The sequence below is a fragment of the Peromyscus eremicus genome, chromosome 3 (assembly GCF_949786415.1).
Source record: "Peromyscus eremicus chromosome 3, PerEre_H2_v1, whole genome shotgun sequence".
Lineage (NCBI taxonomy): Eukaryota > Metazoa > Chordata > Mammalia > Rodentia > Cricetidae > Peromyscus > Peromyscus eremicus.
Window position 1 is genome coordinate 96,304,891 of NC_081418.1, and position 71,548 is coordinate 96,376,438.

The window sequence follows — 71,548 nt, forward strand, 5'->3', positions numbered from 1 at the left end:
GAAAGACCACTGTAGACAGAGATGTCCCCCACCACTGCTGTCGTGGATGTAGGGTTAGGAACACAGATGCAGTTCTGAACCCAGCACCACCACCCCGGCAAACTCCCACACGCCAGAACTACTGGAGGACCTGGCGGTTAGGTGCACACTGAAGTGTGTGAATGTGTTTGAAACCAGATCACTGGTATTGACTATTGCAAAAGGTTCTTTTATATAACTAACTGTGTGTGTGTGTGTGTGTGTGTGTGTGTGTGTGTGTGTGTGGTGAGAGGGGTCAAATCCCCAGCCTGTGGATGCTAAGCAAGTGCTCTACCTCAGAGTCCCACCCCACAACCCTCTGCACAAAGGCATTACAAACTACCCTAGCTACAGTAGGAGAGAGAGAATTGGGCCCAGGATCCGCAGAGCTGGACTCTATTCCTGAGATGCCAAAGCTGAGGGAAGTCACTTCCGGCCTGGCCTCAGTTCCCTCATCTATACAGTGAGCAGCCACAACTCTAGGGTGGGATGAATGTCACTGGAACTTCATTTCTGGGTTATCTGCAGCATTGGGGACGATTCCTGACACAGTTCCCACTCAGCTCTGGCACAAGAAAACAAGAGGCCGGGAATATGAAAGGGCTGGGTCAGGGCACACCAAAGGCTTAAGGACCCCCAAATGAGGGTACGAGTTCTATTTTCCTGGAGGGCTGGGCCAGCCAAGCCGATTAGGGGCCCCAAGCAGCTGTGGGCTGAGGAGGCCGCTGGGAGTGAGGGGATTCAAGCAGCTCTTTCCCACCCTCTCCCCCACCAGCCTGCTCTGTGTAAAAATTCCAAACTCCCAATCAAACCCCCTTCTCTTTTCTCCTTTCATTCACCTGCCCATCTTCCTCTCCTCTTCTCTCCTTTTCTATCCAAACTCATAATTAATCGCTCAAGGCAAAAGTAATGAATGTTAATTGGCCATCTGTAGGAAGACTAATTAAAATCTACCACGCTGGGGTTTAAACATACCTATAGCAACGGAGTGAATCGGGAATGAGGCGAGGAGGGACTGAGGTAACAGCTGAAAGACTGCAAAACACCATTGGGCTTAGGTGTGAGGGAAGGACGCCAGAGAGGGGCCGAGATGCTGGAGAGGGAGACATGGAGACAAGGAAAAAGCCCTCCCGGACTTGCCACGCCACCGCAGGCCCTGGCGTTTTGTCGCTGTTCTGTTTGGTGTTTAATGAACACATTTGCACATTTTCCTCGGGCTGGACATGGCTGAAAGGGTGGCTAGAGTTTGTCAACACACAGTCATCCCCCAGTCATAGGTCTGCACGCACTTAGTTCCCCAGGAACACCTGCCCTGTGTAAAAATCGTACATATGCACACATGCACAGCTTTGCAGACTCCTGCGTAAAAGGTAAGACTCTGTTCCACACGCACAAGTGCACACCCATGTGTGAACTGAGGGCAATCCAGGGACACAATATGTGATTAGACATAATCACATGTGTACACACTGTTCATGTAACATGGGGCTTAGAGACACAAAGCAGAAGTTATTAAAATACAGATGGTGATGCACACTCAGGTCGCTTGTTATATTCAGATGCACCTACTGGCCTCAGGTGCTTGAACCCATCCATCTCTGTGTGTACATACTGTTAACTGGAACTTTCTGTATCCCAATACTCACAGGTTCACATAACACTTTTCCATGTACAAGAAAAGCTAAATGCTCACACTCTATGTGGCTAATAAAGGTGGAAGCCACACACATACACACACACACACACACACACACACACACACACACACACACACACACCTCTGTGAGCACTCTTCCCACAATGCCATACCCTGTCCGTCCATATAAGCTTCCTCCTCCCCACAGAATGGAACTGCTTCTTTCCAGAAATGAGCACAAAGACCCTGCCTCAGCAGAACCTGTCTTAATCCCCAGGCCATCCCTGGAGCTCTCCTCACTTTTGCCCAAAGGTTAGAATATGTAGAGGCCAGAGGGTAATGTCAGGTACCTTCTTCTGGCACCCTGCATGTTAGTTTTTTGAAAGAGGATCTCTCCCTGAACCTGGAGCTTACCAGTTCAGTTAGACTGTCTGGCCAGTGATCTTAAGGGATCCATTTCTCACTCTTGCCTTTCTTTCTCTGGGATTAGAGGTAGATGCTGCCCTGCCTGGTTTTTACATGGGCACCGAGAATCTGAACTCAGATCCTCACTCTTGTCCAGCAAACGTTTTACCCACTGAGCATCTCCTCAGCTCAGGAACAGGGACTTTTGATCTCTAGCCCCCACTTCACCATACAGGAATAAGGATGGCTTCCTGGCTGGAGAGTGTCACTGCTGTAAATTCATATTCTAATGAGCTTAAGCAGGAGAGAGAGCAAAGACAAAAGAAGATTCTGGTATCTGGGGGTGAATACCTAGAAAGGGCATCCAGAGAAAGAGGCACAGGGCTCCACCTAAGGGACTCTGACAGGAGACTGAAGTGTTCTGTGCCAGCCCTTTGTGTTCCTAGAGGCTCACAGTCTGTGCTTCTAAGGTTTCCTGCAGTCCAGATTCCAGGGCCAAAGATCATCGTCAGGTCCAGCAAGAAAAGCAGCCGAGATGACAGGTCAGAGGAGGACAATGTCCTTGTGACCCAGACGGGCCTGGGCACATCCCAGAAGGCAGAGATAGACACAGAAAGGAACTCCTAGGAGGCAGACTGGAGACAAGCCCCAAAAGAACGTGGAGAGGGCGGTGAGATGACCCAGTGCGGAAAGGCCCTGTGAGCCTGGTGACCTGAGTAAAATCTGCAGAACCCCTGTGAAACTGAAAGGAAGTGGTTCCACAACACGGTCCTCTGACCTCCTTATACACACCCCACCCACACATCATCCACACGCCATAACAGTAAATAAAAAAAAAAAAAAAAAAAAAAAAAAGCCGGGTGGTGGTGGTGGCAGCGGCGGTGGTGGCACACTCCTTTAATCCCAGCACTCGGGAGGCAGAGAGCCAGGCAGATCTCTGTGAGTTCGAGGCCAGCCTGGTCTACAGAGTGAGATCCAGGACAGGCACCAAAGCTACACAAAGAAACCCTGTCTCGGAAAACTAACCAAACAAACAAAACAAAACAAATGTAAAAAGAAGGCCAGGAGGCAGAGGCCTGACATCCTACCTGACACGCCCCCACCCCACCACCACCACACACACCACAAGTGAGAACAACAGGTGACTTTTCAGGGCCATCTGGCTGTAAGGGACCTAACTAGACTTGGTGAGCTAGTTGCTAACTCTGGGAAGCCCTGGGCCTCTGCCTGGGAGGAACAGGACCTGCACCCTAGGGCATGGATTTCTGGAGAGCCTCCCCAGGGGGTCTTGGGATCTCCCTCTGCCTGGTGAGGCCTCTCAATCCCCTGAAGGACCAGTTCCCCCCCTCCACTCCCACACTCACCCACTCTCACACTCACACTCACACACACACACTCCTCTGACAGCTTCCACATTTGGAACTGACAGATGTGCAAGGTAGCAGCTCGGCACCGCCTGTGCAGCTGAGGCCCCAGCGTCACAAATGAAAAGGGATTATTTCCAGCAAGGCTCAGGACGGCTGCATGAGCACACGCCTGGTGTGTGTGTGTGTGTGTGTGTGTGTGTGTGTGTGTGTGTGTGTGTACATGTGAGAGAGTACGAGTGTGTGGCTTCTCCCATCATCAAAATCTGTCTTACTGTATCTCCAGATCTTACGCCTTCCTCTCTGGGTTTCCAGTTTCTAGCTTTCTCCACCATGGTTTTGCTCACCTGTCCCAGTCTTTGATTCTCACTGGGTCTGGCTTGGTTTCTGTATCTGAATTCTCCAGAGAGAAAAAAAAAACAAAAAACAAAAAACAAAACTTTGTCCCTCGTCCCTTTTAGGTCTCAAGCAAGTCTTGGGGGCTGAGGAGACGGCTCAGTGGGAAAATGCTGCTCATCATTACAACTTGAGCTCAGATCTCCTGCAGTGTAAAAGGCTGGGGCGGAGCGGTACAAGTCGGTAATTCCAGTGCTGGGAGGTAGAGACAGGAGGACCCCTGGAATTCTCTGGCCAGCCAGTCTCCCAGTCTAGCTGAGTTGGTGAGTTTTAGGGTCAGTGAGAGACCACACACACCTCAAAAAAATAAGTGAAAAGAAGATGTCTGACTTTGACCTCTGGCCTGTGTGTGTGTGTGTTTGTGCGTGTATGCGCACATGCATGCCACTAGAATATACCACACACACAACACATGCACACACATAAGAAACAGCCAGTTTTCCTCTAGAAAATAATGCTTCTGTCCTGTCATTTGCACAAGGCTCCTGCTGGGTGGGTGTGCAGTGGTTGGGATATCTGTCCTAGGGCAGGGAAAGCAGCCCTCCAGCCGTGGTCCCTGTCCTTCCAGCCTGTCCTCCAAAATGCACCAGCTCTCTCTATTACTCACCATGCACTCATAGGTAGATGAGCCTTTTAAAAGCAGGTCTCTCCTCCCAAAGTTTTTAGTCTCTATATTCATATTCCCAACCCCCACTATACTGAGCCTAACCATGCCAACCTAATCTGGCATCCCTGTAACCCTGACCTTAGCTACATACTGATCATCCTGGCCTTAGACTGGCCTCCATCCTGACCCTGATGGACTGTCTTTTGAACTTTTCCTTCTCCGAGGGGCTGCCTCCTTAGCTGCTGACATGGCACCTGGATACCAAAGTATTATAGCTCACTTTTGAATACCCTAGAGCAAGTAGGGACAGACCCACGGAGACCCACGGTGTTAGAGAAAAAATAGGAAGGTGATATTTACCTATTTCCTAGGGGATTTTGACACACCGCAGTCCTATCTGCTTTGAGATGAAGGCATGAAGGTGTCCTTGTAGAAATCTTTCATAGAGGGCTTTGGGAGGGGACCACCCCCTTGAAGCCGGTCTGCAAAGGCAGCAGGCTTCACATCCAGCCATCTCCTGGCCCACTAGCATCCTGATATGCTTGTTCACTCTGGTAACCATTCACTCACCTACCTTTCAGCAAACCCCAGCAAATGGCTGTGGTGGGCTGGGACTAGATAAAGGTCATAGGATATAGCTTCTTCAAGTTGAGTTTTGAAAACGCCAATCCTAGCTGCCAGTACAGCCTGAGCTGGATAGGCCTTAGCAGCCAGAGACTTCTGAAGCTCTCGAGAGCATGCCCTCAGTCTGGGAGGATGTAGGAGCCAGGCCCCCTTTTCCTTTGCTTTAGGGGAAGCAGGCCTGGGTCCTAAGGGACTTGGAACTGCTTCCAGGTTTCTCAGCTGAGGTGTCACAGAGCCTCTGGGGAGGTTCTATGATGTGGGTTGCCTCAAAGCAAGAAAGACATTTCTCTTTCCACCTCATCACTAAAAATTAAGCCCAGCCTCCTAACTCCAGCTAGGGCTATTAGGCCCAAAGGTTCTGTTTCCTATGAGGCAAATGAGAATTTCTGGAAGGTGACTCAGGCCTCCTAGGGTGGGCTCTACTATGTCTCAGAGATGCCCAGCGCCTGTCCCTGCCTCTGAACTCCAGAGAGAAGACAGGTGAACAGGGCAAGGATGGTTTCTTCTCCTCTCTTCAACATCTCCCTCATTGAACACCTCCCTCCAGCTGGCCCCAGACAAAGGATGGAGGGGTTCTCCTGCTGATTTTCTAACATGCTGTCTCGGGGATTCTAGTCTCAGGACCGTTTTCCTTACACACTAGGTCTTTGAGATGTAGTCCGTGTTGGAGAGATGTCACCCTGTGGTGCCTCTTCTTCAGTGACTGGAAAGGCCATTGCTTCCTTCCCTCATCCTGGGGGAAGGGCACAGCTGGGCCCTCCTGGCATGTTCACGCAGGGGTGCGCACACATGCCACATGAGTCAGAATTGCTGCACACATTAGCATGTAAGACCATGTTCTTCGGGGAAGGATGTGGGTAGAAGCCAGAAGGCAGTGACTCAAGGTGCCACTCCTTGAGGTGAGACATGGGACACAGGGAATGAGGCATGTTCTAGGAAAGTGATCCAAAGTCAGGTGTTGAGAAGCAGCTAACGCCTCCAGGTGTGGCTGACAATGGACCCACTCCAGCTTTGGTGTGCCGCATGTGGGCATATTCATGGGGGAGGTTCCTGACCTCTGTGACCCCAGCTGGTTCCACTCATGGGGAGAGATACCACAGCTCTGTGGGGATAAGCCTGGACTATCTGCCTCCCTAGTTCCTCAGGAGGCAGCTGCTGGCCCCTAGCTCAGACTGCTAAACAGAAACAAAAAACTACCCAGCTCAATGACAGCAAAGACAAAGAGAAATCTGTTTGCCTTTTGGCTAATCCGCAACCCTGTTCACCCCCACAGCTGGACTTTGCGCAAGTGCAGGCATGTATTTATGTATGTGCTTGTATGTGCTCTTGTGTGGGTTGGCTAAGGCCAGGTTACAAACTCTAGGAGACAGATGGTTAGGCTCTAAAGGCCAGCATAAAAAGCCCCAGTGCCGAATGTTCTGGACACTGAGGCCAGGGCTGGAATTGATGCTGGGGAGAAATCCCTGTGGGCAGAGAAGGTTGTGGGTCACTAGTGTGGCCTTGGGGCCTGCCAAGGAGAGTGACTCTAACCCTTTCTGACCTCCCTCAATTCTTTGAGTCCCTGTGAATCTAGAGGACAGACCACTTAGATTGCCCTGAAGCCTCTGTACTCAGAAGACATGAGAAAGTCTTGCCACCTTGTGGAGACACGTGGTATTTCTCCCTGAACTTCTGGTCTGCGGAAAATAAAACAGGCAATTGGGCGTTTTCAACCGTGGGGCATTTAGTGCCAGACATTTGGAAACACTAGGCCATTCATAATGACCCTTTGGGATGAGTTCAATGCTTTATGTATATTAAGTGTATGTAATATGCAGCCTTTTCAGAGGCACAAGAGCTACTAGGTTACCAGCTAAGAGCAGAGGTCTGAACCCAGCCATTTCCATTCCAGAGAGGGTAAAGACTCCACTGGGAAAGGTGACAGAAGTTACTCCCTCCACCCTGGGGAATCCCGTGGGACCCTGACAGTTGTGGCATACCCTACAGGAAGGGCAGGGCCTTTCCAGGATGTACAGCCCCAGTGCACCCTCTGCTGGGCACAAGTGGGACCAGAGGGTTCTCTTAACACAAGCAGATGCGGGGCTGGGTCTGTTTTTTTTGTTTTTTGTTTTTGGATGGCTGGGAACTGTCTGCTTCTTGTCAAAGGAGGGCTAGAGGCTGGCTGCAGACCAGTCCCACTTCGGAGCTTCCAGCCCATGACTGCGGGCTGCACAAGGTTCGACTCTCTCAGCACTTCCTTCATGGATCCTTGCTCATCTTCCCCAAGGGCATGTTAGTCCTGAGCCAGTGCCACAGCAGACCGTGGGCCACAGGGACAGTGTCAAGAGGGGTCACCACAGGAGCTGGGGCCTATTCACAGCACTGCCGGGTTGGCAAGGGGTAGATCTGGAAATCCAAGCACTCACTGGTGAGGGCTGGCGGCTGTGTGTTGGGCCCTGAGGATGCATACTCATTGACTAGCTCTAGAACCCTCAAGAAAATGGCTTTAAAAGGGTCAGTGTAGTGGGTAGCCATTCCAGCTTTGACCTGGAAGTTCCAACCTCCACTGAGGCTTCGGTAATGGTCACGCCTACAAGGTGGGGCTGAGAGAGGACGCTGAAGACCCAAGATCCGGATGCGCCAGCTCTCTTGGTTCCTGGACCCTGGATGCTGGAGCTAGACCGAGCAGAGTTCTCCATAGAACACTGCTGGACTGCACCACACCTTTCCCAGACCCTGCAACCTATCCCTTCACTTGTGAGTTACCCCACAAAATAAACCTCCCTTTTAACTATGTGGAGTGGCCTTAATAGTTTCACCAATAGGTCAGCGTGGACAGAAGCACGACAAAGGCATAGGTGTCCGGGTATATCCATCTTGATGACTTTGGACCTACACTTAGCACTGTGGGCCCAGACGGAGGGAGGCAGACGGCTCTCCGGCAACACTTTGGGAAGCACGAGCAGAAATGTTCTCAGGACACCCTAGCGAATGAGCTGGGCTGTCCCTCCTGTGCCCCGTTGAAGAGGTCACGAGGCACTCCCAAAGGGCAACGCGCACTATTGCATCTGACTTAGAACTACATATCTGGACTAGAGTCAAGGGAGAAACAGTGGCTCCCAGTGGAAGACGGCAGTAGAACAAAGATAGGCAGTCCAAGGAGCAGCAATGTGATGCCCTGGTCCTCTTTCGGCATCAGGTAGCACCCTCCTCCCCCCACAGACAAGACACTCAACCTCCTCTTCTCTCCAGTGTTTCAGCTTCTCCCCCTCTTCCCAGCTCTAAAGTTCTCTTCCTGAGGACAGAGAACTCCAATAGCCATCAACTCTCTCTCAAGCCCCGCAGAAGCCTTCTGATGACTGGTAATGGCAGCCACTCCCTGCTGGCCGTGTCTGAGGGCTTTTATTTGTGTTAGGCAGGGTTGGGGGGGGGGCACTGTGGCAGGACATGGGCTTAACTTTCATAGAAGTCCACGTGGGCTCCAGACCGGAAGGTGTCCTTTTGCAGCAAGCTCAGCAGTTTCTGGGCCGATGTCCCACAATCCACCAGCTCCCCCTGCGACTTCAGCTTCTGCAGTCTGTTCCTTAACTCTGGGTCCTTGGAGTTTTCTCGAGCCAACTGCTGCATGTCTGTGTCCAGGGGACCTAGTGGATGGAAAGTACAAGATAGGGACAGAGGTTCTAAGTCCCCGATGTGTGGCGGGTGGAGCTGAGTCGGGTCTGGCCCGAGGCTCCATTACATTGCCTTTAAATTTTTTTTTTTCTTTTTTCAGTTATGATCTCTCTATGGATTTCTCTCTTGAAATTCAAGATCCTCCTGCCTTAGCCTCTCCAGTACCAGGATTATGGGTGAGGGCCACCATGCCCAGCTCATGCTACTACTGAGTTTTGAACTCAAAGCTCAAGTCTTTTAAACATGGTTTAAAATCAAGCTCATCGTCTCTTGTCCACGTAACACCTCTTCCTGACTTTTCCACTTGTATCAATAGATACCTGGACCCTGCAGGGTCCTCATTCCACCTGCAGCCAACCAGGGATCAGGTGAGACCTTCACCATGGTCTCAAGCAGGTCCACGCTATAACCTTGCTTTCTCTCCTTATTTCAACACATGCTCTAGCCCTCTGATAAATTCATCTGGCTGCACTTTCCTGGGCTCACATGGCTCCTTGAAATCCCTGGATGCGGGGAGCTCAGTTGGTAAAGTATTTGCTGTACAAGCATGACAACCTGAGTTCAGATCCCCAGTAAAAAGCCAAGTGTGGGGATTAGAGAGAGAGAGATGGTCCCCTGTTAAGAGCCCTTGCTGTTCTTGTCGATACCCAGGGTTTGAATCCCAGTACGAACATGGCAGCTCACAACCATTTGTGACTTCAGCAACAGGGGCTATGATGCCCTCTTCTGGCCTCTGCAGGCACTGCATGTGGTGAACAGATAAACTTCAGGCAAAACACTCATAAACACATAAACTCCCTCCCTCTCTCTTTCTGTCTCTGTCTGTCTGTCTCTCTCCTGCCCCCACAAGACCTGTCACTCTCTAATAAGCTTTCTCACCTATGCCTGCATGTCTGGAAAATGTCTCCCACCTGCTAACAAACAGCCCTCAAGGAATTGTGTAGCCTACCAAATTTTAATGGTGTTCAGGGACAGAAAAATCATGGAACCTGCTGCAAGCCGCAGGAAAATGTAATGGAATTCAGCTACTATCACAAAAGTTACTACTTGGAAAAGTCAAGGTCAAGCCATGGCTAAGAAGAATCACTTTGCTTCATTGTAATATCCTCTAGCCGGCTCCTCCCACGCCCCTCCTTTTGAGACTTGTGTAGCCTTGTGTAGCCTAAGCTGGCCTCTAACTTGCTGTATAGCCAGGGCTGACTTCGAACCCCCTGCTCCCACTTCTCAAGTGCTCTACCACGCCCAGTTTTATCTCCTTGAGCACCTCTGGGGAAAGGCTGCTCTCTTTCCAAACAGACTTTTCTGTCTTTGGAAACCTGTTAGAACATTCTGGAGACTGAAATAAGAACTGGAGTGGCTCCTGCTTGTTTTCAGACTCTGTGGGATTCCTAAACCTCTCAGTTCCTCCAAGATGCCCGGGGCAGCCTCCAGAGAGCTAACTTGGCTCTGGGTGCATCTAGAATAAACTCCCGCCCCCCACCACCAGCTGTGGCTTACATGTGATCACTGCTGTCTGAATGAGTCTAGGCTGAGCTCAGAGCTGGAACAAGCAATATCGTGTGTGTGTGTGTGTGTGTGTGTGTGTGTGTGTGTGTGTGTGTGAAGGGCAGGTACTAGGTAATATGAGGAGACCCAGCATAGATCAAGAAATTGGAAGCAAGTTTGGATCCTGGTCCTGCCTCACTTGAGCATTAGACAGACTATCTTGCCTCCGTGCCTCCAGGATCCTGACCTAGTCCAAAGGGGTACAGACAACTGGATCTCACTGTTGAGTTGCTCACACATCCCACCACATAGTGCTACTTTCTAACAACAGAAATCACAGCCTAGAAGAATGGCCCCAGTACTGTGGCATCTTAATAGGCTGGTCAGACAAGACAAGGCGTCAGAAGACCACATACCCTGTAATTTTCATGAGAACAAGGGCCCATCTTATTCATCCTGGTACCCTTTCCCCACCCCATTCAGTGTTTCAGCATAGCTCAGCCTGGGATGCTCACCACTCAACAATGTCTGCCTGCTTGTCTTTGATCATTTATGTGGCTGGCCTCTGTGAAGCTTTGCTAGGTGTTGGGGATACATGGATGAATAGTATGGGGCCGTTGAGGGAGAAAAGCAGACAGTTAAACATATAAAGGTAATGTAGTCTTTTGGTTTTTTTATTTTTAAATTTAATTTATTTTTATGTGTGTGGGTGTTTTGTCCCACCTCCTAGGCAGGCAACTCCTAATGCCGAGTACCTCCGCCCCTGTCTACTCTAACTTCTTAGAGTCTTTATTTTCCTTGCAAGATAAGGAGTCATGATTGGAGGGCAATATATTCTTTAGATTCTTTCCTGAGAATATAGACCAGGCTCCCCACCTTGCCCAGCCCCCAGAAAGGTACCAGCCAGGTCAGGAGGCAGCAACGGCAGTACCACCCACCTACCTGGAGCATAGCTCAGCACCCTCACGCTGGGTTCCTCAGCAGCTAGGACCTGGTACAACATGTCTCGAGCAGCCTTCCCGGCGCAGTACAGTGCCCAGCCCTTGAAGGGCTGCAGGGCACACAGAGATGAGATGTTAACCACAGTCTTGCTGAGGCCAGGGCTATCTGGGAAGGCACTGAGGGTGCCCGAGGTCAAGCAGAGCATGGAGGTCAGGTTCAGAGTCCAGTAGCTGTTGATCTCAGCTGGGTCATTTATGTTCAGGAAGCCTTTGGAAATATCCCCAAGAGTGCCTGAAAAAACAGGACCGAAGAAATGACACAGCAGCGTGGGCTCTGTCCTCTTCAGCCTTCCACAGTTCCTTCTCATATCCGTTTTACCTATCTACCCCAGCTCTGCAGACACCCCTAATGCACGCTAAGAATACACCTGTTTGAGCGCTCTTTGGAAAAGCAGGGGTATTTGTTCAGAGACCGATGTCTTGACTCTTGCTCCCGCCAGGAGGCACTGCTCGAGGCGGTCGAGAAAGTTCTAGGGAGCTTTATTTAGACAACCAGGCTGGGCTAACCCTGCAGGGACACTGGTACATCCTGTCTCCGCTTGGACTCTGGACTTTTAGGGACTCTCCACACGGTGCAAGCCCGCAGCCCCGGTCTGGTCCGGGAGTCTCACCTGCGTTGTTGATGAGCAGCAGGCGCTGCAACCCCTCGGGCCTGGGGAGCTCGCGCACCGCGCACAACAGCTGCTGCACGCCGGCCTCGGTGCCCAGGTCGGCGGCTGCTCGCACCACTCGCAGGCCGGGTTGCTGTGTGCCCAGCTCCTCCTCCAGCTGCCGCAGAGCCGAGTCACTGCGTGCGCTCAGGAGCAGCACCGACCCGGGCGACAGCAGCCGGGCCAGCAGCGGGGCCAGGGCGCGGCCGAAGCCCCGGGAGGCCCCGGTCAGCACGCACACGGTGCGACCCAGCCCGCCTCCCTCCATGCTTGGAACTCAGCGGCGCGCGCAGCTACTAAACCGGCAAGGGGCGGGGCCTACCCTTGGCATTGCGTAGCGGAAGAGCGGGCAAGCATCCACCAGTGTCTGGGTGAAGAGAATGACCAGTAGCCAGGGAGGCGTGGCCCGGCAGGAAATCCCAGTCCCCATTCCCAGCGCTGCCTGGTTCCCCTTGCCCCGCTCCCACAAGCTCAGCCCCTTTCTGGGACCACGTGTCCTCAATTTCCACCCTGTTCCAGAATCAGCTTCTTCCGCGAGGGTTGGTTTGTCTTCATCCATGCAGGGCATACCAGGAAAACGACCAGTGACAACAATGGATGAAGTCCTTCCTTGCCTGTGTAGAGTTTGGGGTCTCTTTGCCCTCTGGGTGACAGAAGATTTCTCTGGAAGAGCACAGCAGCTCCCCTCAGGAGAAGATGAAGAGGACACGGGAAGAGAAAGACTGAGAGTCGCAACAATCTTATAAGCGAGATAATGACCCACCTAACAGTAAAAACACACCTTGATTCCTTGGTACCTGCGGACAGCGATCTTAGTCTATAAACCCGTGTTATGCACCTATTAAACCACTTTATAATCTCAAATGGTAAAGAAAAATTCCCTAGGAGGGCGTGGTGGTTGCACACTTGTAGACCCAGCACTTGGGGGATGTCGGAGAAGAATAAGGAGTGTAAGAAATAGATTGTTACGGTCCATTCTCAGTATGAGGTGAGTGACAGACAAGCTTAGGCAGCGCTAAGCGCCACCGCTAGCCCCTCTTTGTTTCAGAAAGTTACAAGTCACTTAGCCGGAAGCCGGCAATCAGAAGGGGCTAGTTTCAAGCCCCAAATTATTTATTGGATGAGGATTTTGTCCGAGGCCAATGAGATGGGGGAATTAGGGAGATGCAAGTCTTATATGCTTATAGGAGAGAGAATAGGAATGTCTCTTGATAGGTTCTTAAAAACCACTGTCTTGTGCCAAATCAGCACCTTGGAGTCCCTTTCTGCAGAACTGTATATTTATTTGTTTGTTTGTTTGTTTGTTTATTTGGTTTTTCGAGACAGGGCTTCTCTGTGTAGCTTTGGAGCCTGTCCTGGAACTCACTCTGTAGACCAGGCTGGCCTCGAACTCACAGACATCCTCCTGCCTCTGCCTTCCGAGTGTTGGGATTAAAGGTGTGTGCCACTGCTGCCTGGCAGAACTGTCTATTTAAAACCACTTAGGTTTCACTAGTCTCTTGAGTTTGTTATTATCTTATTTCCAAAAGAAGTTGAAGGATTGTCCAGACTACCTAGTGAGTTCAAGGTCAGCTGGGCTGTATGAGATCTTGTCTCAAAACACAATACAAAAAAAAAAAAAAAAAAAAAGGAGGGGGTGTGGTGAGATGGCCCAGTCAGTGAAGTGCATGCCTTGCTGAGTTTGAACCCCAGAACCCACATTAAAAACACTAGTTGTGGCTGGGTGATGTGGCACACGCCTTTAATCCCAGCACCCAGCAAGCAGATGCAGGCAGATCTCTGAGTCTGAGGCCGGCCTGGTCTACAGAGAGAGTTCCAGGACATCCAGGACCACAGAGAAACCCTGTCTCGTGTGTGTGTGTGTGTGTGTGTGTGTGTGTGTGTGTGTGTGTGTATCAGATATGATACATATATATCAGATATGAGATATATATATATATATATATATATATCAGTCTCTCTCATTAGTTAAAAAATAGACTTCTGTGTGTGAGTGTTCTGCCTGTGTATATATATACATGTGCACCACATGTGTATGTATGTGTATGTACCACATGTGTATGTATGTGTGTGCACCACATGTGCCTGGCATCTAAGGAGGTCAGAAGAGAGGTCTGATCCCCAGAACTAGAGTTACAGATAATGATGAGCTGCCCTGTGGGTATTGATAATTGAACTCGGGTCCTCTGGAAGAGTGAGCAGCAAATGATCTTACCGATGAATCGTCTCTCCAGGCCCTTTAAGGAATTAAGAAAGATCTCCACGTGGTGCTCACACACAAACATGCCTGAGAGCTGCTGGTATCGCGATGGGCATTATCAAACTTAAAGGCCCAAAGGACAATAGTAGAGAATTGACAACCCTCAGATCTGTTTGCTGGTTAGTTTTTGTCACCTTTACACCAGCTGGAGTCAGCTGAGAAGAGCAAACCTCACATGAGGAATTGTCTCCCTCAGATTGGCCTGTGCCCAAGTCTTCGGAGCATTTTCTTGATGGATGCAGGAGAGTGCCACCCACTGTGGCTGGAGCCACTTCTGGGCAGGCAGTCCTAGGTTCTATGAGAAAGCAGGGGGGGGGGGCGTAGGTTGGAGAGATGGCTCAGCGGTTAAGAGCACTGGCTGCTCTCACAGAGGTCCTGAGTTCAGTTCCCAGCAACCACATGGTGGCTCACAGTTATCTATAATGAGACTGGCGCCCTCTTCTGGTGTGCAGGCATATGTGCAAATGGAGTACTCATATACATAGAATACATAAATAAATAAATTTAAAAAAGAAAGAAAGAAAGAAAGAAAGAAAGAAAGAAAGAAAGAAAGAAAGAAAGGAAGAAAGAAAGAAAGAAAGCAGGCTGAATAAGCCAAGGAAAGCAAGCCAGGAAGAAGCATTTCTCCATGACCTCTGCTTCAGTTCCTGCCTCCAGGTTCCCTGAGAGCCTGTCTTGGCTTCTGTCTTAGGGTCCTATTGCTGTGAGAAGATGACACCATGACCACAGCAACCCTTCTAAAGGAAAATTAGGGATGGTTTACAGTTCAGAAGTTTGGTCCATTATTGTCATGGCTGGGAGCATGGTGCTGGAGAGGTAACTGAGAGCTCTACATCTGATTGGCAGGAAGCAAGAAGAGAGAGACGTGGGGCCTGGCTTGAGCATTTGAAAACTCAAAGCTCACACTTCCTCCAACAAGGCCACACCTACTCCAACAAGGCCACACCTCCTAACAGTGCGCCTCCCTGTTGACCAAACATTCTAACCCGTGAGTCTATGAGAGTCATTACTATTCAAACCACCACAGCTTCCCTCAGTGATGGACTGTAGCCTGTAAAGCAAATATAAAGCTTTTCCTCCCCGTGTTGTTTTTGGCCGTGGTGTTTCTCACAGCAACAGGAAAGTACGAGCCAGGTGTACATGCCTATAATCCCAGCTCTGTTACAAGCTCAATGGCAGCCTAAGAGCCTGTCTCAAAAGAAAAGCTGGGGCTGGAGCTCGGGAGCAGAGTTCTTGTCTCGCGTGCCCACGGCCCTGGGTTTGATCCCCAGCACAGCAAAAACTACAGGTTAATAACTGCCTCTGTACCCATTGTAAACTGTTCTGCAGACAATGTTCTTGTCATGAAGAATCATGTCTGAAACATATGTTTGAATGTTTCAGGGAATACAAAATAAGTAATTAGAAATGTAAATATTTAGGAAATGTAAATGACTGATATACAGAGGTTTTTTGTTGTCTTTGAATTTTTCTTCCTTTCTTTCTTCTCTTCTTTTTTTTTAAATTTCATGTAGTCAAGTCTGGCCTTGTACTTCTTTATTACTTTCTCTGCCTTCAAGTTGTATATAAGCAGGCTGAGAAATAGACTCAGGGGGCTGCAGTATTCACTGACAGTCCTCCCGAAGCTATCCCATGTCTCTATCTTTTCTTTTATGTTCTGTTTCTTTCTATCTGTCTTTTCTTAATCGTCACTCCCCACTCAGGTGCTGTTTCCACTGTGCGGGCGGCAGGTACAGCCACTAGCTTTTCTATGGTGGAAGGAATCTGAACTCCACTCCTCAGGCTTGCACGGCAGGAACTTTACTAACGAGGCTTCTCCCTTGTCCCTCTTTCCAACCTTTGGAAAGTCTGAAGTTGCTTCTAAATAGCAAACTGTTTTAAAGACAATCTGTATAGGTCAAACAATAAGGCATATAATCTACCACTCATGAGGCTGGAGCAAGCAGGCTACAAATTCAGTCCACACTAAAGAGTGGCACACTGTCTCTTGAGTGGTAGGAACACATGTACTACCACACTCAGCTTCATACAAGTAACTTTGAAGGGCTACTCGAAGGCCAGTCAGATGGCTCAGTGAGGGTGAAGGCACTTGCTGCCGAGCATGATGATAGGAGTTCAATCCCCTAGACCTACATTGTGGGAGGTGAGAACACACTCCCTCAAGTTGTCCTCGGATTTCCACATGTGCACCACGCCATGAATATCCACACACAAATAAACAAACAAATAGTGAAGTAATGATAAAAGTTAGCAAGCTGAGCATGGCAGCATGTAGCTGTAATCCTAACACTGAGATAGGATCCTTCTTTCACTTAGACCTTGAACTTCTGATCCTACCTTCTAAGTAGATGAAGGAGGATCAGCACTTCCAGGCCAGCATTGGCTAAAAACATTTCCAGTTGGAGGCCAGCCTAGGTTATATGAGACATGGTCTTAAGTAATAAGCAAGTGGATCTAGAACCCAGTTTCATGTCCTATGCCTGTAATCTCACCACTTGGGAGAAAGACAAAGAAGTATCATAAGTTCAAGGCCAGCCTGAGTTACATATCAAGTTCCAGGCCAGCCTGGACTATATAGTAAGAACCTGGGGGCTGGAGAGATGGCTCAGTGGTTAAGAGCACTGGCTGCTCTTCCAGAGGACCCGGGTTCAATTCCCAGCACCCACATGGCAGCTCACAACTATCTGTAAGTTCAGATCTCCAGGATCTGACACCTTCACATCAATGCATATAAAATAAAGTTAAAAATAAATTAAAAAAAAAAGAACCTGGCTTAACAAAACAAAACACCAAAAATTAGTTGAATATGGTACAAATGCGCCTTTACTGCCAGCACTCGGGAGGCAGAGTTCAAGGCCAGTCTGGTCTATGTATGGAGCTTCAGGACTACTGAGAGAGACCCTGTCTCAAAACAATGACAAAAAACAAAATCAAGGATTGATTTGGGGGTGGGGGGGGAGAAGGAGGTAGAGACATTACATACTAGTTGAGTGCATGTGCACTGACATGAACACACATGTACATACACCTACACCTACACACACACACATACACATACACACACACACACACACACACACACACACACACACACACACACGCAAGCTAGACTGTTGGCACATGCCTATACTTGAGTTCTTTCCAAGGCCCTGCACATATGATCCCACCACTGCAAAAAATTTTAAAGTAGGGACAGTTAGATACACCGTGGTACATCCTACATTATGGAATAATATGGATCTGTGAAGATGAATGAAAATTTCTAAGCCAGACTCGGTGGCAAATGCCTGTAACTCCAACACTTAAGAGGCAGAGGCCGGAAGATCCAAAGTTCAAGGTCATCCTCAGTTAAATATTGAATTTGAGGCCAGTTTGGGCTATAAGAAACTTATCTCAAAAATAAATAAAACCTTGCCATAGTAGCCTCAGTTATTAAGTAGACACAACTGGGAAGAGGGAACCTCAAAGAGTTACCTTCACCAGACCAGCCTGTAGGCATGTCTGTAGGGTTTGTTCTTACTTGTTAATTGATGTAGGAGGCCCTAGTGTCACTGCTATGGGTAATGTGATCCTGGGGTAGGTGGTTCCATTGTATAAGGAGTGTAGAAAGTCAGAGAGACAAAGCCGGGAAGCAGCCTTCATCTGTGCTCTCTGCTTCAGTTCCTGCCTCCAGGTTTGTACCTTGGCTTCCTTCATTGATGGATGGTGAAGTGTAGGAGGAGATAAACCAATTCTTCCCCAGGTTAGTTCTGGTCATGGTGTTTATCACAGCAGAGGGGACCTAACTAGGAAAGACCCCAAATGAGATTTAGTCCCTTGAGTGACCTTCCCACTGGCTATCACAATAAAGACCAGTATTTCCGGAGGGTCTAATTCTCCATTGTGGTGCTACCACCCTAAAGATTGCAGCTAGGGCTTGTTAAGATTAACCCCTTCTGGTCCCGATAAAGGCAACCAGGTTTTGCTGTAGGTCCAGTCTGCCTTGAGACCAAAGCAGCCTTGTCCCCAGGCATCTACCTGAGAAGGGTGTCCGCATCACCTCTGACAGATAAGCAGGGTCAAAGCACTGTCAAGAGTCAAAGGTCACCTTCTGGAGCAGCTTCAGAGCTGGGAGTGGGCAACTGATCTTGTGGATTGGTCATTGGGTCCTAAGATGGCAACCAGAGCCTTGGTAGCGGAAGACGGCATCGATGTAGGTGGCAATGACCTTTATTTCTGAGGCAGTACCGTGTGGATCGTAAGGGCCTGGAACTAGGAAAGCACCAATTGTACCAGGATTTAAAATCCACAGGGGCCTGAAGACACAAAATAAAACTAAAATCATAAAAGGGACCATGAGAGCTGAAGGAGTCCGAACACCCAGAAAAGCTTCTTCGGAGTTGCCCTAGCCAGGAGGTCTGCACTGAATTTTCATTTACACCCTCAACTATTTTAGTTGTTGTATGGTTTATTTTGAGAGAGTTTCCCTCTCTACTTTCTCTAAAATGTTTGCCCAGAACAGCAGGTTTCATTGAAGAAACCACATGTGTCTCCTCCTTCTGGGGTGAGGATTCCAGGATGACCACTGATGGATTTTTTTTTCCTCTATCATTTTGAACATATCAACCCACTGCCTTCTGGGGTCCTAGTTTTCTGTCTGGTGGGAAATTGGATGAAGATTTTATGGAGAAAATGTGACAAAGCCTATTCCTCTCAGCCCCATAGATGTTAGCCGCCTGCCCTGGAGCATCCTGGGAAATAGAGCACTGTCCCAGCATCCTAGTATCAGTCAGAGGCTACAGTATTATTCTCCTCAATCTGGGTCTAATAAAAAGGAACCAGTTGCTTTGAGTATGGATGTGATGGGCTCTGTAAACCAAGAGTTATTACAGCATGGTAGGGTCCATGTAAAGTGAACCATGTTATCCACCCACTATTAGATGAATGTCCGTGTGGGCCAGTTAGGTTTTGTCAACTTGATACAAGCTAGAGCAATCTGAGGAAGAAGGAACTTAATTGTCTTGTAGGTATGTCTGTGGGGAATTTTGATTAATGACTCAGGTCCTGGGCTGGAGGTCATGGCTGTATATTAAAAAAAGAGGCTTAAAGAGAGACAAGGAAAGCAAGCCAGTAAACGGCTTTACTCCATGGTATCTGCTTTGGTTCCTGCCTCAAGATTCCTGTCTTGAGTTCCTGCCCTACTTACACTCATGGTAGATTATCTTTTCATCTTTGGGGAGAGGTGGTGGGTAGCAGAACCTTCATGGTCCAACACCAAAGCCCTTCAGTCTCCTTCCTGGATTTCCCAGGTGTTGATGATGAGGGAGGGTCTATCCTCTGTGGCTTTCAGAAACCTAATACCTGATAAAGAACTGGCAAGTAGGACTTTGGTGCTCATTGCTGGACAGTACCCATGTCTCCCTTTCATCATGTGATGATTTAGTTTGCTAGAATTGCTAGCCAGTGCTTAAGTGTGGAATGTGTAGACATGTGATGCCTTCAGGTGGTGTGAACATTTTCTTGACAGAAAACGTTCTTCTTGACCTCTTGGAAACTTCCGTCCAGTTTCTTTGGCTCATGTCACATAGCTGGTTCTGGGTGGGTCCTGTGAGGTCCATCTAATGTGTAAAACCAATGACTTCTGATGGGAGGTGACAGCAGCGTAGCTTCAAGAACATGGAAAAGGCTGCCCACAGCCCTCCCACCTCAGTTGTTGATGTCACACTCACTGTGTCCGTGCCCTGTGTCTCACAGCAAACGATATTTCTGAAGCAGTGGGAACCTCGATCATGTACAAAACAAAAGCAGTCCTTGCTCTTCTCTTTGCTTTTGCTTTTTGGTTTGGTGAGACAGGGTCTCCTGTAGCACAGGCTAGCCTCAAGACCACTGTGGAGCCAAAGACAACTAGAACTGCTATTCCTCCTGCCTCCACTCTCCTAGCTTTAATAATTGCATGTGCTCATCTTTATGAGACTTGGGTTGTTTCTCTGTCAGTTTAGTGGCCTCGCCTGAATCTACTGATATTTTAACTACCATCGGTGCCCTGAGGCCCCAGAGGCAGCACCCCACCATACAGCCTGAGGCCTACCGGGATTTCTGGTCCCACTGGTACCAGCTCGGCCACATCTGCCAAATGTAAGTTTTAACTAAGACTCTATTGTTCTATTTACCAATAAGGACTTGGGGGAGACTGCTGCCATCACCAGGAGAAACCCGTGAGAACCATGCAGCCAGGCCTTGACCTCAACCTGGCAGATCTTCACACTTTCCCTGTGTCCTTGGGGAGAGCTACCGAGCCTGCTCCCCCCACCTTCACCTTGCCATCGAAGACCAAGGAGAAAGATGAGAAGAATGCCAGGCAGGGTGGCACAAGGCACAGCATGCCTGCCGCCCTGTTCTGCCAGCCAAAGAGGATGCACCCTCCCTATCTAGCCCACCTGTTCTGTCCTGTGACTGATTCCTTCACAAGCAGCCGCCTGGAAATCACTGAGTATTTCACACAGTCCGAGATTAGGTCATTCCGTGGTCACATGGCCAGTGTCCAGCCACCTCTCTTTCTGGACACCTCCTCTCCTAGGCCACACCAGAGTGAGAGGACAGGTGACACAGACAACAACATGTCCTCCTGGAGTCCCCAAGAGGAACTCTGGAGCTCCCAGGAGGCATCTCAGTATTTCACTCCCACAGGCTCCTCCCTTTGGGATACATTGCAGGAAGAGACCATCACCCAGGGATCAACCATGACTCAGGAAGGGACCATGGCCCAGGATGAGGCAATGACCCAAGAAGGGACCTTGACCCAGGAAGGGACTACAACCCAGGAATTGACCATGATCTAGTATGAGTCCATCATGTAGGAAGCAATCATGACCCAGGAAGTGACCATCATGCAGGTAGAGGCCATCATTCAGGATGCAACCATCACCCCAGAAGCCACCATGACCCAGGTTGAGACCATCACACAGGAAGAGGCTGTCACTCTGGATGTGGCCATGACCCAGGAAGTGATCATCACCCATGGCCAGCCCAAGGATGCAGGCCCAGCTTCTTCCCGAACCCGGAGGCACCAGAGCTGGAAGGGGGTCAAGAAAACAATCATGAACTGCCTCAGACACCTGTGTTGCTGCTGCCTGCCTCCTGCAGAGAGAGGCCATGCCTCCTGCAACAACCTGGCTCTAAAGGTCGCCCCCCCCCCCCCGAACCAGGTGGGTGCACTTACTTCATTTTATTTGTGCTTCTCCTCCTGTCCCTTGTGATAAATGATGCCTGTGCCCAGTCGTGGCACACTTGTGAACTTATCAACCTGTCACTTCAGAGAGACCAATCCCAGAGAATCCCCTCAAGTGTGACCTCAGGCTTTTTGAGCTACAAGTGGACAGCAGAGATGCTGATGAGAGCAGGGAGAGCAGGAGGCGGGGCAAGGCCAAAGGAGGCAAAGATCCCATGGAGGACCAGTGGGGTGTATGGTGATATTTTATTTGTGCTGAAATGTGATTTTATTTGTATGTTAATAAATAAAATTTCCCTGGAGATCAGAGGTCATAGTGAGCCAGAGACAGCAGTCAGGTGGTGGTAGCCTACGCTCTTAATCCCGATCACATGGCAGACAGAGTCTTTGTGTGGTCAAGGACACAGCCAAGCGTGGTGACCCTTGAGTCTTTAATCCTAGTACCAACCATAGAGACCAGGAGGTCTGTATAGACAGGCAGTGACCAGGAAGTCACGTGGCTGAGCTTAGAGCCAATGAGAAGGCAGAACAGGAAAGCAATAAAACACAAGACACACGGGAAGGTCTCTTTCTCAGGGGAAGGACAGCAGCGAGTGGTAAGCTAAAGGTAGTCTTGGCTCTTGCTCTGATCTCTTGGGCTTTTAACTCTGTATTTGGCTCTGTGTTTCTTATTTAGTAAGACCACTTAGAAATTTGTCTACAGGGGTGCTTAGACACTGCAGGGCCAGCACAGTAAGTCCTGTGTGTTCCAAAGCCACTAAGAGTCTCCTTCCTGTGTCTTTCTGCTTTGAAGTCCTCAAGAGGTCAAGCCCCAGCTCCATGGCTTGTGAGCCACAGGTTGGGGACCGGTCTGGCTGAGAATCGGACAGCCCCATGGGAAGCCAGGCCAGAAGTCCGGGAGGCAGTGTGGACACAGGCCCCTCCTTCAGAGGAAGAGCTGTCCACCCCAGCGCAGATCTCTCCAGGTAAAATCCCAGGCAGGAAGGACAGGCTTTCCACAGGGTCTTGCTCAGAGGGGAGGGCTGAGGTGCAAAGGGGCCCTAAGTTGTCTCATGGAACAATAGCCCTTTGCCCTCTCCCCCTGCCTGGCTGAACATCAGAGATTACCCTCTGGGTAGTGACTGTCCTTTGCTCCCTGTTTCTGGGCAGAGAACATGGTCTTCTCCATGAGGTGAGACTTCTCTCCCCAGGGAGAGTATTTCTAGTCAGCCTGTCCCACCTGCCCCAAGATGGGTTTCCAGGTTGAGGATGTGACCTGCAAGCAGCCCTGTAGGACTCCTCTAGAGGGCAGCCTCCTGCCAACCTTTCGCAAGAACCCCCAAAAGTCATCACAGCAAGGTACATTGCTTGAGTCATCAGACCTGACTCAGAGCAAAGCTTGGGACAATCTCTACTGGGGAGTGACTCCAGGGCAGGCTGAGTCTCCTCTCTCCACCAATTCTGCCCTCTAGTTACTCACCTGCTGCCTCTCCATGCTTGCTCCTTCAAGGCCACCATTCCCATTGGGAGCTATATTCCACATTCACCACCACATGCCACACCATGAGGGAGTGATAGGTATCATGATATGGATCGAACCAGAAACCCTTATGTGGGGGCAGCAACCTGCTGTGGGCCCTGCCTCGTGCCAGCCCAAGTCTGCACTCAGAGGGCATATCCGTAAGGTCACTTGTTCTTGCACAGGTAAGCAGCCTTTCACACATCTGTTGGGTGAGTTTCCTGGAAGCCTCCCCTGTCCTTCCCACAGTCACATTGGTAAGGTCTTACCTCGTGTGTTCTTTCTCCTTAGACGGTGCCAACATGCCACAGCATGAGACACAGAAAAGTCTGTGTCACTGATGTAGATAGTACATCTGTCTATGTGTCTCCCTAATGTGACATGAAAACAAGGGTCCTGGGATGATAATCATGCTAGGATGGCTTCTGTGTCCAACAGGTGTCTTGATAGTGTTCCACCACTAGGAGAACACATCTGTAGGTCTTATCTGCTTGGTCCTCTGAGCAACACTAAGCTCCTAGGACAGACATTTTGTGTGTGTGTGTGTGTGTGTGTCTGTGTGTGCTCAATCTTAGAAGAAAAGAGAATCTTATTCCACTCTGGAGTGAGAAGAGCACCCCAGAACCCCATGTTTCCCAACCCACCGACAGCAACTCTGGGAAAGTACATTCCACAGGATCCTTTGCTGGCCTCAGCCACTGGATCTGCTCAGACAAAACTGAGGAGGACTTCTCAGGTGACTCTGGCCAGCCTGGGAGGGAGATCTGTCCTCTCACATTGTGATCCCCCTAAGACAACTGTGTTGTTCTCCTGCCCCCATCCCCAGGAATATAAAGCCACTGGTGAGTATCTCTCTCTGTCTCTGTCTCTGTGTCTCTCTTTATCTCTCTCTGCCTCTCTTCTACATGAACAACTTCCAGGCAGGTCAGCTGTTCTGTCTTAAACTGGACCCCCAGAGAATCACCAAACACTGAAGATCGCTATAAACAGCAAACCAAAAATGCAAACATAAAATAAAAATTGCAATGACTGAAATAGATACATGGAATTAAAACCGACCAACCAAAAAAACACACATAAAACCTTGAATGACCCACCCTAATAATAACAGTCTCACAGAAGCATGCTAAGGGAACACATTCCACCTACAACCAAAGATGGAAATTGGCTTTCATTCCCTGACAGGTGTATTAAGGTGTCACATGCACACTTCCATTTTATTTTCTGACATTTGGTTCTGTCTACTTTGGTCAATACGAATAGTATTGCTACAAACTGTTTTCATCTGCTGGTTTTAGTGTTCCCACAGAGTATTGCCCTATAACTGGGGCTGGGCTGAAATTCAGTATGTAGTCCAGGCTGGCTTTAAATTCTTGAGGGTCCTGCTGCCTCAGTTCCTCTTAGGTGCACTGGAACACTGGAACACTGTTAGCATTTGTGTATGCTGCTCCATGTCCATGCCCAGACCTGAAGCTGATGACACTATGAAATGGAGCCTCACCCCCACTGCTTCAAGGTTTAGTCCCCTCACCCCTCGGGAGATCTCATACCCCTCAATTTAGCCAGTTCTAGGGAGTTTGTGCATTTTTCTTAAGACTAGATGCCAGAGCCAGGGTGAAGGTGTATACTTATAATCCCAGGACTCTGGAGGCTTAGTCAGGAGACTAGCCATAAATTCAAGGCCAGCCTGGGCTATATAAGGAGCAGTAGTCTAGCTTTGGTGGCACTGTGAGATCTCTCTCTCTCTCTAAAACACAGAAAGTGAACAACAGGACTAGTGTTCCGTGTGCCTTGCACGCACATTGGTTCTTGACCCTGGGTTCTTGCCCAGCATAAAATAAAACCAGGTGGAGCATGCTGGAAATCCCAGTATTGGAGGGTGGAGACAAAAGGATCAGGTGGTCAAGGTCATCTTCCAACATGGAGAGTTGGAGGTCAGTCTAGGAGGAATGACACTCTATTTTAAAAGCCAACAACCCCTACCCCCAAATCTTAATGCCCAAATCTGAGAAAACAGTGTCATGGCAGCCCATAACAACCACATATTCCTTGAGAATCAGAAGACCTTTCTGATAGAGAGAAGAAAGTTGGGCATCTGGATGTGCAGTAACTTTTTTCCCTGTGACTCACATCTGGAATTGACCTGAGCATTGAGTTCATCCCCTGTGCACAGCACTGAAGAGCTGTTCAACAAGTACTTCCCGCTGTCCCTGTGGGAGGCGCTGGGGAGCTGTGTGAGTAGTGCTCCCTGTTGATCCTGTGGGGGGCAGTCAGGAGGAAGGTTTGGAGAGCATGGAGACCCCCACCTGTGCCAATAAGAAAGGCAGGAAGGCTGCTGGCCCTGCAACCTGTCAGAAACTCTGGTGTTGTGCTGCCCCCTTGTGGCACTTCTATACCAGTTCCGCGTTGGTGAACCTGGTTGGCTTAGGTCCCTGCTTCAACTGGTGCCAACCACTGGGGTGGGTGGTTGGGTGGTTTTGTGGGTGGGATGGGGGTAGGCTTGCACCGCTATACCCATCTAACATGATTTTGTCCTTCCTTCTTTCATTCCTTTTCCCCATTATCATAATAAAGGAACAAAATACTCTTCATAGCTCTGCTGACCAGGAGATGGCCTTGAAGAAATTGCATAGATACACACTGCTGCTTCTGGCTCTGTTGTTTATTAGGCTAGATGACTGGGCAGCAAGTCAAGAGTGTGAAATCGACACTCTGGGCAGATTCAGAAGCACAAGAGGACCAGGGCAGTGACTGTCTGATTTTACATTGCCTGCTTTCCTCAAAGAGAGAGGACTACCCTAGTGTTCTCAGCAGCATCACCCTGTCTCATTCTCCTAGGTCTTGCTGAACAGTTTGCTCCTCCACAGAAGGTCAAGTCTTCCAAAAAAGCTACCTTGTTCTGCAAGTAACTGTGTGCTTCTTTATCATTGTTTTTACTTTAGTGTGTGTGCAGATCACTCACACATTATATGTGTACACTTGTGTGCTTGTACATGTGTGTCCTTGAATACATACACGTGTATGCTCCAACTTGTACATGTGTAGCACATGTATTTTTCGAATGTCAATTCACAGATGCTGTACACATTGTGTTTTGGACACAGGCTTTCTCAAGGCCAGCGAGATTGATGCACCTGCATCAAATGGAGGTGGTGGTGGCGTAAGCCTTTGATTCCAGCACTCAGGATGCAGAGGAAGGCAAATCACTGTGAGTTCAAGGCCAGCCTGGTCTACAGAGCCAGGGCCAAACAGAGAAACCCTGTCTTGGAAAAAAAAAAAAAACCCACACTGTCCTGGTCCTCTTGTGCTTCTGAATCTGCCCAGAGTGTCGACTTCACACTCTTGACTCACTGCCCAGTCGTATAGCCTTATAAACAACAGGGCCAGGAACAGCAGTGTGTGTCTATGCAATTTCTTCAAAGCCATCTCCTGGGCATCAGAGCTATGAAAAGTATTTTGTTCCTTTATTATGATGTGGGGGAAAGGAATGAAAGAAGGAAGGACAAAATCATGTTAGATGGGTATAGTGGTGCAAGCCTACCCCCATCCCACCCACAAAACCACCCAACCACCCCAGTGGTTGGCACCAGGTGAAGCAGGGACCTAAGCCAACCAGGTTCACCAACGCGGAACTGGTATAGAAGTGCCACAAGGGGGCAGCACAACACCAGAGTTTCTGACAGGTTGCAGGGCCAGCAGCCTTCCTGCCTTTTCTATTGGCACAGGTGGGGGTCTCCATGCTCTCCAAACCTTCCTCCTGACTGCCTCCCACAGGATCAACAGGGAGCACTACTCACACAGCTCCCCAGCGCCTCCCACAGGGACAGCGGAAAGTACTTGTTGAACAGCTCTTCAGTGCTGTGCACAGGGGATGAACTCAATGCTGAGGCCAATTCCAGATGTGAGTCACAGGGAAAAAAATTACTGCACTGCACATCTAGATGCCCGACTTTCTTCTCTCTATCAGAAAGGTCTTCTGATTCACACGGAATATGTGGTTGTTATGGGCTGCCATGACACTGTTTTCTCAGATTTGGGCATTAAGATTTGGGGGTAGGGGTTGTTGGCTTTTAAAATAGTGTCATTCCTCCTAGACTGACCTCCAACTCTCCATGTTGGAAGATGACCTTGACCACCTGATCCTTTTGTCTCCACCCTCCAATACTGGGATTTCCAGCATGCTCCACCTGGTTTTATTTTATGCTGGGCAAGAATCCAGGGTCAAGAACCAGTGTGCATGCAAGGCACACGGAACACTAGTCCTGTTGTTCACTTTCTGTGTTTTAGAGAAAGAGAGAGAATCTCACAGTGCCACCAAAGCTAGACTACTGCTCCTTATATAGCCCAGGCTGGCCTTGAATTTATGGCTAGTCTCCTGACTAAGCCTCCAGAGTCCTGGGATTATAAGTATACACCTTCACCCTGGCTCTGGCATCTAGTCTTAAGAAAAATGCACAAACTCCCTAGAACTGGCTAAATTGAGGGGTATGAGATCTCCCGAGGGGTGAGGGGACTAAACCTTGAAGCAGTGGGGTGAGGCTCCAGCTCATAGGGTCATCATCTGCAGGTCTGGGCATGGACATGGAGCAGCATACACAAATGCTAACAGTGTTCCAGTGTTCCAGCGCACCTAAGAGGAACTGAGGCAGCAGGATCCTCAGGAATTTAAAGCCAGCCTGGACTACATACTGAATTTCAGCCCAGCCCCAGTTATAGGGCAATACTCTGTGGGAACACTAAAACCAGCAGATGAAAACAGTTTGTAGCAATACTATTCGTATTGACCAAAGTAGACAGAACCAAATGTCAGAAAATAAGATGGAAGTGTGCGTGTGACACCTTAATACACCTGTCAGGGAATGAAAGCCAATTTCCATCCTTGGTTGTAGGTGGAATGTGTTCCCTTAGCATGCTTCTGTGAGACTGTTATTATTAGGGTGGGTCATTCAAGGTTTTATGTGTGTTTTTTTGGTTGGTCGGTTTTAATTCCATGTATCTATTTCAGTCATTGCAATTTTTATTTCATGTTTGCATTTTTGGTTTGCTGTTTATAGCGATCTTCAGTGTTTGGTGATTCTCTGGGGGTCCAGTTTAAGACAGAACAGCTGACCTCCCTGGAAGTTGTTCATGTAGAAGAGAGGCAGAGAGAGATAAAGAGAGACACAGAGACAGACAGAGAGAGATACTCACCAGTGGCTTTATATTCCTGGGGATGGGGGCAGGTGAACAATACAGTTGTCTTAGGGGGATCACAATGTGAGAGGACAGATCTCCCTCCCAGGCTGGCCTGAGTCGCCTGAGAAGTCCTCCTCAGTTTTGTCTGAGCAGATCCAGTGGCTGAGGCCAGCAAAGGATCCTGTGGAATGTACTTTCCCAGAGTTGCTGTCGGTGGTTTGGGAAGCATGGGGTTCTGGGGTGCTCTTCCCACCCCAGAGTGGAATAAGATTCTCTTTTCTTTTCAGATTGAGCACACACACACACACACACACACACACACACACACACACACACAAAATGTCTGTCCTAGGAGCTTAGTGTTGCTCAGAGGACCAAGCAGATAAGACCTACAGATGTGTTCTCCTAGTGGTGGAACACTATCAAGACACCTGTTGGACACAGAAGCCATCCTAGCATGATTATCATCCCAGGACCCTTGTTTTCATGTCACATTAGGGAGACACATAGACAGATGTACCATCTACATCAGTGACACAGACTTTTCTGTGTCTCATGCTGTGGCATGTTGGCACCGTCTAAGGAGAAAGAACACACGAGGTAAGACCTTACCAATGTGACTGTGGGAAGGACAGGGGAGGCTTCCAGGAAACTCACCCAACAGATGTGTGAAAGGCTGCTTACCTGTGCAAGAACAAGTGACCTTACGGATATGCCCTCTGAGTGCAGACTTGGGCTGGCACGAGGCAGGGCCCACAGCAGGTTGCTGCCCCTTCATAAGGGTTTCTGGTTCGATCCATATCACGACACCTATCACTCCCTCATGGTGTGGCATGTGGTGGTGAATGTGGAATATGGCTCCCAATGGGAATGGTGGCCTTGAAGGAGCAAGCATGGAGAGGCAGCAGGTGAGTAACTAGAGGGCAGAATTGATGGAGAGAGGAGACTCAGCCTGCCCTGGAGTCACTCCCCAGTAGAGATTGTCCCAAGCTTTGCTCTGAGTCAGGTCTGATGACTCAAGCAATGTACCTTGCTGTGATGACTTTTGGGGTTCTTTCGAAAGGTTGGCAGGAGGCTGTCCTCTAGAGGAGTCCTACAGGGCTGCTTGCAGGTCACATCCTCAACCTGGGAACCCATCTTGGGGCAGGTGGGACAGGCTGACTAGAAATACTCTCCCTGGGGAGAGAAGTCTCACCTCATGGAGAAGACCATGCTCTCTGCCCAGAAACAGGGAGCAAAGGACAGTCACTACCCAGAGGGCAATCTCTGATGTTTAGCCAGGTAGGGGGAGAGGGGCTATTTTTCCCCCGAGACAGCTTAGGGCCCCTTTACACCTCAGCCCTCCCCTCTGAGCAAGACCCTGTGGAAAGCCTGTCCTTCCTGCCTGGGATTTTACCTGGAGAGATCTGCGCTGGGGTGGACAGCTCTTCCTCTGCAGGAGGGGCCTGTATCCACACTGCCTCCCGGACTTCTGGCCTGGCTTCCCATGGGGCTGTCCGATTCTCAGCCAGACTGGTCCCCAACCTGTGGCTCACAAGCCATGGAGCTGGGGCTTGACCTCTTGAGGACTTCAAAGCAGAAAGACACAGGAAGGAGACTCTTAGTGGCTTTGGAACACACAGGACTTACTGTGCTGGCCCTGCAGTGTCTAAGCACCCCACTGGTCCTCCATGGGATCTTTGCCTCCTTTGGCCTTGCCCCGCCTCCTGCTCTCCCTGCTCTCATCAGCATCTCTGCTGTCCACTTGTAGCTCAAAAAGCCTGAGGTCACACTTGAGGGGATTCTCTGGGATTGGTCTCTCTGAAGTGACAGGTTGATAAGTTCACAAGTGTGCCACGACTGGGCACAGGCATCATTTATCACAAGGGACAGGAGGAGAAGCACAAATAAAATGAAGTAAGTGCACCCACCTGGTTCGGGGGGGGGGGGCGACCTTTAGAGCCAGGTTGTTGCAGGAGGCATGGCCTCTCTCTGCAGGAGGCAGGCAGCAGCAACACAGGTGTCTGAGGCAGTTCATGATTGTTTTCTTGACCCCCTTCCAGCTGTGACACCTCCGGGTTCTGGAAGAAGCTGGGCCTGCATCCTGGGGCTGGCCATGGGTGATGATCACTTCCTGGGTCATGGCCACGTCCAGAGTGGTAGCCTCTTCCTGTGTGATGGTCTCAACCTGGGTCATGGTGGCTTCTGCGGTGATGGTTGCATCCTGAATGATGGCCTCTACCTGCATGATGGTCGCTTCCTGGGTCATGATTGCTTCCTACATGATGGACTCATCCTAGATCATGGTCAATTCCTGGGTTGTAGTCCCTTCCTGGGTCAAGGTCCCTTCTTGGGTCATTCCCTCAACCTGGGCCATGGTCCCTTCCTGAGTCATGGTCGATCTCTGGGTGATGGTCTCTTTCTGCAATGTATCCCAAAGGGAGGAGCCTGTGGGAGTGAAATACTGAGATGCCTCCTGGGAGCTCCAGAGTTCCTCTTGGGGACTGCAGGAGAACATGTTGTCTGTGTCACTTGTACTCTCATTCTGGTGTGGCCTAGGAGAGGAGGTGTCTGGAAAGAGAGGTGGCTGGACACTGGCCATGTGGCTGCCGAATGACCCGATCTCGGACTGTTTGAAATACTCAGTGATTTCCAGGTTGCTGCCCATGAGAGAATCAGCCATAGGACAGCCCAGGTAGGGTAGGTGGGGAGGGTGGGTCCTCTTTGGCTGGCAGCACAGGGCGGCAGGCATGCTGTGCCTTGTGCCACCCTGCCTGGCATTCTTCTCATCTTTCTCCTTGGTCTTCGATGGCAAGGTGAAGGTGGGGAGAGCAGGGTCGGTAGCTCTCCCCAAGGACACAGGGAAAGTGTGAAGATCTGCCAGGTTGAGGACAAGGCCTGGCTGCATGGCTCTCACGGGTTTCTCCTGGTGATGGTAGCAGTCTCCCCCAGGTAACTGGTGCTGTAGAATTAGGTAAGTGGCCATCACCTGGTTGTATTTCTGGTCTCTCAGAGACTCAATGATTTCTTCAGATTTATACCCCATGACTGTCATGGCCCTGACAATGCTCGGGCTCGGGGTGCCTGGGAGAGACTGGGTGGAAGCAGGTGGTGACCAAGCCTCACTGTTCCTGACCATGGGGCGCTTCATGATTTGGCCTACGGTGGGCCTCCTGTAGGGGTTTATAATCAGAAGTTTGAGGATGACATCATGAATATCAACGGAAACATGCAGAGGCACCCTGAAGTTTTTAGTGAGGATCTGCTCTTTCACCCCTGCAACAGAGCTAGCTTTGAAGGGAAAGTCCCCCCGCCCCCCTGTCACCATGAAGAAGAGGAGCACACCTAAACTCCAAATATCAGTGGCATGGCCATTGTATGCCTTTTTTCCAAAGAGTTCCGGGGCACAGTAGTACAGAGTGCCACAGAAACCACCAAGCTTCTCCTCAGGGATGACCTTAGCAGAAAGGCCAAAATCACACAGCTTGGCATTACCCATGTGTTCGATTAGGATGTTATTGGCTTCTATGTCTCTATGAACAATAAAGTTATCATGGCAGATATTGCTGGGTGAACAGCCTTCGAGCCTCGCTCTCCTCTAAGGACCCCAGTTCCAGGATGTGATGCAGCAGGCCTCCCTCTGATGCATGCTCCATCACCAGGTAGGTGGTCTCTCTGGTGTGGACCACATGAAACAATTTAATGATGTTAGGATGGGCAAGGGATTTCATGATGCTGATTTCACGTTGATAAGCGAGGCATACTTGTTTTTTTTTGTTTTTTTGTTTTTTTGTTTTTTTTTTTTTTTTTGGTTTTTCGAGACAGGGTTTCTCTGTGTAGCTTTGTGCCTTTCCTGGAACTCACTTGGTAGCCCAGGCTGGCCTCGAACTCACAGAGATCCGCCTGGCTCTGCCTCCCGAGTGCTGGGATTAAAGGCGTGCGCCACCACCGCCCGGCCATAAATACATCTTTTTTTTTTTTTTTTTTTTTTTTTTTTTTTTTGGTTTTTCGAGACAGGGTTTTTCTGTGTAGTTTTGGTGCCTGTCCTGGATTTCGCTCTGTAGACCAGACTGGCCTTGAACTCACAGAGATCCACCTGGCTCTGCTTCCCAGTGCTGGGATTAAAGGCGTGTGCCACCGCTGTTCGACTAGAGGCATACTTCTTGTTTCTAAGAATTTTTACAGCCACACAGGATAGATACTGTGGGTACATGAAAGGCCAGTTTGACCTCTGGAAACTGTCCTTGGCCCAGGGTCATCATCATCTTATAGTCATCGATCAAGGTCTCCTCAGCAGAGCAGTGGGCCTCCCCGCCCTGCTCCATGGTTGGGTCCTCATTGATACAGCTAGAACCAAACTCTCAATGGGGAATTTTCTACAGTCCAAATCAGGCCCAGACTGTTTATCAATACAAATTCCTTCATCCAAAAGGAAAAGAAAGTCAGAGGTACTTTAGACAACCTAACAGGAACTCAATGCTCAAGAAGAGAAGAAAGCACTTTCCAAAGCAGCAGACAGCAGAATAAGACACATATTGGGTTGGTAGGAATCAACTGGAAACAGAGAATAAAACAAAGGGGTCACAGAAGCTAAGAGCCGTTTCTTGGGAAGGATAATCATCCTCTTACCCGAACTCAACACTCACTGAGAGAGAAGGCACTAATAAAATCAGGTGCAAGAGCAGCTGATATGACAACAGACACCCCCAAATTCAGAGTGCCCGGGTGGGGAGATGGCTCAGGAGTTCAGAAGACCTGTATGTGGTTCTCAGGACCCAGGTCAGCTGGCTCACAACTACCCTAACTCCAGCTCTAGGTGAGCCTACACCTCTGGCCTCTGAGGGCATCCATACATATGCATGCATGTGCCCATGTGGGCAGACTTGCACAGACACGTGAACCCTCACAGGCACTATACATAACTTAAAATAGTGATAAAAGTCTTTTTGTATTATTTCTTTTCTATGACCTAGAAGGTCCAAAAAGGTCATCAGATCCCTTGGAATTGGAGTTTCAGGCAGTTATGTTGTGTCATGGGAGTGCTGGGAGGCAAACCTAGGTCTTCTGTAAGAACAGTACATGCTCCTACCTGCTGGGCTATCCCTCAAACTTACCCCACCCCAAAATTAATCTGTTTGTTAAACCCAGAGGGTTTTTCTCATTGATTGGAAAATGTGGATGAAATTGAGAAATTTCTAGATACAAATTCAACTTGAGAAGAGACAGTAAACAACAAGATTGAAGTTTTTATGAAAATAGACTCTGCACAGAAAAGCCCAGGACCAGGCACTTACTGATGAGCCATTCCAGCCCCTAAAGAACAAATGTCAGCACTCCTCCAAACTGCACAAAATAGAAAGGACTTAACAGTTCCAAGCTCATTCATGCCAAAGCCAGGGAAGGACACTATTAAGAAAAAAAAGGCTGTTTCCATGATGAACATGGATGTGAAAGTCCTTAATAATAGTACTAACCCTTCTCATTAAATTCCACAACACATTAATAAGGTCATACTTGATGGTTAAAACACACTCACAAGGATCCGTGCAAGGATTGCTCTGCATGCTTAGAGGTCAAACACCACAATATAGGAACGGAATGAAGGGCAAGAGTGCCACAGTCAAGCCATGGGAAGCCACACAGGATGAAACTGGGGCTCTCAACAAGGACAGACTGGAGCAGATGCTTTACCTGGGAAAAGCCAGTCCTTTATATGTGCCGCTTGTTTTCTCTCCTCTGTGGGGTTTGGGAGCAGGAGGGGGTCGTCAACTTAAAAAGGGGCTACTAGGAAAGTGGAGGAGGAAGTGGAGAAGAAAGCGTAACAGCACAGGTTAGTCACATGATTAATGTGATCAAAATGCATTACAGGTGTTCCTGTGATTGTCATAACTAAATTGCTTCTACGGTGCCATATTCTGTACCAAGAAAAGGCTTGAAATGGGAGGAATAAATCAAGGAAAACTGTTGCTGGAGAATTTCTCTCCAGCTCCCACCACCAAGTCCCGCCAGTCTCAGAGCCCACTTATAAAATAAACACACAGACTCTTACATTATTTAAACTGCTTGGCCATTAGCTCAGGCCTGTCATTGTCTAGCTCTTACTCTTATATTTAGCCCATTTCTATTAATCTTTACTTTGCCACATGGCTCATGGCTTACTGGTACCTTACATCTTCCTTGTCCTGATGGTGGCTGGCAGTCTCTCTGGCCTTATGATTTTTGGAAGACGGGTATTTCCATTATCCTGGAAAGACAAAAACAGAACCCTACCCCAACCTTGATTGTTAAATTTTTCTTACAACTTGTAGAGATGTCACATTGGTGGATGATCTTTTACTTCACCTCATCAAGGGGTTTTTCCTGTTCAAATCGAATTTTTATTAATTTTGTTGGTATCCATAGCTTTTCTTCTCCTGCAGAAACAAAGGCAAAACCCCTTCCCCAACGTAGAACATATCCAGGTTTCCATTCTGAGGTCAGCACATCCTTGAAATAAACCGGTTGGTTTAGCTCGGGAGTTTTGTCTGTCGTCCAATGTCTCTCTGCAGCTGTTGTTCCTTTCTCATCAGCATTGAGAAAATTCAAGGTTAATAAAGCACTATGCAATCTATTTCTAGGAGTCATTGTTACCTGTTGCTGTTTATTTAGCATATCCTTTAAAGTTCGATTGGATCTTTCTATGACTGCTTGGCCTGTGGGATTGTGTGGTATACCTGTAACATGCTTTATATTGTAATAAGCAAAGAATTGTCTCATTTTATTGGAGACATATGCTGGAGCATTGTCTGTCTTAATTTGTACAGGTATCCCCATGATGGCCATAACTTCTAATAGGTGTGTAATCACAGAATCAGCCTTTTCAGAACTCATAGGAGTTGCCCATTGAAATCCTGAATAGGTGTCAATGGTATGATGTACATACTTTAATCTTCCAAATTCTGCAAAATGAAACACATCCATCTGCCAAATTTCATTTCTTTGTATACCTTTTGGATTGCTCCCTGCAGGTAATGGAAGTTGGTTATAGATGGAACAAGTAGGACATTTTTTCACAATATCCTTAGCCTGTTGCCAAGTGATGGAGAAATCCTTCTTCAAACCTTTGCTATTTGTGTGGTATTTCTTATGAAATTCTGAAGCTTCTAGCACATTACCTATTAGTAACTGATCAATCTCATCATTACCTTGTGCTAGAGGTCCTGGCAGACCTGTATGGGATCTGATATGTGTTATATATATAGGATGTTCCCTTTTTCTGATGATTTCCTGCAATTGTATGAATAATGAAGTTAATTCTGTATTATCAGGAATAAATTCAGCAGTTTCAATATGTAAAACAACTCTCTCTGCATATTGAGAGTCAGTGACTATATTGAGGGGTTCTGTGAAGTCCATCAGTACCATAAGAATGGCATACAGTTCTGCCTTTTGTACAGAGCTGTATGGACTTTGTACCACTTTACTTAAGTCTCCTGATTTATATCCTGCTTTCCCTGATTTATTTGCATCAGTATAGAATGTGAGGACTCCAGAAATTGGCTTTTGTCGTACAATGTGAGGAAGGACCCATTCGGTTTTCTTTATAAATTCTATTCTCTTGCTTTTGGGATAGTGGTTGTTAATCTCTCCCAAAAAGTTACTGCAGGCTCTCTGCCAGTAGAAAACATGACAAAAATAAGTGAAGAGGTAAAGATAAACACAGAGGGGCTGGAGAGATGATTTAGTGTCTCAGAGCACCTCCTGCTCTTTCATAGAAGCCTGGTTAGGTGCCCAACAGCCACATGGTGGCTCACAATCACCTGTTACTTGAGTTTCAGCTAATCTGTCTTAACAAGGACCCTTCCACTTTAATAATAAAACAAGGAGTCATAAGAATGACAATGGCTCCAGAGCATTGGCCCTGCCTCGGTTACAGACTGATAGTCTCCCCTTAGTAGGTGGATAGTGTTTTGCTCTTCATTTGGACCCTAGCCTTCTGTGACAAGTTTGTAATAACTCATCATGTCTGCTCTCAAAGAATTCAACTTATTTTTCTTTAAACTCAGCTTGATGGGTCCTATAGGATGACAGCTCCTGACTATATTGGGATGTTGTGAGAAAATACTGTTTTCCATGGCACCCCAGGACCTAGGACTAACATCTGTGGGGCTGAAAGTTGACATCATTTGTCACATGGTCCCCATTGTTCCTGAGACTTCTCACCAAAGTCCAGGATCCCAGAAGACAGTGGCCTGATATGTTCAAAATGATCAAGAAAGTACTTGTCAGCCAGAACCCTATAGACAACATGTGTAGGAGATGGAGCCCTATCCTGGCACCCCAGTCCTTCTGCTCTAAAACAAAATGCCTTAGTTTGTCCCTTATAAACAACAGAAATCAGTTACTTGTGTATCTGGACATTGACAAAGCAAGATCAAGATACCAACAGATTGTGTAACAGGGCTTCTTTCTAACTCTAATTGGTACTTTGTATGTATTTCCACATGGTCAAGGAAAAGCATGAACTCAGTGTATCAAAGCCCTTTTCTAAAGGCCACATGTTCTGCTGTTTGGCAAGTTTTTAGTGTTCGTGAGTCCCCAAATCTTATTATTATTATTATTTTTGGTTTTTCGAGACAGGGTTTCTCTGTGTAGCTTTGCGTCTTTCCTGGAACTCACTTGGTAGCCCAGGCTGGCCTCGAACTCACAGAGATCCGCCTAGCTCTGCCTCCCGAGTGCTGGGATTAAAGGCGTGCGCCACCACCGCCCAGCCCCCAAATCTTAATACTGATTGACGTTTCAACAGAGACCTGGCAGGACATAGACACAGTCTCACACTTATACACACACTACACATACTACACACACACACACACACACACACACACACACACACACACACACCTCTCTCACAATTAGGCATGATATAACTAGCTGTGTCCAGCCTGAGAGGAGTCCTTCAGGGCAGCTGATGTACATTATATAGGAGCTCAATGGGAAAAAACAGGAAGTGTTATGGGATATTTGGTGGCACTGAGAAACTCAGAGGCTGGTAATAAAATTAACCTTGGGTCAGGGGGTGGAGTCAGCAACTAGTTGACAGGAATTAGCCACAGAGAGGAAGGAGGAGGCGAGAATATGGATAGAGAGATGTACAGGACAGAGGAGGGAGGGACTTAGAGATTTGGTTCTTTTGGTTTGGGACGAGTGTAGAGACACTTTTCTCCTTGGGTCTCTGGCCAAAAAGGAAGGTCTTCTGGTTGCTTCTTGGCCTCTCTCATCTAGCAGGTTTAGGTTTTCTCCCCAACATCTGATTCTCGAGTCCTTATTGGTAAATAGAACAACAGCCTTAGTTAAAACTTACATTTGGCGGCTGTGGCTGAGCTGGTACCAGTGGGACCAGAAATCCAGCTAGGCCTCAGGCTGTATGGTGGGGTGCTGCCTCTGGGGCCTCGGGGCACTGATGGTAGTTAAAAATCAGTAGATTCGAGTGAGGCCACTAAACTGACAGAGAAACAACCCAAGTCTCATAAAGGTGAGTGAAAGACCCTAACCCTTCAAGCTCACCCCCCCCCCCAAGCCCCAGGAGAATGAGGAACTAAAAAGCTAGTCCCAAGGGCAAACTGACTCAGCCATTACTCAACCACCCCTGCCACAATGTAACAGTGTAAAGAGATCTCTATTAAGAGATGCACTCACCTGTGACTTGGATAGTTGCAAGTGTTCCAGGAAAGACCACTGTAACTTTTGTTTAACCTTCTCTCCCACCCTGATACCCCCCCTTGAGGTTTCGGGAAAAATGTGCATACGGACGTGATTGTACTCACCCTGTGATCAGGCCATGATCTTGTGAAAGTAGCCTCTAGACATAAATCAATCGAAATGAAATTGTATGAGAATTGTAATCTTATGGCTTTTGTGGATTTTTCCTTTAAAAGTACCCATGTGGCTGCAGTAGACGCGACTCTTGCTCTCGGGACAAGAGGAACCCGACTGTACATCCGCATCAATAAACCTCTTGCTGTTTGCATCAACTGGACCTGAGTCTGGGTTCTTGGGGCGCCCACCCAAGAAGGTAGTACCCTGGGTCTGGGGTCTATCAGTGAGCATATGGCAATTATTAAAGCTAGGAGAGTGGAGGCAGGAGGAACAGCAGTTCCAGTTGTCTTTGGCTCCACAGTGGTCTTGAGGCTAGCCTGTGCTACAGGAGACCCTGTCTCACCAAACCAAAACGCAAAAGCAAAGAGAAGAGCAAGGACTGCTTTTGTTTTGTACGTGATCGAGGTTCCCACTGCTTCAGAAATATCGTTTGCTGTGAGACACAGGGCACGGACACAGTGAGTGTGACATCAACAACTGAGGTGGGAGGGCGGTGGGCAGCCTTTTCCATGTTCTTGAAGCGACGCTGCTGTCACCTCCCATCAGAAGTCATTGGTTTTACACATTAGATGGACCTCACAGGACCCACCCAGAACCAGCTATGTGACATGAGCCAAAGAAACTGGACGGAAGTTTCCAAGAGGTCAAGAAGGATGTTTTCTGTCAAGAAAACGTTCACACCACCTGAAGGCGTCACGTGTCTACACATTCCACACTTAAGCACTGGCTAGCAATTCTAGCAAACTAAATCATCACACGATGAAAGGGAGACATGGGTACTGTCCAGCAATGGGCACTGAAGTCCTACTAGCCAGTTCTCTATTAGGTATTAGGTTTCTGAAAGCCACAGAGGATAGGCCCTCCCTCATCATCAACACCTGGGAAATCCAGGAAGGAGACTGAAGGGCTTTGGTGTTGGACCATGAAGGTCCTGCTACCCACCACCTCTCTCCAAAGATGAAAAGATTAAGATTAGAGGTGGTGACACATGCCTTTAATGCCAGTACTTGGGAGGCAGAGGCAGACAGACCTCTGTGAGATCAAGGCCAGCACGGTCTACAGAGAGAATTCCAGGACAGCCAGGGCCATACACAGAGAAACCCTGACTGGATAAACAAAGAAAAGATTAGGAGTTTTATTCAAGGCCAGGTTTGGGAAAATCAGGTAAAGACTGTCCTTGTCAATGAAATGTCCCCTCCTTTTCCAAAGGGACAGGTGTTTGGGGTGGGTCTGTGGAGTGCTGGGCATGATTCCAGCACTAGGTAGTTTTGTTCCTGGACATGTTCTTTGAGCTCTTTGGCCAGCAGAACTGATCCTTTGGTTCAAAATCATTATTGTCCCCACCCTCTGTGCGTGATAGCACACAGCTTTAGTCCTGTGATCGCACCCCCAACCTAAGTTAGAAAATGAGAATGACCCATGAAAGGACAGCTTCCATCAGACAGAAGGACAGAAGATGGTGGAGGGACAGGGTGTGGTAAATCCCACCAAGGAAAGTTCTTTTCTTCCTCCAAGAACAGGCTCTTTTTAGACTTTCATTTTTTCTCTTCTTGAATTCTTTTCAGCTGCCCTGTTCCATACATAACATGAAAAGAACGGAATCTCATCTCTGACCTGCTCAGAACCATGACTTTTGAACTGCCAGCCTAAGTTAACCACCTAGGAGGAAACTTTTTCCTAAAGCACAGACACAATGGGTGCCCTTCCTTAAACACCTTCTAGCTAGGCAGTTGTGATGCATGCCTTTAATCCAGCACTAAGGAGGCAGAGCTACTTTGATTTCTGGATTTGAGGCCAACCTGGTCTACAGAATGAGTTCCAGAACACCAATGCTACACAGTGAAACCTTGTCTTGAAAAAAAAAATCATGTGGGGGGGGCGGAGGCAGGAGGGTGGCGCCTGCCCCCCCCCCCCCCAACACTCAGGAGGCAGAGCCAGGCGAATCTCTGTGATTTGGAGGCCAGCCTGGTCTACAGAGCAAGATCCAGGACAAGCACCAAAACTACACAGAGAAACCTTGTCTCAAAAAACAAAACAAACAAAACAAAACAAAAAAACACCACTGCTCCCCCCCCCAAATGCCGGGCAGTGGTGGTGCACACCTTTAATCCTAGCACTCAGGAGGCAGAGGTGGATCTCTGTGAGTTCGAGGTCAGCCTGGTCTCTAGCCTGGTCTACAGAGTAAGATCCAGGACAGGCACCAAAACTATGCAGAGAAACCCTGTCTCAAAAAACAAACAGAAAGAAAGAAACAAGAGAGAGAGAGAGAGAGAGAGAGAGAGAGAGAGAGAGAGAGAGAGAGAGAGAGAGAGAGAGAGAGAGAGAGAGAGAGAGAAAGAGGTTGGAGCCAGGCCTGCGCTTTTGAAACCTCAAAGCCCATTCTCAGTGACACACCTCCTCCAACAATGCCACACCTCCTAATCCTTACTAAACAATATCTTAGAACTAAATACAAAAACTCAAACATATGAGTCCCTGATGGGCACCTGCGCTCTCATTCAAATAATCATTCTTAGTATCCCAGTGAGTTGATAGTTGATATATTGAAAATGAGCAGGAAAAACAAAGTTGTGGTGGTGGTCCCCTGTTTAATCCTAGCACTTGGGAGGAAGAGGCTGTCGGATCTCCGAGTTCAAGGACAGCCTAGTCTACAGAGTTAGTTTCAGGACAGTCAGGGCTACACAGAGAGACACTGTCTTGAAAAACAAAAACAAACCAAAAAGTCAACCAGAGTTGTCTATATAGCAAATCATCCTTCCCATAGCTGTGAGTGATGGAGCCATATCCCGGCATTCTGTTTTCTTCCTGATCTCCAAAAATTCCTGAGTTTTGGTAAGTTATATAAAAAAATAGAAATTGATTACTTGTGCTTTTGGAGGTTGGCAAGTCAAGATTAAGGCACCAGCAGATTGTGGGTGAAGTGAGGACTGCTTTCTCCATCTACTATGGTTCTGTGTTGTGTTTTTCCACATGGTTAAGAGAGGAATTGAATTCAGTCCTTCAAGATCTTTTTAAAGACTGCATATTCTAACTCTTCAAAAACTAGCCTCATGTGAATGTAATGTTTTTCCCTTTAAGGCCCAAATCTCCCTCAAAAGGTCCAATTCCTGTGTCTTAATGCTAACCTCAAATATAAGGAGCCTTTCTAGTCACTGCAAGGATGCTCCCTATCTTGGAAACCCAGCCATAAAGCAACTGAGGGAAAACTTGGTCATGGAGGAACTTCTGGAATCTGGATTTCCCAGCTTAGCATGGTAGCTAAATTCCTATGTAAGGCCTTGAAGGAACCTGAGGATGAACCATTAGCTGGAACCCCAGAGACTGACACAGGCTATAAACCTCCTAAAACAAGCATATCCCTGCCCCCTAGTGTTGGCAACCAGACTCTACTAAACCCTTTCTAGCACTGGAAGTTTATTATTTTAGGGGCTAGCACTGGGAGTTTATTATTTTAATTTATTTTTAGTTTATGTGTGTGAGTTGTCAGGCCCAAGGAAAACTCTGTTTCTCCAAATTCCAGAAGGGACTAATGGCTATCTGTAGTGCCTATTAGCATGCCTAAGTGCATGTTGGCCTTTAGGATCCCCCAGTATCGTAAGTACCTGTTACACATTTCAAAGTCCACGCATCCTCCTAGCTTTTCACCTCCTCCCCTTCCCTATACTCCTTCCAGCTTGTGGGCTTCCTTCCCCTCAGCTACTCATTCTCCTTATAACCCTGTTATTTTGCCCCTTCTCTGTTTCCCTCTTCCTCCTCTCTCTGCTTTCTTACACTCTCCCTCTATGTTTTTTCTTTTCTTTCTCTTCTCCTGCTTCTGGACAGGTCCTGTCTGCTGGCCATGTTCAATCTACTCTTTTCTCCTTCTGCTCTGGACTCCTCCAGATGTCTCTGGCTGTTCTCTCTCTCTCATATGTACAATAAACACCTTCCCCTTAACTGTACCATGGAGTGATCATGTTGTCAGTTTACATATGAGTGTTTTACCTACATGTATGTATGTGTACCATGTGTATGCTGATTCCTGTGAAGGCCAGAAGAGGGTGCTAGACTCCCTGGAACTGGAGTTACAGATGGTTGTGAACCATCATGTGGATTCTGGGAATTGGGCCTAGGTCCTCTGCAAGAACAGCAAGTGTATTTAACTGCTGAGTCATCTCTCCAATTCCATAGCACTGGATATTTCAGCACAAGTTTTGGGGCTTCCCAGCACCCAGTCACTTACTGTTCTTAAATACTAAAGGTTCTTTTCAGGCTTAATAGCATTAAGATGGATTTCAGATGAAATGTCCTGTGTCCAACTTTTAAAGGAAGGAATCTCTGAGCTCAGCAGTTTAGTGATGGTTCAAGATATGATATCAAGTTACAGCTAGAGTTATTTTGTGCCTGATTGTCAGCCGATCTGATTGTACTGCCCTACCTTAGTGCTACCACGAAGTAGGAGTTTATCTGCTTAGTGAAGGTGGATTGTAAGGATATGACTCTAGTTGCCTTAAGCCAGGGATGGGAGAAGCTGTGGAGGAGCATGGCTAATCCCCTCTGTAGCTGCAAACATAGCACTTATCCAGGCATTTCCGTGTGTTCAGCATCTGACTGCTCCTGCAATAACCTGTCCCGTTGGGTTTTTATGGAAGCTTTGTTACATTGGTGTGATTTACTCAATCATGATTTGCTAAAGATCAACTTGACCTTAGACCTTTGCCTGCTCCCCTGGGACTGGCTGAAAGTCCTAACTCTGATTTACCTTGAGTAGCCGCATCCTGAAGCTAATGGGGCCCTCAGTTAGTTGATAAGCAGACCAAAAGACACATCTCTGCAGGTTTTAGGACACTGAGCAGTGATTGGAGCAGAGAAATATTTGACAATATCATAAAGCACTTTGAATCTCCAGCCTGAAACAGGGACAGCCTTGTGAAGGTCAGATAACTGGAAAAGTTAACAAGATGTCCTGATTTCTTCCTGCTCAACTTCTCCCTCTTACAGTCAGATAAAGATCACTAGGAAACCTTTCTTTCTTTCTTTCTTTCTTTCTTTCTTTTTTTTTAAATCCCCTGTGTTTCCTAATTTAGACTGATGTGTCAGAGATTCCAGGCAGTTTGTTAGTGGAACAAAGTACTGAGTAAAGCTTATAATTTCAGGGCGCGGAAGTCAGGGTGAGGCAGACAAAAGTTGCTCACACATGGCAAGAGATTGTGAGGGAGAAATGGACTTTCCATTTTCTAATCATGGACGTTGTCTCGGGCAACGACATGTGGACTGAGCCCAAGGCAACAGGGGTGATGTCAGTGTGACTGGGGACTCAGGGACCAGGCAGAGCAGCAGGTGACATCACCACCCAGGGGACCCAGTGAGGTCAGACTCCAGGGAGGCCTCTTAGAATCCCCAACCATGCTAGAGCAGCAAACATGGCAAGAAGGCCTCGAGTTCCCGTCGGGGTTCAGGTTGGGTTCTTCCTGGCGCCTCCTGCTAGCACAGACCCTCCCAACGTGTGGGAAGAGGCAGAAGGAAGCGTGTTGATGACCCAGGAAGCTTGGACCTTGTTGGGGGCATATATCTTCCCCTAGCAACTCGTCTTCTAGTGCTAGGTGTGTTGTCACACTTACTAGAACAGGAGATAGAAACTGCTCAGGTAGGACAGGGACCCCAAAGCAGCACTTCTCAGCTTGTCTTTGCTGGAGGCCAGGGTGCCAGAAGACAGCTCTTGTTCCTATACATGAGCACCTCTGCCTAGAGGCTGCGTGACAAAGTGGCTGACACCGGGAGAAGGCCCCTGGAAGCCTGAACAGGGCCAGCCGAATTGACCAGCAGCTGCCCCCCACCCCCAGGCTAACCTCCGTGTCCTAGGGCTACTATGCTGTGATGAAACATCATGACCAAAGCAACTTAGGGAGGAGAGGATTTATTTGGCTTATGCTTCCACATCACTGTTCATCAGTGAAGGAAGTCAGGATAGGAACTCAAACAGGGTGGGAACCTGGAGGCAGGGGCTGATGCAGAAGCCATGAAGGAGTGTAATTTACTTACTAGCTTGTTCTGTACAGATTGCTCAACCTACTTTCTTATAGCACCCGGGACCACTAGCCAAGGAGTGGCATCATCCACAATGGGCTGGGCCCTCCCACACCAATCACTAAGAAAATGACCTATAGGCTTGCCTACAGCCCAGTCTTAAGGAGGCATTTTCTCAACTGAGGCTTCCCCTCTCAGGTGACTTTAGCTTGAGTCAAATTTGACACAAAGTAGCTAGCACACCCAGTTTTTGCCATAGGTCCTTTATAAAGCCTTAAAGCAGTAAACTGATTGTACCCTATTCCCTGAGACCTTCCTACTGTACTGTAGCTCCAGGTGTGTTTTCTGTCTCCTGTCTTCCTATATCTTCCCCATTTAAGTGACTACCTATAAAACTATAACAAGGGCTGGAGAGACGGCTCAGAGGTTAAGAGCACCGGCTGCTCTTCCAGAGGTTACGAGTTCAGTTCCCAGCAACCACATGGTGGCTCACAACCATCTGTAATGAGATCTGATGCCCTCTTCTGGCCTGCAGGGACACATGCAGACAGAATACTGTATACATAATAAACAAATAAATCTTAAAAAAAAACTATAACAAACTTCTATATAAAACCCATCCTCTGTGGTCTGTGAATTTCATTATTTGAATTCTTGAGACAAGAACTTGAAAGCACTGACTCAGGGTTGTTTGGATAGCTATTGAGTTTCTGAAATCCAGAGAAAGGCTCTATCATTCTCTAAGATACCCCAATATTCCCATATCAACATGCTTGTAACCCCAGCACTGGAGGTAGAGACCATAGAGTTGGTTGTTAAAATCACCCTTGGCTGTACATCCAGTCTGAGGCCATCAGGGCTACATTTGACCTTGTCTAAAATAAAGTGTCAACAGAGGCTGGACAGGTGGCTCAGTTAAGAGCATGTACTGCTCTTTCAGAGGACCCAAGTTCAGTTTCCAGTATCCAGGTTGGACATCTCACAACTGCCTGTAATTCCCTCTGCAGGGTCAAGAATGGAATTGAGAGAAAGATGAAGAAGCGATGGGGTGGGGCTTGTAGACTTGTAGTTAAGTTCAGTTATTCCAAATTATTGAGTCACTTAAAAGCCCTTTACTAAAGTATTAGAGCCAAGCAGGTGAATAATAATATTAAGATCAACATTTTTTTTCTTAAGTACTTTGCTTCTATGGATCATTTACCCCTATGAGGTGGACAAGATTATCAACTTCATAAAATGGGAGAGGAAGCTCTATAGAGATTAACAATTACCCACTCACAGGACTAGAACCATGATGGCTAGTATTGTCAACTGGATACTTAAGAGGTAAGCCTTGAGGATACCTGTGAAAGGTTGTCTAGATTAGGGTTAGCCTCTGAGAATATCTGTGAGGGATTGTCTTGATTAGGTTGACTGATATGTGAAGACCAATTAACTGTGGGTGGGACCACTTATCCCGGACTGTACACAATGGAGAGGGTAAGTTGAGCCCAAGCAAGCACACGCTAATTCATTGCTCTCTCCTTCTAATTGCAGGTGTCACATGACCAGTCATTGTAAGTTCCCATTGCCTTGACTCCCCTCTCCACATCCCAAATTCTCTGCTGTGGTGGACTTAACCTGGAACTGTGAGCTGGAACAATCCCCTTCTCCCTTAAGTTGCTCTTGTCAGTATATTTTGCTACAGCAACTGAGAAACAAGACAAGGACCTTGCAGACTTGACAAAATCTAGACTGCTGGACACCAACCTCTGTGCTCTCAGCTCCTCTGTGGTAAAGGACAGAGCTGACCTAAGAGTGGAGAGAGTAAAAATGTCACACCAGAGCTTCTGGGTATACACAGGAGGCTGAGCCAAGAGGGAAAACTAGATCATAGGAAAAGACACCCAGAGGAGAGGGTGGCTCTGGAGAGGAGTCTCACAGAATGAAGAGAGAAGGAACAGTAACAAAACAATGTCGAGAACTGAGGCTGAGTCTGGAGAGATGGCTCAGTGGTTAAGAACATATACTGCTCTTGCAGAGGACCCAAGATGGTTTCCAACACCCACATTGCATGGCTCACAACTGGCTGTAACTTCAGCTCCAGGGGATGAAGACTGGAAACATGGCTTTGGATGGGCACTCAGAGAATTTAAGATCATTTTTGCCAAGTTGTTTCATGGGAGTGATTTTTTTTTCTTCCTCCTGGATATTGAACACAGTACCTTGGTGTGCTAAATGCACTGTACCACTGAGTTATGTCTTTCATAACTCAGTGATTTTAATTCACAACTCACTATTGCTAATTTAATACCCAAGCTATTGATGCAGGTTTTTGAGAATGATGACACTTTTCTCAACTCAGATGTGCAAGACTTAGGATGCTAGACACTCACTGGTCACTGTTAGGTCTCAAAGAAACCAGGGACAAGTGGCTAACTGAGATGCCTATTTAACATATCAGAGTGGAAGCTGGCCACCAGTCTCAGCATCACAAGTACCTGTCACAGAGTCCTGGCTCCTCTCAGCACTTGTCACCACCCCGATCTAAACCTCTCCAGCCCCTGAGCTGCAATCTTTTCTTGGTTCCTTCATCTTCTGCTCCTAATCCACAGTGAAGTCTGGGTGGTCTCTTTTCAGGAAGAGGAGGAAGTGTTTTGTTAGAAGCTATTATTACTTATCATTTAGTCTATTGAAATTAGATACACCAGAAATAAGAATATGTAAAAAGGCAGAGGCCCCTCATATATGTCCCCCAGGAAAGGAGGCTTTGGGAGAACTAGCTGGCCTGCTGACACTGGCTCTGTCCCTGGAGCCCCATTCTTTCTCTTCTCTGGTCAACTTGACAATCTCATACTTGTAGTGTGAATTCTAATTGGTCTTAATAGTAAAAACCTGGAGTCAGATATAAGGGTAAATGCTGAAAGATCAGAGAGACAAAAGAGCAAGCCACAGCCACTTCTTACCTCGCCAACTCCTCAGCCTGAAAGGGGGCTGAGTTCCTGTCTCAGTCTACCTTATATTCTTCTCTCTGTCCAGTCATATCACTTCCTGTTTCCTTCTCCCCAGTGCTGGGATTAAAGGTGTGTACCACCACTGCCTGGCTTCTATGGTTAACTAGTGTCTAGCTCCGCACTCTGATTTGTTAGAGCACAAACAAAATATCACCACAGGACTCAGCTGCAAACCCTTTTATTTTTTATCTACAGAGTTCCCAATATCACTCTTGTAACTCCAACATTCCTTTTAATGCTAATATCTGTTCATATTGCATCAGTATAGATTTTAATCCTATTTTACATAAGAGAATACTGCAGCCATGACTTAACCAAACTCATCTCATGATTAGTGGAGGACCACAATGACAGAAGGAGAAGTTTTCTAGATGCCATGGGAATTGGGTGAAGGACAGAATTAAAGTGCAGATCCCATAGCGAGTAGACAGAGGTAAAGGTAGACAGACTAAGAATCAGAATGAGGGACTTAACGGTTTGGAATTCCTGTGGGTAGATGTTTATGGCTTTTTTTTCAAGTCAGGGTTTCTCTGTGTGGTAACGAGGACTACTGGGGTCCAGCCCCTCGATAGTCCCCTCCCAGGGTCCTGGAAGAATCTACAACCAGATGATAATTTAATCTTTGATGAAATGAAATGAATCTACATACATGAAACTCTTTAGTCCATACACTTTATTCTTGTGAGTCAGTTATTTCTCTACACTGCTTCTATTCTGCTCTCATGCCTAGCTCCTTTCTTGCCTGATTTCTCTCTACATCTATCTGCTGTCCCCTCTAAGTGCTATCTTAATTCTTTCATCTTAGCTCCGCCCCATCTAGGTTCTCATCCATCTAGTTCTTTCTCATCTTAGCTCCTCTCCCATCTCCTTTTTCCCCATCTTGTTCTTCCCTATCTGGCTCTTCCCCATCTTCCATCTCACTCCTCTGGTACTCTCTTCTAGTCCTTCAATCTAGTTCTTCCCCATCTCAGTTTGTTCCTCTCCAGTTCTTACCTATCTAGTTCTTCCATTTTCGTTTCTCTTCTCCTTCTAGTCCTTCTCTGAAAATAAAACTGCCTTTTTATCCCTTTGACCCTTATCTCTCCAAGCTACCTCTGCTGCTGCCGTTTCTGGCAAGTTTGCTCCATCTCTAGGCAACTTGGCTAGGCAACTTCCATCACAGCTAGATGTCTCTGTAAGTTGGAATCCTTTAGTTCTGAGTTAATTGTTAAGGGTGGATCTAAAACTAGAGCTAAGACTTTGGAAAGGAGAAAGTTAAGCTTAATTAGCACATCTGCCAGGCCTTCTCAAAAAGGTAGTCTGGACACTTAAATCTGTTCTTAGAGAGTACAGAGGTATCTCTGATAAGGTACTTTCCTCCGTCTGGGGATGGACCTGCCTGGATGCTGCCAATGACAATAATTACAGGGAGGCTTGAACTGGGGTTCTGGCTGTGCATAGCTGTCAGTGCAGAAGGTTATCTAAATATTCCTAGAAGTGGTTAGGTAAGGAGTTAGAGGACTATAAAGTTAGTCAGGCTGTAAGAAAAGGAGGGTCCGAGCTGAAATGTGTGAAGCTATTATTTAAGGTCCACCTGACCTAGGTGGTATCTCCTGTGGAATTTACCTTAATTTGGGAGACTTATTATGTGGTGGTTTGGACTGTTATTCCTGTTAGTCCTTGAATGTGGCTAAGGGAGATATCTGATTCCAGCACTAAAAGGAGAAGTGGATGGGCCTGAGGGAAGGAAGTCTTTCCTGATGTTGTTCTCCAAATACCTTGAACTTATATGTTCAAATAGTGATCAGCCCACCCTGTTAGCAATTTTTATGAAAAAAATCAGTTGGGAAAGTTATAAAGGCACACATGATTTTCATAACAGAAGATAGCTGATATATAACAAGCCAAATAACACCAAATGCCCCCTGGAATTTGGCTTCCTCTGAAGGAATTCCTTGATCCCTTCAGGTAGTGGCTTTGCCATAACCAGCTGAGTTCTTATAATATATTCCTGCGGCCCATAGTAGTATTGCATTGGTGCCTTTCACCTTTCCTAGAACTCACTTTGTAGTCCAGGCTGGCCTCGAGCTCACAGGGATCCCCCTGCCTCTGCCTCCCGAGTGCTGGGATTAAAGGCATGTGCCACCACCACCCAGCTTTTTTTTTTTTTAATGTTGGGAGTATATACGGTTAATAAGTTGAAGAGTCTGGCCTTGAATACACTGAGTATCCAGCACAAGCACCTGGTCAAGGCAGAAGGGATCCATGCAGTTTCTTGTTTTGTTTTGAACTTGACATAGGCTTGAATCATCTGGGAAGAGGGAACCTTAACTAAAGGATTGTTTTCATCAGATTGCCTGTAGGCAAGACTGTGATTCATTTTCTTGATTAATGGTTGATGGGCTCACAACCACCTGTAACTCCAGTGCCAGGGGATCTGACATTCTCTTTCAGCCTCTCCAAATACCCCTACATATGTGGTACACACAATTACACACATGCACATGCACACACACAGGTGCACACACACACAGAGGCATACACACAGGCACACCTACACATAAAAATAAATCTTAAAAATAAATGAATTAAGTAAAAAAGGTAAATCAATTGTTTTAAGTTTTAGGTGCGTCTGATATTATTGCCTGTTGGATCAGTGGAAACTTTAAAATAAAATACAAGTTCTCTCCAAGTTATGTTTTCCTTTGCCACACTAAACGATCAGGCAACATCTCAGAAGATGGGGCAGAAAAAGAAATGTAAGCCAGGCAGTGGTGTCGCATATCTTTAATCCCAGCACTCAGGAGGCAGAACCAGGCTGATCTCTGTGAGTTCAAGGCCAGCCTGGTCTACAGATCGAGATCCAGGACAGGCTCCAAAACTACACAGAGAAACCCTGTCTCGAAGAAAAAAAAAAAGAAAGAAAGAAATGTAAGAGCTGGAGGATGGGAAGCAGAGCTGTGAAATGCTGTCTTCTGAACATGACACAGCTGTGGTGATATATTGTGTACCCTAATAAATTTGCTTGAAGATCAGAGAACAGGACAAGCCACTAGATTAAACATAGAAGCCAGACAATGGTGGCACACACCTTTAATCCTAGCACTTTGGAGGCAAGAGCTGTCTGGATCTCTGCGAATTCAAAGCCACCCTGGATAACATGAGATTGACTCAATCTAGGAGAGAAACAGAGCCAGACAGTGATGGCACACATCTTTAATCCTAATACTTGGGAGTCACATGTCTTTTTTTTTTTTTTTTTGGTTTTTCGAGACAGGGTTTCTCTGTGTAGCTTTGCGCCTTTCCTGGGACTCACTTGGTAACCCAGGCTGGCCTCGAACTCACAGAGATCCGCCTGGCTCTGCCTCCCAAGTGCTGGGATTAAAGGCGTGCGCCACCACTGCCCGGCGAGAGTCACATGTCTTTAATCCCAGCACTAGGAAAGATGAGACAGAAAATGATATGAGTGAGCAGAGAAAGGTATATAAGGTATGAGGAGACAGGAACTAAAGTCTTTCGGCTGAGGAAAGCCTTTCAGGCTGAGGAGTCCTTGAGGTAAGAGGTGGCTTGTTCCTTTGTCTCTCTGATCTTTCAGCATATACTCCAATATCTGGTTCTGGGTTTTTATTAAAAGACCTTTAGAAATTTGTGCAACACACAGCCACTGAACTGAACTCACTGGAGCTATAGTAACCTACACAAGATCAAGCCAACATTCTAATAGGCATTAATAATAGCATTCTAATAGGCAACATTAACTGGACATGGTAGGTTATTAAAAAAGGAAAGAGGAGAGGCTGTGAAAGGTTGAAGGGACATGTTGGGAGAGCCTGGGAGCAAAGAGGTAACTGGGAGTGCATATGATCAAGATACATTGTTTTTATGCATGAACTTGTCAAAGAATAAATAAATGATACTCTATTTAAAAAAAAAAACAATGTAGAGGCACACATTTGTCAGCCTATACTCAGGAGACAGAAGCAGAGGGTTCACTATGAATTTGATGCCAGTCTGGGCTATAGAGTGAGATCCTATCTAAAAATATTTTTAAATATCCTTTGTCTATGTATCTAAGTATGTACCATTACCTATTTATTTTGCAACATGTAGTTTAGGGTGGTCTTTGACTTCACATGCAATGTAGGCTGATTTTGAACTCCTCCTAATTCTCCTCCTCTACCTCCTGAATCCTGGGACAAAAGCATGTGGTAGCATTCTCAATGTGGTGGTTTGAATGAGAATGGCTCCTATAGGCTCATAGATTTGAATACGTGGTCACCAGGGAGTGGCATTATTTGAAAGAATTAGGAGGTACAAGTACAAAGGCCACTAGGGGTGGCCTTTGAGGTTTTAAAAAGCCCATTTTAAGCCCAGAGTCTCTTTTCCTGTTGCCTGTAATTACATCAGGATATAGAACTCTCAGTTACTTTTCCAGCACCATGTCTGCCTGCACGTCTCCATGTTCCCCACCATAATAATGGACTAAACCTCTGAAACTGTAAGCAAGCACCAATTAAATGCTTTCTTTTTATAAGAGTTGCTGTGATCATGGTGTCTCCACAGCAGTGCAACACTGACTGAGAAATCCAGTGTATGTATGTATTAGGACAGGCCAATAGGGTCGAGGAAATTGGCTAAAACCAGTTGCCAAGGCATGCACATAATGTACTTCCTTATGAGCCAAACTGGAGTCTGCCTGAGGGCCTAGCAACAGGCGCTGTCAGAGTTCCTGATCGTGCCCAGCCAATGAGGGATGACCATGAAATGCCACCAGATTGCTACAGAGCCTGGATGCTGGGAGGAGGGTATATAAGGCCTTTCCCGTTATTGAATAAATGAGTCTGCTATTTGTCTTCAACTCACTCCTGGTGTCTGTGTTGTTGACACCATGCCTTCTCCCCTCTTCCCCGAGGGAGCCATTAGGACCAAGCAACATATGTAGTGATAGGAACTGAATCTAGGTGTTTATGCATTTTGGGTAGGTGAGCACTCAACCAATGTAGGTACACTCTAGCTCTATTTTTATTTTAAAATTAATTCTTTTTTGCAGTGCTGGAGATTAAGCTCAGGGCATCATACATGCTAGGCAGGTACCCCACCACTGAGATACATCTTTTTTTTTTTTAATTTTTTTTTATTTTTATTTTTTGAGACAGGGTTTCTCTGTGTAGCTTTGGAGCCTTTCCTGGAACTCACTCTGTATCCCAGGCTGGCCTCGAACTCACAAGAGATCCATCTGCCTCTGTCTCCCGAGTGCTGGGATTAAAGGCATGCACTACCACTGCCACCACCGCCACCACCGCCTGAGATACTTCTTCTTAAAAATTAATTTGTTTTAGCTGGGTGTGGTGGTACACATCTTTAATCCCAGCACTTGGAGGCAGAAGCAGGTCGATCTCTGTGAGTTCAAGGCCAGCCTGGTCTACACAGGGAGTTCTGTGACATCCAGAGCTACATAGTGAAACCATGTTTCCAAAAAAAAAAAAAATGTTTATCAGTGCTGAGGGTGGAAGCTAGGCTTCAGCCACGCAGAGTCTCACCTATGTCATACATGTACCATATCACTAAGCCATACTCTCAATTTTATAGAAAGTAAAAAGTAAAGTGTAAAATAAAGGTCTCACAGTCAGATCTTCTGATATAGGCATCTGATCCCTGCTAAAGTTGAAAATGACTCACAGGGACTCTGACCCTCTGTCTAGTGCTTTTCTGGTAGCTCTATGTGTATCTGACTTTTTTTTTCTACTTAGAAGGTATTAACTAGTATATACAAAATATACACTCAGTAATCTCTGTCTTTGAGATAAGCTGGCCTCGTATTCTTATATGTAGATAAGGGTGACCTTGAATTATGTGTTTTAAAGAATTAAATCTTATCTATCTATCTATCTATCTATCTATCTATCTATCTATCTATAATCTATTTACCTATCTATCTATATCTATCATCTTTCCATTTATTATCTATAGATAGAGTCTCATGTAGCCCAGGCTGGCCTATAACTCCATAAGTAGTGGAGGGTGAACTTGAACTCATGGTCTTCAGGCCTCTACCATTAAGTGACTATGCAGTGCTCAGACCTAAATTCAACATCTATGTCAATTCTCACTTCCCCAAGGCTCAGGGAGCATAATGGAAGGGGTGGAAAGAATATAAGAGCTGGAGGCCTGGCAGGAGAGCTGTGACCTGCTGCCTTCTGGGCATGGCACGGTCATTGTGCTCATGAACTCACTGAAGGTAGAGCATCCATCTTTCTGTATTAGCTGCTTGGAGTCACACACCCTTGTTAATAAGGTGCTGAGTCTCTGGCATCTTTGCTACCTCAAACAAATAAAAACAAAACAAAACAAAACAAAACAAAACAAAACAAAACAAAAACCCTCCAACAAAACACAACAAACCACCACCACCAAAACAAAAACAAAAACAAAAACAAAAACAAACAAACAAAAAAAACAAATCTCCCCCCCAAAAAACAAAAAACCCAACCAACCAAACACAAAACTGCCCAGCTAGCAGAAGCAGGTTTTATCATTACTATACACATCTGGCTTTCAGACCAGTTTGCTTCCTGGAGGAAAAGCTTTTTGCTGAGTAAAATGCTAAACTGGGGACCAAAAAGGGCCTTGTGTCATATATTTCAAGAGAACTTTAGAAGAAGTTTGAAAAGCTCCAAGTCCTTAATCTCCACACTTGTGTGAAATGTTTTAACCCTGAGTAATGGACTGAAATGAGGACAGCTAGGGAGTACGTGGAATCTGACAGGTTTAGCAACTTGTTTTTTCCTGCAAACCAGAACTTGGAATGCTGTCTGCTCGCAACTGTCTGTTCACTGTGAGAATGTATTTCTAGTTAATAGCCACCATGTTCCGGAGGAAGCTGAGTATGCACAAGAGAAATAAAGTTGCTGTCCTCTTGCCCTGGGCTGTCTTTCTAGTCCTCCTGATGGCTACTTCTGTTCATAGATTTTTGGCTATTTTTCTGGAAATATTTTACCTCTGTAATAGTTTATATATATTTATATATATGAATTTTTTTGTATATATGAATTTTTTTTTTCGAGACAGGGTTTCTCTGTGTAGCTTTGTGCCTTTCCTAGAACTCACTTGGTAGCCCAGGCTGGCCTCAAACTCACAGAGATCCGCCTGGCTCTGCCTCCCGAGTGCTGGGATTAAAGGTGTGCGCCACCACTGCCCAGCTGTATATATGAATTTTTATTTGCTCTTTTGCATCAGGCTTTCATGTAGCCCAGGCTAGCCTCTAACCTGCCCCCACCTCCCAAGATATGAAATTACAGGCATGTGCTACCATGCCCAGCTATACACAAATATTTTTTTTTTCTTAAAAAAGGAGTAGGGTGGAGAAATGGCTTAGCAGTTAAGAGCACTTACTGTTGTTGCAGATGACCTGGATTTGGTTCCCAGCACCCATATGGCAGCTCACAACCATCTATAACTCCAGTTTCAGGGACTCCAACTTCATCTTCTGACCTTCACGGGTACCAGGCATACCCATGGTACAGAGACACTCATTTGAGATAAATGTTTATACACATAAATTAAAATAAATCTAAAAAACAAAAATGAGTAGGGTCAGGCATGGTGGTGCATACCTTTAATTCCAGCAGAGTTCCATAGATCTCTGTGAGTCTGAGGCCAGCCTGGTCTACATAGTGCAAAAACACAAAGTAAAAATTCCAAAGGAGTGGGAACATAATCTATTGCTTCATGTTTGCTTTTTCTACTTGAACTATGATTTGGAGGTAAATTCATATCTGACTATCAAGTGTCTTTTTTAATGTAAAGATTCAGTTTTTTATTTTATGTAAGTGAGTGTTTTGCCTGAATGTATGTACATGCATCTCTTGTGTGTCTGGTGCCTACAGAGGCCAGAGGAGGGCACTGGATTCCTTGGAACTGGAGTTGCAGATAGTTGTGAGCCACTATGCAGGTCCAGGAAATCTAACCTGGGTCCTCTGCAAGACCAGCAAGTGCTCTTAATTGGGAGCCATTTCTCCATTCTCAAGTGTCTTTCTATTTTTTAATGAATAGTTAATACAGTCCTATATCTGTGGCCCCAATTGTTTATTCTCAGCTTTCCCCTTGCTTCTCACATGCCTTCTTTGATTGACAGCAACACTGTTCTCTGTTGATGTAATTCCCAACCTGCTTGGTCTCTAGTAAGCCTTCCAAGTTCTCCTTTATAACACACACACACACATACACACACACACAGAGAGAGAGAGAGAGAGAGAGAGAGAGAGAGAGAGAGAGAGAGAGAGAGAGAGAGAGGAGAGAGAGAGAGAGAGAGAGAGAGAGAGAGAGAGAGAGAGAGAGAGAGAGAGGTAAAAATAATTTGCATTCCGGGAAGTTTACAAAGTGCAAGGGACTGGATCAGAGTTTCCAGAGGTAGGACCTTTAGTCTGTATTGAAAAAGCACAAATGTGTTTCCAGGTGCTTTTGATACATGGACTGTTAGATCAGTGGAACTTTAGAATAAAACACAAATGCGTTCACTCTGTGGCACAATTTCTCTCTAAGGTATATTGCTAGCTTCATTTCTTTCTTTCATTCTCTTTCTTTCCTTCCTTCCTTTTTTCCTTCCTTCCTCCCTTCTTTCCTTCCTTCCTTCTCTCCTTTTTTCCTTCCTTCCTTTCTTCCTTCCTCTCTCCCTTCCTTCCTTCTCTCCTTTTTTCCTTTCCTGTCTCCTTCTCTCTTTCCCTCCTTCCCTCCATCCTTCATTCCCTTCTCTTTTCCTCTCTTCCTCCCTCCCTTACTTTTTTCTTTTTCTTTTTCCTTTTCCCAGTAAGGTCTCATTCTATAGCCCAGGCTGCCATGGAACTCAGCATGCACCCATATTGGTCTCCAATTCACAGCTATCCTCCTGTCTCACTCCCCCATTGGTATTGACATCTGCCTGTCTCTGCCTCCTGAGTGCTGGGATTAATGACATGTGCCATCACATCTGGGTATTAAGGATGCTTGAAAAAGTCACAAGGCATCATATTTTTCATTTACCCTGAACTACATGTAATACAAATGTGGGTATACATATGAATAAATAGTTTAAATGAGAATAAGCCACTTGAGCTGACAATGCTCACTCAAGAGCCATAGACTAGCTGATAAAGAACCCCTTTTGAGTTGTTAGGGTAGTCCAACAGACTCCTGAAACAGTACAGGCTATTACTATTGCCCTTGGTTGCTAGAGGTTGGGGCTAAATCTCTATTGCTGAAGACACCATGTACTTTAGACATAGGACTCAGAGCTAGATCTGCCTTGAAAGTCTCCTCCCTCAGGACTAACTTTCATAGAACTGGAGGGTTCTTTGCAAAGTACTAATAGAAGGAAGCAACCAATGGCCCTATGAACTACAGCAACCACTAGCATAGAAGATATCTGAAAAGGTGCATTAGTGGCACTCTATATCTTGGTCATAACCAGAAGCTATCTAACTGAATTTAAAGCCCACTTTGGGGGTGAGGGACATGCCTAGCACTGGAAACCTAGTCAGCTATTGGGCTAATGAGGTTATGGATCTTAGAGGAGAACCTACTATTGCCACTTTATTAAACCAGTCGAATTCCTAATCACATTCTAAATACCTTATAAACAGCTCCCAACCTCACCAAAGAACTCTTTGCAACAGTGACTGTTACAGAACACAAATTGTCAAAATACGGAGAACACCTAATCATGGGGTACCCAGCCCCAGTAGATACATCTACAATACAACTCCTGCACCTAAGACTCAGGGAACATTTCTGAAGAGGGGGTCAGTAAGATTTCAAAAGCCAGAGATCAGGAAATCTGCTGTAAGCTTGTTTCTCCTAGAAACTACAGGAAGCTACACCTATGATAATGCAACTGTATGACTGCTTAAGAAGACCTGAGCAAAGAAAACACCAATAGACAAGCTAATGCAGAAGGGAAAAAACTCGTGGTGCCCCAGCTATAGAAAAAGAACTACAGGCAACAAAGGGATGTTGAGAGACACAGAGAGACAGGGAGAGACACAGAGAGAGAGAGACAGAGAGATACAGACAGAGAGAGATATCTTCCCTCTTGGGAGCCCCTAGTTGGTTATCCAACACTCAGTGGCCATCTTGAAATCCTGTACATACAACACTGAACAGTGTTGTATCTGTATATTTATTTGTACACACACACACACACACACACACACACACACACACACACAATTAGACAGGAGGAGGCCAGGAGCTTGGGAGGGTGTTGGAGGTATGCATAGATGGAGTGGGAGGAAGGAAAGGAAGGGAAATGATGTGATTTTATTTTAACTAGAAAAAAAAAAAAAGCCAGGAGTGGTGGTGCATATCTTTAAACCCAGAGCTTGGAGGGCAGAGGCAGGTTGGTCTCTGTGAATTCAGGGCCAACCTGATCTACATAGCAAGTTTCAGGTTAGCTAGGGTTACATAATGAGACCCTTTTTTCAAACTAAAACGAAAGCAAAAATAAAAATAACTGGTTGTGGTGGGGCTTGCTGGTAGGATATAATTAAGAGGTAGAGGCAGTATTGGCATAAAAACAGACACATGAATCAATGGAGTCAAATTGAAGACCCAGATGTAAACCCACACACCTGTGGACACCTGATTTTCGACACAGAAGCCAAAATTATACAATAGAAAAAAGAAAGCTTCATCAACAAATGATCTAACTAGATGTTGGCAAGTAGAAGAATGCAAATAGGTCCATATTTATCACCCTGCACAGAACTCAAGTCCAAGTGGATCAAAGACCTCAACATAAATCCAGATACACTGAACCTGATAGAAAAGTGGGAAATAATCTCAAATGTATTGGCACAGGAGACACCTTCCTGAACAAAATACCAATAGTACAGGCACTAAGATCAACAATTAATAAATGGGACCTTCTGAAATTGAAAATTTTCTGTAAGGCAAAGGACATCATCAATAGGACAAAAACGGCAGCCTACAGAATGGTAAAAGATCTTCACCAACCCAACATCTGAACTTATAAAGAACTCAAGAAACTAGATATCAACAAACTAAATAATCAAATTAAAAATGGGATGCAGATCTAAACATAATTTTCAACAGAAGAATTTCAAATGGCCGATAAACACTTAAGGAGATGTTTAACATCCTTAGCCATCAGGGAAATGCAAATCAAAATGACTCTGAGATTCCATTTTACACCTGACAGAATGGCTAAGTTAAAAAACACAAGGGACAGCTCATGCTGAAGAGGATGTGCAGCAAGGGGAACACTCCTCCTTTGCTGGTGGGAGTGCAAACTTGTACAGCCACTTTAGAAGTCAGTGTGGTGGTTCCTCAGAAAACTGGGAATCAATCTACCACAAGACCCAACTCTTGGGCATATCCCCAAAGGATGCTCAATCATACCACAAGGACACTTGCTCAACTATGTTCATAGTAGCTTTATTTGCAGTAACCAGAACCTGGAAACAGCCTAGATGTTCCTCTATGAAGGAATGGATAAAGAAAATGTGGTACATTTACACAATGGAGTTCTACTCAGCTGTTAAAAACAAGAACACTAGGAAATTAGAAAGACAATGGGTGGAACTAGAAAAAAAACACCCTGAGTGAGGTAACCCAGACTGATAAAGATAAATATGGTATGTACTCACTCATAAATGGATATTAGCTGTAAAATAAAGAATAATTATGCTACAATCCATAGACCCAGAGAGAATAGTTAACAAGGAGAGTTTGTGGGTGGACACATGAATCTCCCTGGGAAGGGGAAATAGAAGCAATTGTGAATGGACCAAGGGCAGGTGGGGATGGGAACATGAGCTATTAGGTTGGAGAGGCACAGAGGGGGAGAGTGCTGAGGGGGACTGTTGGGGGTGGCATTTCAGGGTTGGGTGAAGCCTGGGCAGGGGAATCTCCCATGAGTCTATGGGGAAAACCCCAGCTTAGACTCCTAGCAATAGTGGATAAATAGCCTGAACTGGCCATCTCCTGTGACCAGATTGGTGCCTGGCCTAACTGTCATTATAGAGGCATCATCTAGCAACTGATGGAGGCAGATGCAGAGACCCATAGCCAAACATTAGGCAGAGTTTGAGAATCCTGCTTGGGAGAAGGAGGATGAGGATGAGGATGAGGATGAGGAGGAGGAGCACGAGGAGGAGGAGGAGGAGGAAGAGGAGGAGGAGAAAGGAGCATAGGAGCCAGAGGGATCAAAAACAGCAGGGGAAGGCTCACACAATCAACTAACCTAGGCTCATAGGGGCTTGCAGAGACTGAACCAACAACCAGGGAGCCTGCATGGTACTTACCTAGGCACTCTGCATATATGTTACAGTTGTGTAGCTTTGTCCTCTTGTGGGACTCCTAACAGCAGGAACAAGGGCTGTCTCAACTATTTTACTGGCTTTTGGGGCCCTACTTCTCATACTGGGTCACCTTGCCCAGCCTTAATACATGGGGAGGTGCTTAGTGTTACTGCAACTTGATATGCCATATTTTATTGGTATTCATAGGAGACCTGCCCTTTCCTGGATGGAGACAGAAGAGGAGAGGATTGGAGGGTGGAAGGGGGGAATGGGGGAGAGAGACTGGAGGAGAGGATGGAGGTGGGGGGATGCTGCGGCTGGGATGTAAAATAAATAGATGGAAAAAAAGAGGTGGAGGCAGAAACGGTCATTCCTGAAAACATACATATATGTTACATTATTACAGACTGAACAGGTTATATTTAGGAATATATATGTTTATATATATGTATATGCATGTGATAGCAGTGGAAAGAGAGGTCATGAATTTAAAGGAGAGTGGGGAGGGATATATGGGAGGTCTTGGAGGGAGGAAAGGGAAGGAGAGAAATCTTGTTAATTATATTACAATCTCAAAAAAAAAGAGGTGGAGGCAGGGGATCATGAGTTTCTGGGCTTCATATTTAGGGGCTGGATATGGCTCAGTCGATAAGAGCATTTGTGGCTCTTCCAGACGATTGGAGTTCCATTTCTTGCACCCACAAGACGTCTCACAACCATCTGTAGCTCCAGTCCCAGGTGATCTGACACCCTCTCCCTGGCTTCCCGGGGCACCAAGCATTCATGTAGTGTACAGACATATATGCACGCAAAATACCCATACACATTAAAACATTGTGCATAGTTAGTACCACTGCCTGATTTGTATACAGGTGTATACACTGTTATTGTATACAGGTGTCATAAAGTGCTCTGGATCTATATCAAGGGTCGCAGCAATTAGCGCAAACTCAATGCGTGAATGGACAACCCAGCTCCGCCTGGCTCAGTGAACTACAAATCCAGCGGGCTGTGCGCGACGCTCGCGGCCGGGCTGACGCCTGGGGGCGTGGCATCCGAGGGCGGGGTCGCGCTGCGGGGTGCTGGCCCAGCGGCCACGGAGCCTAGGCTGAGGGTGCGAGGGGTACTCGCTGAGTGAGGGCCGCGCGTCGGTGCCCTGCGATGGAGCGGGCGAAGATGGCGGAGGAGAGCCTGGAGACGGCAGCGGAGCACGAGCGGATCCTGAGGGAGATCGAGAGCACAGACACGGCCTGTATCGGGCCCACTCTCAGGTACCGGGGCGGGGCCGGGTCGGGTCGGCTGGAGCGGGCGGAGCGCGGCGGCTGGCAGAGGGGTGAGCCGCCGGTGTCCCGCGTCCTGGGCGAGGCCCTGCTGGGGAGCCTGTCTGAAGAGTGAGGGTGAGGCGCGGTTCTGCTGGGCCGCCGCTCCCTTCTCGGTCAGCAGCTCTTCAGTCAGGAGCGGGTGCCGGCTCTGCGCGCATTGGAACTGCCCATCACAGCTCCTCTGAGAGCGTCCTGGTTATCTCGGTCCTGGAGGAAGAGTTCTACCTTCCCTCACCTGAGAGCCCAGTTCGTGAGGACGACCCCGCCCAAGTGCAGCCCCGGGACCTTGCCTACACCTGGACCTGCTCTTTGCTCCCTCCCCTGACACTTTCTCCGATAGCTTCCACCTGCATTGCCCGTGGAGACGTCAGAACGTACCTGGCCTTTCTCCGCTTAGTTACCTTGCACTTGTTACACAAAGCGCCAGGCACTGTGCGAATTGATGTACAAATACATCCATGGAAGCCACTGAGCAGTCCTACCGCTGGGGTACAGTTACTATCCCCCTGTATCTGACGAGGCACAGGGAAGTGAAGTGACTTGTCCAAGGTCACAAGGGAAGAAAAATGGGTGTCTAGTTCTCAGCCCAGGCACTCTGCACCTGGACCCCCTGCCTTTCCTTCTTTTTTTTTTTTTTTTCTTTGTGGCGCTGGGGATGGAACACAGTGTCTTGTAGTGTGCCAGGCAAGCCCTCTTCAGCTGAACTGTGCCCAGCCCACAGATCCTTCACTACTTTTGTTCTGCCTTAGTTGGGGATTACCATCTGCTATACTTCCTGTTGAAAATTATTCACCAAGACCAATTTTGAACCCCCGCAGTTTCCTGATATCCTAGAACTAGTTCCTCCTGGTCCTTTCCTGTGGTGCTTACTGGTCTCCGTTCAGTCTGTGCGTTGAAAATCACTTTCCCCCTCCTCGTACAGCGTTGGCCCAGTGCTCCTCCCTCCAGAACCTGTCACTAATCACTGCTTACCTTTTCATGGGGAGAATTGTCCCGGTAGAGAATGACCGAAGGCTGAGGACTTTTGCTTTTAGCTTCACTTGCACAGCTTTCTTCTCCAGGCTCCATGGTTAGTGCCAAGCAAGTTTGCTCGGTGTCATCCCTCCTGGAAATAACTGTCCTTAATAGCTTGTATCCCTCCCCCACTTTTTTTTTTTTTTTTTTTTTCACTGCTCAGGTTTGAACCAGGGCCTCCCGAATGCTACAACAATGCTTTACCACTGAGTTGAACCCCCCTAGTACACCCCTAGGTGACTTTTAGCTCTCCCCTGTTTTGTGCCAGTTCTTTCACACAATTGCTTCCCTGTCCTCTTCGTATCATGATCATGACCATCATGTTCCTCTTGTTTCCTATTTTCCTGTGTTGTGAAAGGCCAGTGATTTTCATTTCGTGGTCCTTTATAAAGCCCGGGGTCACTCACTAATATTCTTCTAAGTGTGTTGTTAGCAGCTGTTACTGTTTGCCTTTCAGTAACTAAAATGTTATTAGAGTGACTGAAAATGTTACGTTCTAGTCTCTTAATTTGGCTGCTGAATTGAGTATTTGGGATCACCAGAGTTTAGGAAGGATTCCTTATCAGAGCACTATCCATGTTGTCTTGAGTTGCTTGTAGCTTTCAGTTGGTGTTGTTTTATGCAATAAATAACTTATTTAGTATCATAAATTTAGTTTACTGTGATTTAGTATGTTCATTTTTTGGAGGGGAGATGTAGTTTCCTGTATCCTAGGCTGTCCTCATACTTGCTGTCTAGCTGAGAATACCCTTGAACTTCTCATCCTCATCATACCCACACCTCCTAAGTGCTGGGATTACAGTCTAGCACCACCGTGCTTAGCTTTATGCTAGGGATTGAACCCAGGGCTTGCTGCCTGTTAGGTGAACATCCTACCAATTGAGCTACATGTTTAGCATCAGTAGTACATATTTGTATAAACTGAATTTTGGTGTTTTATTTTCTGGTGTCTTGGCTTTAGTAATGTATATGTTGCTGGGCAGTGGTGGCACATGCCTTTAATCCCAACACTCGGGAGGCAGAGCCAGGCGGATCATTGTCAGTTCGAGGCCAGTCTGGTCTATAGAGTGAGTTCCAGGACAGCCAGGACTGTTTCACAGAGAAACCCTGTCTCGAAAAACAAACAAAAAATGTGTATGTTATAATTTAAACATGTTGTCCATTCTACCCAGATGTTCTCATTATTATCACTGAATTCTTTTTTTTCTGGTTCTGTGGTTGTGTATGAATTAAATCTTTTACTTTATTGGGACATTGTTAATAACAATTAAAAAAGTCCAGGAACTATCACATGACCCAATCCATTTTAGTTGTTTTTCTTGACTATATTGTTAGAGGATTTGGATTAAATTTTTAAAAATTATTTTATATTGGTGTTTTGCTTGCATGTATGTCTGTGTGAGGGTGTCAGAAGCCCTGGAACTGGAGTTATAGACAGGTGTGGGTGCTGGGAAATTGAACCTAGGTTCTCTGGAAGAGCAACCAGTACTCTTAACCACTGAGCCAGTCTCTCCAGCCTGGATTAAAATTTTTTTTTAACATTCATGTATGTATGTATGTATGTATGTATGTGTTAGTATATGAACATACATGTTGATGCCATGGCACATTGTGGAGGTCAGAGGACAACTTGCAGGACAGGTTCTCTTCTTTTACCATGTGAGTTCAGAGGATTGATCTTAGGTTTGGCATCAAGTGCCTTTACCTAGTGAACCAGAGACCTGCTTGCTGTCTCTGGACCAAGGATTTGGAATTAATTAATCAGTCAGTCAATTAATTAATTAATTAATTTGTTGACCATGTAAATGATGCTGGCCTCAAAGATTAAGACATGCAGCAATCATGCATGGCTGAGAGCTTCTTTTGAGGCTGTGGCATAGAAACCCAGCTTACACTTCAACCTTTGGCTGAAGAGAATCATTTATTCATGGAGGTCATCCTCTTGAGTGCAGCTTGGGAAGGTCACAGAGCAGTGAAGAGGGAAGGGAACACCTGCCTAGCTAGCCATATCAACTCAATCAGCCTTGGTGATGAGGGGTTATGATGCCACAGCCAGATTTCCTCACATTTCAAGTACTAACATTCTGATTCCAAATCAGTTATGAACAATAGCTCCATGTTTTCATTTTTCAAATCTCATGTCTGTATTTCTACTCTTATCATATTATTTAACCAATAGTAGTCATTTCCTTATTTTGCTTGGTGGGTCAGAGCAATTGGCATTCACTCTAATTGTACTTAAAATTTTGTTTTTAAATTTTTAACTTGAATAATGAAATACATTGCCATTTAAAAAGCAGCTTTAGAGCTGGGTGTGGTGGTTCGTGCCTGTAATGGCACTTGGATGGAAGGAAGATAGGGAGTTCAGGGTCATCCTTGGCTACATAGCAAGTTCAAGACCAGCCTGGGGTATATGAAACCCTGTGTTTAAAAAGCAGCTTTCTTGAGATACAGTTCATGTAATAACGTATGATCTACATATTGTTTAAAATGTGTAGCTGAATGATTTGTAGTATATTCAGAGAGTTGGTGCAACAATCACCGTAGTCTAATTTAGAAACTGTTTTATCCTTCCCCAAACAAACACATACTCTTTGAGAGTCACTTTTCATTTTGTTTCCTCTCCTCCATGCCACTCTCACTTTTCTCTTTTTATTTATTTATTTTTTCAGGCTGTCCTTGAACTATGTGTAGCCTAAGATAACTTTGCACTCCAGGTCTTTTTACCTCTACCTCCTAAATGCTGGGATTACAGTTGTGCACCACCACACCCAGTTTCTTACTTGCTACTTTAGACATCTGGACATTTTGTGTAAATAGATTTATACAAGAATTATTTTTTTTGCTACTTATGGTAATATTCTCAAGGTTCATCCATATGGATGAGTATCTGAACTTCATTTCTTTTTATTGCTGAGTAATACTCCATTGTATGGATGTACTTGTATCACATTTTATTTGTTCGTCAAATTGGTGTATATTTCCATCATTTCCATTTTGGGTTGTTTATGAACAATGTCCTATGTCCTGTGGGGTTTTTTTTTTTTTTGGGTATGTGTACTTATGCTTTTATTTATGGAGATCAGACCAAGCAGTTGAGATCATTGTGGAGCTTCCCCAAGGCAGCTGCAGTGTGTTCCAAATGTCCAGTGGTGTAATGGTGGTTTGGCTGTCTGCTTGACTGACAGCCCTTTTGCTGAAGGCATCTAGCAGAGAGAGTCTAGCGTCTGCCAATTAGGAAATCAGATTGCCCCGTTCTCCAAGATTTTCATTTACTTATACAAAAATAGACATCAGAGGGATGTTTCATTTTTTATCTTTGAGACAAGGTCTTTGGAACCCCAGGCTGGCCTCACAATTGCCATGTAACTGAGGCTGCCCTTGAATTCCTGATGTATTCCTGCCTCTTAACTTCCTTCGGTAAGAACCAAAAGAATCTATTGTTAATACTAACATCGATTTTTAACAGGTTAGTAGTGTTGCCTGTTGTTAATTTTAATAGGAAAGAAATATATGAAAACCTTTCAGTGGATTCTGATAAAGTCTATACCTGGCAGTCATTGAAGGAAAAGGCATCACTCATTACAGATTACTTATTTTTATACTTATAACTTCTTTTAATAATATTAATTTATAATTATAAGTATAATATGATTGAAATGATTATTATTGTGTGTGTATGATATATGTGGGGGTGCATACAGACCATGGAGCTTGTGTGGAATCAGGGCAACTTTATGAAGTTAGTTCTCCTTCCAATTCCAGACATTGATCTCAGGCCATCAAGTTTTCATTAAGTGCTTTTAACCTCCCAAGTCATCTTGCCCATCTGCTTTAAAAATATATTAAAGAATTGCATTTTATCTATTTATTTTGTGTGTATGCCACAGTGTTTGTGGGCATGTGAAGGTCAGAGGACAACTTGTGGGATTCAGTTCTCTCTTTCTACCAAGGCAGTCTTGAGGATTGAACTCTGGTTGTCAGGCGTGGTGGCAAGTGCCTTTAAAACCCACTGAGCCATCTCACTGGTCCTGAGAATTTTATTTTATTTTTTAATTTTATGTGTATGTATGTGTATGTCTGTACACCATGTGTTCAGTGCCTGTGTAGGCCAGAAGAGGATGTTGGATTCCCTGGAGCTGGGGTTACATACTGTTGTCAGTAGGTGCTGGGAATTAAACCTCATTCTTCTGGAAGAGCAGCCAGCGCTCTTAACCTCTAGGCCATCTTTCCAGCCCCTTCCCAACTTTCTAGACAGGTCTCATAGTTCAGGCTGGCTATGTGAACTACTGTGAGGCTGAGGATGACCTTGAACTGCAGATCATGCTGCCTTCACTTCCCAAAAGGCTAGAATTAAAGCCACGTGTCACCCACCATGCCTGGGTTATTCTTGGCTCTGAGTTTAAAACTAGAAAATTGTTTTTCCCACAAATCCTGACATCATGCTCTGTATGATGTTAACTTAGGTTGAGCAATGTCTAAAAACTAATGAGTAAGTTTTTACGGTCAGTTTTGGTGAAAACATATAGTCTAACCAGTGTTGTTACTGTTCTATTGCTGTGAAGTGACACCATGAGTAAGGCAACTCTTATAAAAGAAAGCATTTAATTGGGTGCTTACGTACAGTTTCAGAGGGTTAATTCATTATCATCAGGGTGGGAAGTTTGCCAGTTTGCCAGCAGACATGGTGCTGAAGAGGTAGCTGGTAGTTTTACATCCTGAGAGTAGGCAGCAGACAGAGTGAGAAATTGGTTCTTTTGAAACCTCAGAGCCCATCCATCCCAAGTGGCACACCTCCTACAGCAAGGACACACCTTCTCCAACAAGGCCACACCTTCTAATCCTCCTAAACAGTTCATCAAGTGGGGACTAAGCATGCAAATATATGAGCCTATGGGGGCGTATTCTCCTTCAAACCACCACAATTAGTGTGCAGTTTGTGAAAGCAATATGTCACTTCTTTAGTGCAGCATGTATCCAGTCTCCATGGTTTCTGATATGGATGAATATCTGCAGTGTGTGTGTGTGTGTGTGTGTGTGTGTGTGTGTGTGTGTGTGTGTGTGTTAGTTTTGTAGCCAAGTTTTTTTTTTTTTTTTTTGCCAATAAATGAATATCAGTAAGTTCAGGTTATGTGTTTCTGCGCCTTCTTACTGAATGTATCACTTCCCCGTTTTCTTGGTTAAGTATAGGGTGATATATGTTTTAAAAGTGAACCAGCTGTGAATATAATTAGTATTTTTTATGAGTTTGAAGAACCTGAATAAGCTATTCTATGTCTCTAAAAGAATCAGTGTAAACTGGGTGGTGGCTCATACCTGTGATCTCAGCATGGCAGATCTTGAGTTCCATGTGGGATATAAATTGTGATCCTATTTCAAAACCTACAAAATAACAAATAAACCAAATGAGAGAGAGTACCAAGGACAGGGCCGAGGTTCTTCTCATTTGGGAATGCTCTAGCATGGAAATTAATGCCATCAGTGCCATAATAATTTTGTTTAGAATAATTTAAAATTTGAGGTTAAAAAAGCCAGTCAATCTTTACTGTTTGAAGCTTTGCCAATCAAACTAGTAATTATAGATATTGTATGTTAAGATATCTAATTTAGAAAATATGCTGGCTGGAACATTTATTTCTGACTAAGGAAACTATTTAGTTGTAATGTCTGGAACTTACCCTGCTCCAGATACAGTTTTTTTTTTAAGAGTTCAGATATTAATTCTCAATAAGTGAATGATAAGTTTAAGCATGTAATAGATATTTGCACAACTAATTTAAGCTACACATTGAAACATCTAAATGGCCTAGAACTTAGTCCTTTGCCTCAATGTTATTTGTTTTGTGTTTTGAGACAAGGTTTCTCTATAGTCCTGGCTGGCTAGGAACTCACTGTGCAGACCAAGGAAGCCTTGAATTCATAGGGATCTGCCTGTCTCTGCCTCCTGAGTGCTGGGATGGGAGGTATAGGATCAAACACGGAGATTCAGTGTTTTTTTTGTAATGATACATATAGAGTTAGGACTCTGTTAAAGTGCTACATGCTGTTCTGTCTTGAAGAATTAACATACGGCTTGTATTGTACTACATTATTTCTTCATTTAATTGTGGGTTGAGAACAGATTGATGATTATGCAAAAGCAAAATCAGTAATAATAGCCACAAACAGTTCTAAGTATTTGAGTATTTATATATTTAGCTTTTTGATTTTTTTTTTTGATAGAGTCTTGTGTAGTCTTATGTAGTCTAAGCTGGCCTGGAACTCATGTGGTTTAGGATGCCTCTTGTTCTTGTTGCCACTTCCCCCTTCATGCCGGGATTAGGCGTGCGCATCACTGAGCCTGGTTCATTGGAAGATTTCCATTCTTTGAGAGTTTAAGACTCCAAGTAATTGTTATATTGTATGTTAGATAAGTAATAATGTTCATTTGCTAAAAATGATGATTGAATTAAAGTATGGGCTCTCTAGCTTTATATAAAATTAAAAAAATTACTTTTTTATGTATGTGCATATGCGTACATGCTTTGATGTGTGTGTAGAGTCAGATGGCAAGTTTGTGGAGTCAGTTCTCTCCTTCCACCTTCATGTGGATTCTGGGGATTGAATTTAGGTCATTCAGCATGTGCAGCAAGTGCTTTTACTTCCTAAGCCATTTTGCTGTCCCCACTTTACATAGTTTTTGAGTAAAAATTGTAGAAGAATAGACTTTATAGACCTGGTTTTGTAGGTTTTATAGGCCTGGCATGTCTCAAGCATGTTTGTTGTTCTGGTATTATAGAGTAGAACACCAGGTCCTTTGTACATATTCCCTGCCTAGTCTTATTCTTCCTATTTGCAGCATCTGTATTATATTTATTATTATTATTTTGGTTTTTTCGAGACAGGGCTTCTCTGTGTAGCCCTGGCTGTCCTGGAACTTGCTCTGTAGACCAGGCTGGCCTGGAACACAGAGATCCGCCTGCCTCTGCCTCCCAAGTGCTGGGATTAGAGGTGTGTCCCACCACTCCTGGCAGCATCTGTATTTTTAAAACTTGTGCATTTTTTTCTTTTTTGAAAGTTGTGTCTTTACTTGTTTCTTTACATTGGTGCTTGCTTTTTTTTTTTTTAATCTTCCTTAGAACTTTAAAACACACATTGTTTGGTGAAATATTCAAGCAAGTGAGTAAGCATCATCATCGTGAAAACAATGTCTGTTTCCTGAGGAAGTTCTGCTGCTAATAAACAGTAAAATTCTAAAGGTTCTGTATGGACTGTGGTCTTGTCAAGTAATATGGATGTATAAAAATAACAGACGTCGGACCTGGTTGGTTTTCGTATGGACTTTGATTTAAGGAGTGCCATTTATGGAACACATTTGGAAAAAAAAGGTAATAATAGAGCTAGTCAAATGTTTGAGTTTGTGTGAGATGAAGAAGTTTTATGACATTTGTAAAGAAGAGCTGTCGTGGAGACTGATAGCATTGGAGAAACAAAAGAAAGAAGAAGGTGGGATGAGAACAGCTCTTGAAATCCAGTGAAAATAAAATTGAAAACATTCAGACAGTCATGGTAGTGCAGGCCTGTAATCTCAGAATTTGAGAGGCGGAGGCAGGAGAATCTCAATTTGGATGCAGTCTGGGCCACATATTAAGTTCTAAGATAGTCTGGGGTTCAAAATGAGACCCTGTCTCCTTCCCACTGGCAAGAAAAACTTTTAAAATAGATGTGGATCTGACTGAATATATGTTTTAGGTTTTGAATAATTTTTAGATGACTATAAATTCACATGTAGTTGTACAAAATAATACAAGGATTCCCCTGTACTCTTTACTCAGTTTCTCCCATTGAGAGCATCTTGTAAAAACCACTGTTAACAATGTCAGATCCTCAGTATTGACATTGTACCTTGACAGTCAAGATTAACATACTTCATCACCACGAGGAGCACTCAGGGTACTTTCTCATAGCTTGGCCCATTTCTCTCTGCCTGTATTTCCTCTTCCAATCCTGACAACCAGTCATGTGTTTTTGTATCAGTTTTTCAAAGAACCATACCTTACATATCCTACATAACATTCTAGGTTTGACTTTTTCCACTTAGCACTGAGGTTTATTCATTTCTTATAATGTAGCAAATTACTGAGTAGTTTTTTTTTTTTAATTACTGAGTAGTTTTTTTTTTTTAAATTACTGAGTAGTTTTCCATAGTATAACTGTACCACAATTTATCATTTACTCACAAAGGTATCTTGGTTGTCTCTGGGTTTTGGCTGTTATAAACAAAGCTCCTATATAAACATATGCGTATAGATTTTTCTGTGAATATCTGTTTTTGATTCTTTTAGTGTATCAAGGAGTAGAATTGCTGGTGTTATAGTAACTAACTTGCTTGTCAAAGGGTTCTAATTCCTTCACATCTTTACCAGCATTTGGTGTTGCCATGTTTAGAAATTCGGTTAGTATGTTATATATGTAACAATATTTCATTGTAGGGTTTTTTTTTTTTAAACTGGTCCTTAGGTAGCTGAGGCTGGCCTTGACTTCCTGATGTTCTCCTGCCTCCACTTGTGCTACTGCATCTGGCTTCATTGTAGTGTTTTTTTTTTTTTTTTTGCTTTTTCGAGACAGGGTTTCTCTGTGTAGCTTTGCGCCTTTTCCTGGAACTCACTTGGTAGCCCAGGCTGGCCTCAAACTCACAGAGATCCGCCTGGGTCTGCCTCCCGAGTGCTGGGATTAAAGGCGTGCGCCACCACCGCCCGGCTTCATTGTAGTTTTAATTTTTGTTCTGGTTGTTAATGATGTTGAACATATTTTCATGTGCTCATTTGTTTTGTATATAACTCAGAGCTTCGTGCACTCATGTACTTCACCAATGACCTCTCTCTATCTACTACATTTTTTTATTGAGGGTAAGCAGAATTGTTTTTTCCTGAAAGTTGGAGTTTTTTTTTTTTTTTTTAAGAAAATGGTTTAATGCGTGTGTGTGTGTGTGTGTGTGTGTGTGTGTGTGTGTGTGTGTGAAGGAAAGGGCAGTTGTAGACACAATAATAAGGGTAGGTATAGACTTCTCAAGATAGAGTTGCCTGCAAGACACTGTTTTTTGAAATAATGGCTTTCCAACCAGAAAAGACCTTTTTTAGAGACAGGGTTTCTCTGTGTAGCTTTGGAGCCTTTCCTGTAATTCACGCTGTAGCTCAGGCTGTCCTCGAACTCACAGAGATCCGCCTGCCTCTGTCTCCTGAGTGCTGGCATTAAAGGTGTGCGCCACCAGCCCGCAGCTCAGAAAAGACCATTTTTAAGGAGCAGGGAATTGCCAAGTGTTTTTTGTATAATTCTAGAAGAAAAACATCTTTCTAAGTAAGGACTATTTTGCTTGAACTTTTAAGTCAGTTTTAAAGTATAAATGCTTATATATATGTGACTAGTACTGACTCAGAAAGTGGCTTCTTTTTAGTAGTTACATGAAAAAATACTCGGTATCTCTAATCATCAGAGAAATGAAATCAAAACTGCAATGAGATATTATGTTATTACCTCTTACCTGTTCAGATGGTCATTATGAAAAAGACAAAGCTTGGTGGAACACGCCTTAATCCCAGCACTTAGGAGGTGAAAGCAGGAGAACTAAGAGTTCAAGGGCAGCCTCACCTATATAGTGAACTCAAGATTAGCCTGCAGTATACAAGACCATGACTTAAAAAATAAAGAAAAAAGACAAGGTCAGTGTTGGTAAAGATATAATGAAATCTCTATAGACTGTAAATGGATGTTTCCTGTCCTGACTGCCTGGTCCCAAATAACCCACTCAGTGGCTGAATATGATAATAAATGCTCAGTTGATAGCTCAGGCTTGTTACTAGCTAATTCTTACATTTAAGTTAACCCATTTCTATTAATCTATGTATTGCCACATGGCTTGTGGCTTTCCCTGCCCTCTAGCATGTCTTGCTTCCTGGCTGGCATCTCTCCTGACTCTGCCCTCCTTCTTCCCAGCATTCTCAGTTTGGGTTTCTCACCTAACTTCCTGCCCAGCTACTGACCTGTCAGCTTTTTTATTAACCAATGAAAGTAATACATATTCATAGTGTAGAAAAGGATTGTTCCAATAGGAACAATGGATGGAATTGTGCCTTGATACAGCCAAT

At 45.8% G+C, this 71,548-nt stretch overlaps 3 protein-coding genes and 1 long non-coding RNA gene across 4 annotated transcripts in view; 2 read left to right on the forward strand and 2 right to left on the reverse strand.

Moving 5' to 3' along the window:
* The first annotated feature begins 8,143 nt into the window (after positions 1 to 8,143).
* On the forward strand, positions 8,144 to 11,653 carry LOC131907116 (uncharacterized). The gene is made up of 3 exons (XR_009378289.1): positions 8,144 to 8,228; positions 10,670 to 10,838; positions 11,391 to 11,653. It is a non-coding gene; the product is annotated as an uncharacterized LOC131907116 (long non-coding RNA).
* Spr (sepiapterin reductase) lies at positions 8,413 to 12,137 on the reverse strand. The gene is made up of 3 exons (XM_059258083.1): positions 11,799 to 12,137; positions 11,129 to 11,419; positions 8,413 to 8,673 (listed from the first exon to the last, which is right to left on the reverse strand). Exons 1-3 carry the CDS (start codon positions 12,103 to 12,105, stop codon positions 8,483 to 8,485), a joined length of 789 nt encoding a protein of 262 aa, XP_059114066.1. The 5' UTR covers positions 12,106 to 12,137; the 3' UTR covers positions 8,413 to 8,482.
* An 18,115-nt stretch (positions 12,138 to 30,252) lies between these two features.
* Positions 30,253 to 32,281, reverse strand: LOC131906441 (sperm motility kinase X-like). The gene is given in 4 exon segments (XM_059257078.1): positions 30,253 to 31,515; positions 31,517 to 31,719; positions 32,106 to 32,154; positions 32,156 to 32,281. Coding segments are annotated over 4 exon segments (1,641 nt in total).
* A 27,878-nt stretch (positions 32,282 to 60,159) lies between these two features.
* The window catches only part of Exoc6b (exocyst complex component 6B), a 493,791-nt gene continuing 482,402 nt past the window's right edge, over positions 60,160 to 71,548 (forward strand). Inside the window, exon 1 of the mRNA XM_059258084.1 lies at positions 60,160 to 60,359. Coding sequence (XP_059114067.1) covers positions 60,250 to 60,359 — 110 coding nt within the window. The 5' untranslated portion in view covers positions 60,160 to 60,249. The remainder of the gene's footprint in view (positions 60,360 to 71,548) is intronic.

Coding starts and splice junctions, on each gene's coding strand:
- Spr (XM_059258083.1), bottom strand. CDS start 12,105: ATGGAGGGAGGCGGGCTGGGTCGCACCGTGTGCGTGCTGACCGGGGCC. Junction 11,420..11,798: donor GCTGCTCATCAACAACGCAG/GTGAGACTCCCG, acceptor CTGTTTTTTCAG/GCACTCTTGGGGATATTTCC. Junction 8,674..11,128: donor GGTGCTGAGCTATGCTCCAG/GTAGGTGGGTGG, acceptor TCCATCCACTAG/GTCCCCTGGACACAGACATG.